A 72,089-nucleotide genomic window follows, 5' to 3' on the forward strand; every position below is an offset into this window, starting at 1 on the left:
AAGATAGAACAGCCTATCTATTACGTCAGTAAGACCCTCAATTCTGCGGAAAGGAACTACACAAATATCGAACAGCTTATCCTAGCATTGGTTTGGGATACTCAAAAGCTGAGAACCTACTTCCTAACTCACTTCGTCCGCGTCCCATGCAAAGCACCACTGGAAGCAGTCCTCAAAAGCGCGGGAAAAGTGGGCAGAATAGCCAAGTGGAACACCCACCTGGACCAATTCAACATCATTCATGAAATTCAACATTCTCGAAAATCCCAAGTTTTGGCGGATTTCTTAGCAGACCTCTACCTGGACAACGACGAAGAGATTAAGGGAATACCAGAAGCCGAAAAAGAAAGCAAAGATCCAATGGATATCCTCGAACCCGCGAGTCAAAGACAATAGGAAGTCTTCGTCGACGGTTCCAAAAATAAGGAAGGAGCAGGAATAGGCATTGTCATCACCACCCCAACCGGAGAAAAGATTGTACAGGCACTCAGGTTAGAATTCAAAGAGCATACCAACAACATCGTTGAATACGAGGCAGTCGTACATGCCCTCCGTGTAATAATAGAAATGGGGGTAATCGATGTAAGACTGACAAGTGATTCGCAGCTTGTCATACGACAAATATAGCTCGAGTACAATGTGTACGATGACACCCTCTCAGCTTACATGGCCTTGGTCCAAACATTGGCGTCACAAATTCCGAACATCAAATTCCGGCACTTATGCAGAAAGGATCTCAGGCATGCGGATGCCCTAGCATATATATCATCCATGCTGAAGGATAAAAGCGTCGAAGATATTAAAATAACAAGGGTATACGAGCCTTCGATTGCATCTCAATTCTCCTTCGCTACCAATCAAGATACAGTGGAAGAAAATATCGAAGACCAAGTAGGAGAAGACATCCATAACGATTTTGACGAAGAAGATATCCTGTCAAGAGAAAATCAAGACGAAGACTTCAGCAACGAAGATGATTGGAGAACGGTGATCCATGCGTTTCTCGAAAAGGGAAGCTTACCCGCGGATCATAAACAAGCTAGGAAAATACTCTCCAAAGTAGGAAGATATGATCTTCGGGATGGGGTCCTGTACAAGAAATCCTTCCTCGGGCCATTACTACGTTGCTTATCCCGGAGAGAGGGGCACCGAATTCTAAACGACATCCATTATGGTGACGCAGGGAATCATAGCGGCATGAGGTCACTAGCCAACAAAGCAAAAACGCAAGGATATTACTGGCCCACAATGATACAGGATGCCGCAAGGATGTCCCGACGGTGTGAAGAATGTCAGCGCTTCGCCAAAAAAATACACGCGCCGACAACACTATTAAATTCTGTAGATAGTCCGTGGCCATTTGCGAAATGGGGCATAGATATCGTCGGGCCTTTCGTCGAAGGGTCAGGGAAAATACGATTTTTGATAGTAGCCACGAAATACTTCAGTAAATGGGTGGAAGCCAAAGCCTTAGCCAGGATCAGAGACGTGGACGTGTTTACTTTCATATTCCAAAATATTATTTGCAGATTCGTCATACCAGTGGAAATCGTGTCCGATAATGGTAAACAATTACAGGGGAAAAACATAGACATGCTCTTTGACACTTTCAAAATAAGGAAAAACAAGTCCACCCCCATATACCCTCAAAGCAACGAACAAGCGGAAGCTACCAACAAGACCCTCGCCCTTATCCTCAAAAAAAAATTAGACGAACATAAGGGGCGATGGTGTGAACAGTTGCATAATGTGTTATGGGCATACAGAACAACAAGAAGATCTTCCACCGGGGAATCCCAGTTTCTCCTCACTTATGGAGCTGAAGCAGTCATCCCGACAGAGGTCCTCATGCCAACCACAAAGACCGAAGCATGGGAGAAAAATCTCACAACAGACATGATGTTAGAGGGATTGGACGACCTAGAAGAAAGAAGGGAAGCAGCATTGCAGAAGATGGAAAATTATCAACGAAGACTAGCAAGGGAGTACAACAAAAAGGTCAAGCTTCGGAATTTTGTAGAGGGACAGTATGTGTTAAGAACTATCCCACAGTATCAACGAGAAAAGAGATGGGGAAAGTTAGCACCTACGTGGGGAGGACCCTTTATAATACACGACATTGCGGGAAGCGGTTCCTATTACCTTCGCAATATCAAAGGCGAGGTACTCCGACATCCTTGGAATGCTAAGTGGCTTAAACCATATTACCCATAGGAGCAACGCAGATGTACCAGAAGAAGAAGGCAGCGTGACCGCTCTACATGTTTTTATCTTTGGACGAGGAATTGCAGGCCTCAACCTATCAATCAAACAAGCTTTCCTAAAAATTCAAGAAATCAAATTATCAACAATATTGGGGAAAGTAGTTAATCTACAATCTCTCAGGGCTCCCCCATCAGTGTCCATAAGTGTAAGACCAGGGGGAAGGCACCCAGCAGAAAGAGATACCCAACCAATCTTAAGGAAACGGGTCGACGGAATTGGTGTATGTAAATTTTTTAACCCCATATCCTAGAACGTTGTCTCGTCCCCCACCGTCTGGGAATCCTCTGGCCAAGGGTTCGCCAGCGGGTGACAGATCTCAAGCCGATCACGAAGGTACCTCCCTTCGGTATCGCACCCAAACACTTAAAAAACTCTTTTTGTTTTTAGCGTCTTTCATCACAATGCCTAAAATAAACAACAAACTGATATTGCAGGTATATCAAAAAAATGATCCATTTCATAAAGGTTGGTTACAAAAAGCGGCAAGGCCATGGATTGTAAATTTACACATCAAAAATTTACAAGGAATACACATCAAAAATATTCTTTTTACAAAAGACTAGCAAAATCTAACGGAAGGATAATGATGCCGCGGTCTCTACTTAGAAGATGTCGCCCCATCAGCAGGGTTGTTCCGAAGAGTTGAAGGGACGCTCCCACCAGATGAGGGTCCCGAGGATCCAGGCAAGGAAGCAGGCACTGGACGACGCGGATAGCTCTTCACAAGGCCATGCTCGGTCTTAAGGCCAAGCTCAATCTTCTCCAGCATCTTGTTTGTCTCCTCAGCCAATTGACACCGAGCCTTATGCATAATAACTGTCGTCCGCTGTTGGGCTTGGGATAACAACGAAGATAGACGATCCACTTCTTTAGAAGCTGCACCAACGGCCTCTTCGCGGGATGCCGCAAAACTCTTAAAATGATTAGTCTGTTCCTCCTGCTGCGCTAAGGAAGATTGAGCCTTTTCAAATTTTTCATTCGCAACGCGGAGTTGTCCCTCGAGCTCTGAAAAAAGACAACACAAGGGAGTTAGCATAGAAAAGACACAATCACACTCGATGAAATAGAGTTATACCTTCGACACAAGCCGAAGCCTCTTCATACTCATTAACAACCGCATCTCGCGCTTCATCAAGATGGTCATATTCCGCGGATAATTTCTTATAATCTAGTTGAAGGTTGGTGAGAGTAAATTGACTGGCATCTAGTTCTACCTGCTTCATCGAATCCATGTGACGAAGATGGTTGACTTTGTTGTTTATCTCTGATACCCCTTTGCCAAGTCTATACATACATACTTCAAGATTTCTCTCAGACTCAGCCAGACGTGCTATTTCAGCGCGAGACGCAGCAAGGGCCTTGCTTAGAGCCCAAACTTCGGCTTGGGCATCGTCTCGTTCTCTGGTAAGACACAGCATGCTCTCATTAACTCCCGGAAAAGGAAGGGAGCGAGCCTTTCGTAATTCCTCTTCCAGAAGATGTATCCTAGACACCAACAATGAAGTTCACTCACGGGATTCCCGCAGATTCTTACGTGTCCACAGCAGCGTACAATTGAACAAAGTACGGTCATGGTTATACATATTCTGCATATCAACCATTTGAACATGCCTTGCGCGCCATACCTCAGCCCGAGCGTCCCACTTTTTGGCTTCACTCTTAATTTTCTCGACCATCTCTTTGATACGAGATTTTTGCCGTGCCCTTTCGTTTCGAAGCCATATAACCTCGGGGACGCCACCCACTGGAGATAGGGTGAGGAGACTCAGACAGAACAACTAAGGAATATAGAGGAATTACGACGCACTGCGAGGGTAAAATAGGAAAAAGAATCAAACCTGTGAAAGCTGAAACTTGGCCGCGAGTTTGCTCTAACTCAGCGCGAACGACAGCAAGCTCTGAACGAAGCCCAGCCTCCGCTTCACCCGGCCTTTCTTTCTCTTTAAGGCTTCTCTTTAGTTCTTCTATTTCTACCTCAGCCGCAGATAATTCCTTTTCTCTGTGACGAAGCTTAGCCTCCAGCTTCAAAGATTTCTCCTTAAAGAATTGATACAGCACATGGTTACAATGCTCACTCCTCATCATCTACACATCAAAACGGCAAACATTATTACGCCGAAGGATTCAATCGTCACGAAGAGATATGTACGAAGACTTACCTCCTAGACACGCTGCTGAGGAAAACCATATTCGTAACCGTCGGCTATGGCCATCATATCCTCGACAGAAGTAGGAGGCTCAGGTACAAGGGTAGCTTCGGGAACACTCAAACTTTTCCCCCACATCTCAGATACCCGCGCCATGGAAGACAGTTCCATCATCCGACGGGTATAAGCATCGGAATCCTTTTCACCAGCAACCACCGGGGCAGGATGAGGGAAAAACAGCAAACCCTTTTTCTTAAGCCAATCCATTATGGCGTCCTCACCCTCAAATGTCAGCGAATGAGGGAAATCCTCAGAAGGCGAATCAACCACGGACTTCCCCTTGGCTGATATTGCCTCATCAACACAAGTTTCGGCATCACCCGCGCCTCCATCCTGAACAGCAGCGTCTTCCTTACCAGACCCCCCGAGCACATCCCAATCATCATTGGGGGAAAGTAGAGAGAAGTCTTCAGGAAAATCAAGAGCATCGTCAAGGAGATCCCCTGCGGAATAAACCCGTCCAAAAGAGAACTCTTGAGACATGGGGGGAGAGTTCCCGCAGCATCACCAGCAGGAACTGACATATCAGCGATAACACTGCCATCAGCTACCGTGGCATTATTTCCTCCATCACCTTCAAAACCCGCACCAATTTCCTCCTCGACATTAGGGGGGAAGTATCAGTACGTTCTTCCCCATCAGAAATCTCATCCTCAGAAAACTCTTCGTTTACCGGACTGGTAACTTCTTCATGAACCTCAGCCTCACCCATCACAATGGTAGAAGACTGCTTCGGCCCAATATTTTTCTTCTTCGAAACCTGCAAACCAACACATGTTCCACAGAGTTACTTTCCCAACAAGTTACTTTCCACAGAGTTACTTTCCGAACAGGCGCGGCCAGAAACTGCAATAACCATACCTTAGCAGTAGTGGCACTCTTCGGTGGAAGTATAGCACCAGAACCTTCCTCCTCGTCTCCTTCAACGACGTCGAGGGCATAAGGAAAGTTCATACCTGCGAAGTTTAAACGCCAGGGACAGAAATCTCCATAACGAGCAGGAGGAGATTCACGTGGCCTGCTACTCCCAGAAGGACGCCAACCGCATGGACCGGGAATCCAACCGTACTCCCAAGGACCAACAACTTCGATTATAGTAGCGTGCCACTCGTAGTCATGGTCACGCTTGATCCTCTCACGTGCCGGAAAAAGTTTCCGCTGACTAGACCCCTCGGTGCCTGGAACATACTTCAGTTTGGCATCGCTGACCTCACTTAACAGACGAATTTCACCCCGAGGAGCAGCGAGATTCCGAAGGCTAACACTCCACGGTTTACGATTCCTACTATTGACGTAATCACCAAAAGAGTTGTTTAAGTTTTAGGGAGTATACCATTCCCTCTCTGCGGGATTTGGAACGTAACATGTCATCGTCGTCTGTCCCTTACTCCGCAGATAACACTCCTTCAGTGCACGGAGATAATTCCCCGATAATTGCGACACAGAACGGCTGTGAGTATTGGTAGAAGAGCCTTCACGACCAGCAAGCACATCGTAATAGAAGGAGTCGCCAGACTTGTACAACGGCAGCATAAGACCCGCCTCGAAAGCTCCAACCGTAGTCAACAAATGGAACTCGTCAAACTGATACTTCGAGAGGAGCTCATAAGTAATATCATCCTCAGGGGCATAGAAACGAACCTCGAAGGCTTGAAGCTCATGCTTTTCCTTGAAAACTTCAAGGTCAATATGCTTGAACGTCACTTTCTTCTTGCTGACCGAAACACTGCGTATCACCGGGGCAGCCTCATCCTGTTCCGCGGGGCCGGACGAACCAACAAAAGCCTCGGAAGCTCGTCTTTTCAAAGAGGGATTCTTAGACGATTCAGTCCTCGGGACACAACCTTTGGTGTTCTTCCCTTTGAGAGGAAGTACTGGAGGCGGCGGTAGAGGGTGCTGCACAGACACTACCGAACGCAGAGGAGGAACATCAAAGGCAACAACACGAGGAGGTGTCTGAGCACACCTAACGTCATCACGAGGACGAGAAACCGCACGGTCGGAAGCTTTTCGAGACCCGGAAGGATTTTTTGAGGGACCATCTTTCCTAGGAGGAGAGGCCTTCGCGCCTGAAGAAGAAACTCTGATACCACAGGGATCCATTTGAGACTCTCTGCGCGGAGGGGATCTCGGTAGACTATAACCCGGAGTTTGATAAGGAAGCTACGGACGGTCGGACATGGCTGCGAAGAGATACAACATAAAAAAGTTAGAAACAAACACAAGGTCATCACCAAAGATCAAAAAAAAAAACCACAAAATTAGCAGTCCATCTCAACATAGCACAGAAACCCTAAAACCCCAAACTCAAAATTACAATCAATACACGTAAAACAATGGCCTCCTCGATTTGAGACGAAGAACAGGGGAAAACTAGCATACAAGCATCAGAAAAGGGTTCTTCATCACAAACAAGGGACGACAACAGCATAAAGGGGAGGCTACAATACGATCAACAACAGAAAATTTACAACCAACACAGCTTAAAACAAAAGGAACAAAGAAAAGAAACCTTACCACCACAAACAGCAGCAGGAAGAGGACAACAAACCAGAAACAATGAAGAAGGGAGCGTGATTAATGCTAAGACAGAGGATTTAATGGTCGAGGAACAAAGAATGAAGACTGACAGATAATGAAACAAACCAGAAACAATGAAGAAGGGAGCGTGATTAATGCTAAGACAGAGAATTTAATGGTTGAAGAACAAAGAATGACAGAGAATGAAATTAATTTTCGAAGGAGAATGAAATTAATTTTCCTCCCCTCCTTAATATACTCGAAAGAAAGAGAAGGAAGTTAAGGGAGGAATGGGAAACGTGCCCATTAAATGAGCAGTTAATGCACGAATAAAAAACATGCCCAAGTATCTAGGAGAAGTTATTAGGAGAGAGGAAGAATATGTAACGACTGTTTTCTTCAATGCTCCCACTAAACACTCAAGCCCGAAGAAAAGGGGCAAATTGTGTGCACATATTTCATCATCAAACACGTGTATATAGGAAAATACGTGGAGAGCATGCAGACAAAGTCATCAAAGCGTGATGACATGTGCCCACAGCCAAGATGCCCATCCCGCCGACGTTGGATCTTTGCCCGAACAAATCTAAGTACAGAAGTTAAAAAGACGTACCGGTAACACGATGTACTGCGGAGCACCAGATAACTCCCGAAGAGTTACTTTATCTCATCCCCAAAAGAATCCAAGATCAACGGTGGAGAGAAAATGAACTGACATGGATGTGACAGGGGCAGAAGACACTTGCCTGACACGAGCAGGCACCTCAACTACCCGCATTAAACACTCTGAGCAGCATACGTGTCGATCAACCCGTGGAACGAACGAGGACGACTCTGCGTGATGAAGTAATAAACGAAGACCCCCGCGTGATGGACACAGAACACAAGAAGATAAGGTTCCAACGGTCCTTAGAGATGGGTCCCACACTCTAACCCTATAAATACCCCCTCTCCACCAAGAGTAAGGGGATCGGAAAATTGAGGAAGGGATGGAGAGAGAAATTGTGAGTGTAAGTTAGTCCTTTACCATATACAGATCTATGTAAACCCCAAAGTCACTCGATTATCTTTGTAACCATCAAGTATATAGTGAAACAACAACCCCGTGGATGTAGGCCTTAGTGCTGAACCACGTAAATCCTAGTCTTATTTACATTTCAGCACTTTATATTTTCCTAACGCTCCATGAGTTTTACTTTTATGCTTCGTTTTCTTTATCTTCCCCTACGTAAACGCCCCTCTCGATGTTATTGGATGAGGCTATGATAAACCCGAAGGTTTGGAGCCAAGGAATCAATGCCATTGTATCATCAGTGCAAGTCCGTACCTAGAGTGCGAATATTTTTTGTGAACATATAGGTGCCTTCGTGATTTATGTGTTCACAGTGACATCTGATAGATCACAGTGCCATTGGATTCCAAACTCCCATGGATGCACCGGCATCCATGTACTTCGGCCCTTGGTTCCTAACCTGCAATAGTTGATCATTTCACTTTAATAGGTTTGCAAATGGTACAAATACAATCACAACTTATATTTTTTTTAGAACAATTTTGAGCCAACACATTGCAACCTCACCAATTAAGAGTCGATTGCTAATCAACATCCAGTATCTGAGCTCCATAATGGCACCATACGACATATCATGATGATACTTAACCGATTAGTTGATGATACACAAAATTGGTTAAAAAGACCAAAATCACCAATTTTTGGATGAAAAGGACATTTAGATTTTGATACTGTTTAAATGGACAAAAATATAAAAATAACCAGGATGTAATCAGTTTCATCCAACCCATTTTCAAATACTTTTTCTTATTTTTAATTTACATCAGGATGCATCCAGTTTCATCCTTACTATTTTCTAAGTTTAAGTCAGGATGAATTCAGTTTCATCCTTGCTATTTTTTTAGAGTCCATTTCACCCAAACTAATTTTTACTCGTCCATTTGAACCATATTTTAAAAATATTTGGACAAATGACCCATTTTCTGTTGATGATATCACAACCTCTTATCTTATACATTTCATGCTAAATTCAAAAAATTATTAAGAGCAAAATAAGTTAAGATACTTGCGAGAAATTTTGTTGTTGCTTTGATTCTGTTGTATTCACGTCCTACACTGGCAGCTTTATCCATACAACAACTAAGAAGATAGGGCATACTCAAAATATAATGAGTGCTAGATCAACCAAGGTGCAACAGAGAACTTCCCCTTTTACCAATAATTTATGTATTCAGGAAACATATTATCTCCCCGTGATTGCTTTACGTTTTAGATGGGAGAGCACTACATTTTTGAGACAAAGATTTACGAACTATTAGATATGCATACCTCATCAATGTTTTACTCCAAGAGGTACAGGTGTTGGGTTAGACAAAACCCATTTGGACACATCAAAGTGTTTAGTTAAAGCCACTGAAGTTTCTTGAAGCACCGAGAATACCACCTTCCATTATGGACGGTATCACACACTATTGTTATATGGAGTTCAATAGGTACAGTACGCCCAACCATCCCCTTGAATGCATATAAAGTTGTCCCTTTAAAGAATTCCTATCACCATGAAATCATTAGCGTGAGTGACAATCAATCACCTCCAAAATCTTTAAATATCGTATTTCAAAAAGCATGGGCGGCTCATGCCAGAATCCAATATCAACAATTATCATAAAAGAATTCTTAAAAACAGAACTTGCAAATCTCATTTGACTGCTAAACATACATTCATCTTCCATATTTTTGTTTTGAGTTCTAGGCTAATTTAAATTTAATGTGAGCAAGGCACGCAGCTAGACTACCTAGCTATTCTGAAAGACTACCCCCAAGAATATATATATGTCCCAAATATTGAAAAATTAGAAGAAAATAAGTACCAGTCTGTAAATGATATGCCGATGATGAGTTTAGTTGAATTTACCAACTTTAGTACGATCTCCAAGTAGTGTAGAAACATTTAGTGAGTCGGTTAATAAAAACTCGGTGGTAAACCACTTCCAAACTTCTGGCATAGCTCAATGGCGGCCATGTTAGTACCTCAACCCTGTAGTATCAACAAAAGAACAGAAAATCAAATTTAGTGGACTCAGTTAAACAAACAAAATCCTGACCTACAAATGATTCATTACTGGAGTTAAAATAACAATAAAAAGATTATCAAAATCGTGACCTACAAATTGGGACAAATTTTACGAAAAAATAAAATAAAATGGATTAATAAAGAAAAGGGCTCGGATTTACTAAACGGCAGGCTTTGAGTTTTATCTGAGCGTTTATTTGGCTATTCTTCCTCTCCGGAGTTAGATTTTCCAACTTTAAGCCTGATACAATGAAACACCATCAAACATATAATCATAAATCCAATCCAAAAACTATTCCGAAAACAGAAATACGCAATCACCTGCAAAATAGAAAAATCAACAAAATCAAAACCAAAATGGAACAGGAGACAAAGAAAAAAACAGCGAGATGTTTCTATGTTGAAACTTTTGTATTACCTCTTTTACATTTGCGCTTAAGTCTCAATCACCATGATTTTTATTGTTTTGATGTTTAGGTTTTAGTTGAAACACGGAAGACAAATCTAGGGTTTATGCTAACAGAGAGGTAGAAAAGAGAGATGAGAAAAAGAAATAAAAGGTTTATACGTGATTTTTTTTTGTTTTAGGTCTGATCGGTGGATAGCAAAAATCCTAAATAGTAAAATAAACTCGGTGGTGTTCCGGGACGAAATATTGCTGGTGTGAAATAACGGGATGTTTCTATTGGCTGAAATATATTCTGGTGGGGCCAGAAGCTCTCAGCAGAGAGCTTTGTTCAGCTTTTCACCACAACAGAGGAAAATCACCTGAAATCATATTATTAATTGTTCTTTGTGTTATCAATGATAATTAATAGGGGAAAAGCCACTTTTACTAGAGACAGAGCTGACTTCGGTCAAACATAATTGACCTCAGTCAATATTGGGTGGGTTTGATGACAAGCTTTCCCCGTATCAAAAAAATATTTCTGGAGTTTAGATTCCCATATCACCTTTTATACTCAAATAAGACATGCGAGAGGAGGGTGCTAATAGTCTGGATGATTCAAGTGCTGCAATGAAACTGTTTCGACCGTTCGACTACACATTTTGGATTGTTCGGCTACAGTGTAAAACTCAAACTATCAAGCTTATCTACGTGAGGTATCCAGTATGCAGTAGAGTTTTGTTAGTTTCCAACCTTGTTCTCCTTGAAAACTACGACAACACAAAATCCTACTAGAATAGAAGTCACAGCCTCTATTATAGTCTCTACGTGAAAATCACAGAGTTAAAGAATTAGAAATGGGAAAAAGAATAAGTATTGACCAAAAGAGAAAATGACAAAGTTAAATCTATTGAGAGGCTTGTTTTTTACAAGATCTGCCAATGTATCAAAACTGTCTAAACCATTCGCATCGACGCTTCAGATTTTATAAACTTTAACATTCATTTGATGGATATCTAGGACCCGGACAGAATTTTCAGCCATTCTTTTATATTTTTCTATTCCTTTAGCTAAAATTTCATTCTTCCACACGTGCCTGACAGTTTGACTTCTTCTTTTCCTTTCCACGGAAGCCTATCCAGTTGTTCGTCTCTTTCGCTCCTACTTCACAAATATGAACATGGAAAAGAAATAAATGGTGTTGGAAACTCTACTTTCTTTCTAAAGCTCGATCATCAAAGGTGTTGGCGAGATTAATATTGGGTTGTTTTTCCCTCTTCTTCTCTAGGGTTTTTTCCCCTCTTCTCCTCTTCTTGTACCAACTCAAATTTCAATTTGAACATTTTGCGCATGAACACTATTTTAGTGAGTCGAGATATTTGTGTTTCCCCTCTGGTCTTTCATTCACTCAATGCTGGTGGTTACTTTATAGAGAATGGAAAAATCGCAAGGCATGAACTCGTCATAAGAGACTGTTTTGGAAACCCAATTATTACCTGTTCTTGGTTTACTAAAAAACCAATTTGCCCGCGGAAGAATGGTGTTCTAGAAACTTATCGTTTCCCGGCATCTCATTTGCAAGATTTGTGTGCATCAATACTTTTCCCGACATCTCATTTGCAAGATTTGTGTGCAGCAATACTTTTCCCGGCATCTCAGTGTTTAATTATCCAGACTCAGAATTTCATCCCATTGCAATGTACTAACTAGAGAGTGTTAATAGTAAGAGTTTGGAATTATAACACCAAGAGATTCATCAATTATATAAATTCAAAGCATACATAGCGTACGTAAAGAAAAAACTTAGCAAGAAAATGTCAAAATAACGAAATAAGAAGCAAAATAATAAGAAACAGTACTTAAATTCGCACTTAACATAATCGTAGCTTACGTAAATTAACTAGTAAACTTCACGCAGTACCACTACCACTGTTAGCACTAGCAGCAGCTAACTGATCAGCTTTTTTTTGTTTGCAAGTACGAGGGTCGTGACCTTCATACTTGAAGTACTTGTAAGTTCTAGGTTTTTTCTTGTCTGGCACAGTTCTATACCACTCTGCAAGCACGAATTTTCTGCAACATTTGTTTTCCCCTTTTCAGGATTCCTACCTTTCGTCTGGGAGATGCGTGGATCACCCAAGATCATCTTAGCAGCGGTAGTAGCATTCGAAACATCGTCAGGTACCTCTACAGCGTTGGTGCATGCCTGATCAATAGTTATGTCTTCACCATGTTCTTTTTCAAGTTCAACATTGTCTATCTCTCTAGCCTTCTCAAATGCTTGGTTAAGAAAATCCATTGCCATCTCGTATGCTTTTTCTGATTTACCCAAAAACATGTACGCTAGCTTAGATGATCGTCGGCAACAATGACTGATCCGCATGGCTTCAATTCCAACCTTATCATCATTTATTTCCAAGCGATCAGAACCTAAAACCGCACACTTGTTAGCATTTATTGTCCACCTTTCCATTATAAAATGAGGTGGAATCTCTGTCTCGTAAAGGCGAGATACTAAAATATGATGCAAATGTCTACATGATATCCCCTTGAATTCAAAATTTTGGCAACCACATGTACCACTTTTGGTTAACGCATTAATCTTTAACGGAAATTCTTCCACTATATCTTCGTCTACTTTCCAGAATACTTTATAAGAGTGCTCATCACCATTGACCTCAATTATTTTTGATTGATACTTCAAAGACGCATTAAACTCGTCATGAACTTTGTTAAAGATAACGCGAGTAAAAACCTTAGATGCATGCCTTACCAATAAATCTTGTGAGGCAAATATACGCTTCATGTGGATAGACTTGTAGTCTTCTTCCCTTTCTCTAACATACATTCTTTCCAGTGCCTGATCACAACTTTCGACTAATTGTCGTAGAGATGTCCTAGAATTCACATAGTGATAAAAAAATGAATTAATACTTTCACTTCTCTGTGTTGTATTCATCCCGGCAAAAAAGTACTTCTATTATAAGACGAAATCCATTTTTCACGGATATCGTACAGGTCTTTAAGCCATTTGTTGGTGCAAAAATATTCATCCCAACACTCTTCGAGATATGTGTAGACGGTTTAAATCTCCATCGTTGATTTGATTCCACCAAAGATGTTGAAAAAATTATGATTGATTGTAGATTGATTTATCTCCAGCTACTGATTCAAATCTATAAAGTTGCTGATATGAATGATATTGAATGGCGGGGGTACCTGCAAAAAAACACTCCGATGCTAAAGTCAGAGAGAGTTTCTTCACAGGTGTATTGTGTGGAAAAGGATTAGAAAATATGTACCTTTTGAGTTAGGATTTAGCCTCTATTTATAGGCAGAAAGTAGGTCCATCTTTAGGGTTTTCAGAGTTATTTTAATAACTTTCCTCCTGTATAAATCCAAGAAAACAACCAGATTCATGATAAAATTTGTTATTCCTCAAACAACTATCATAATCCTTATTTATCCTTAATTATTATCTTGAATAATAATTATCCTCTCTCATAGGAATTATAATTATCTTAAATAACTATAACATCTAAACTAATCCCTTCCTCATTCTGTTAGGGTTTAGCATTTACCTTAATTATTATTTTAAATAATAGTTAAAACTAAAGATAAATATCCTCTTTATGTTAGGATTTCTATTATTATCTTAAATATTAACTATAACTACCCAAGATAATTATCTCATGGTAATATTATCCTCTTTTTGTTAGGATTTAATATAACCATAATTATCCTTGATAATTCCAAAGCCAATATTCATCTTTAAATATCCAAATTAAAACCTTTTTCTTGGGGAAAGGATAATTTGGCTTGGTGGACCGAACCATGGGTTCTACGTGTCAATCCATGGGTCTTTGGGCCTCCATAATAAGCGAAAATGGTTTCCATAATAAACCAACTAAGCTTCAATAATAAGCCAACTTGGCATCCAAAATAAGCCAGTTGTGTTTCTATAATAAACGAAATGGGCTTCAATAATAAGCCAACTGGGCATCCAAAATAAGCCAGTTGTGTTTCTATAATAAACGAAATGGGCTTCAATAATAAGCCAATTGGGCTTCCCAAATAAGCCAGTTGTGTTTCTATAATAAACAAAATGGGCTTCAATAATAAGCCAATTGGGCTTCCCAAATAAGCCAGTTGTGTTTCCATGATAAACGAAATGAGCTTCAATAATAAGTCAATATCCATACACCTTTTTAATATGGTACAAACACCATTCATGCTCTGTCAAATCAAACTCTATTAGCATGGAGTTCCATTGATTTTAAAAATCCTCAATTGTATATGTAAACCGAGTAACCGCTTTTAACTGTTCGCTTAAACTTCGATTTCTTAAAGAATACGTGACTTAGCTTCTCTCCAAATCTATTCTTAATATGACACAAAAAAAACGATGACGGGTATTAGGGAGTACCGTAGCAATCGCAATTGTTATGGCTTGATCCTGATCAGTAAGTATAGAAATTGGAGGAGTACCTCCCATTTCTTCAAGCCGCGTCTTAAACAACCATGTAAAAGTCTCTTTTGTCTTATCTCCGAGTAATGCAAATCCAAATTCGTACCTATAAAAGGAGCAAAGGGCATATTATATTTGTTGGTCCTATATGTTGTATCGAACGTTACAGCATCTGCAAAACGACTATATGCCATCCGCGAACGTGCATCAACCCAAAACAAATTTTCTGCCCTCCCTACTTCATCAACTTGTATTGCATAATAAAAACTGGGGTTCTCAATTGTTCTTTTCCTGAAGTAGTCAAGCAAGGCTTCTGCATCTCCAACATCTAATAGAGATTTCCTAACCATCCTCAAATGATTGTAAACCTCCCTAGGAGTGAATGTATTATTTTCACTATGCCCGAATAATGATGCAATCTTACCAACTGGGAGCCTATTTTTGTTAAATGCCCCAGCCAAGCTGTTAGCTTCACTTAGCATATACTTGTTTGACCTCATGAGAACTCTCTTTTTAGGAGAGACCATAACATGATTGTGTTCATCCACAAATGCATTTGTATACCATATCTTACATTTTACATCCAAAGCTATACGCATCATAGCTTTACAATTTGTTCTCATGGTTGAAGTGTTCTTTTTCCTCTTCACAACCTCCTGTTCGACTTCATCATCGTCAAAACTATTTGAATCATCATAATTAGGATCTTTACCGTAGACACCTTCACAACCACAAACAAATATAACTTTACTTATACCTCCCCTATTCGCACTGGCATATGATGATGTCTTACGTGTAGAAAATCCCTTGCTTCTCCCATATTCTTTGTAGAATAAATCAGCTATTTCAATAGAAGAAAATTCCAAACCAACTGCTGGTTTGAGATCTTTGGATGACATATCATTACAACCAGTTTCATTATTTCCAATAGTAGTTTCCATTCCTCTGTTGAGTAGACAAAGAATAGTGTAATTAGTACAATCGAAAAACAAAGAAATCAAAGTTCTGATTTTATATTTATAGGATGATAAATCATAAAACTACGTATGATAAGAGATCTGTTAACATAATCACGTTAGAATTCTCATGATTCAGTGAGTTGAAAAGAACAACATACAATAAGCTAGAAACAACTATTTCCACTATGATAATAAAACATCTAGCATTGATTTAATAAATTCCTACAAAACAATCACGTTCAGTATAGAATCCGCTAAAACCCTAGGCTAAATATTTACTGAATCAAACCCTAAAGAAGAAAAGAGAATTATTAATATCGTCATTACCTTTGACGAATGAGATTTAGAAAGGATACCGGGTGTGAATCAATTCTTCGTATTATAGATCTAGAAGAAGGATAAAAAAATATTTGTTCATATTTTTCACAGAGAGTTGGAAAGATGAACCGAAAAGCTTCTGAAGGAAAAGACGATGGAACACACGTGAATAGAAAACAAAATCACCGAAAAATATTAGAAAATAAAATAAAAAATTAGGCGGAAATTTAATCGGGTCGTTAATATCCATCAACTAGTTTGTTTAATCTATGAAATCTATGTCGTTCATGTATTGGAATCGGACAGCTGAGATACACTGTTAGATATTGTAGAAAAGGAGCCTGTCAACAGATCCGTTCTCAAGTTAAAAAACTGCTTCAAAAAAAAAGACAAAGTTAAAAAACCAACGTTTACTTGAAGTTCAACTTACAATTATATGCTTGTTAATAAAACATTAGCCATTATGTAGCAATCACCTGAATTTTGCTTGGTATTCTTCTAGATTTCTTCCGACAGTAGCCACGCTGTACAATGTAGTGCGCAGTTAATCGACACAATTCTACTTCAATTGATTTTCTTGTAATATTTTTGCATCGTGATGATTTTCTTCTGCTGCTACCTCGAACAATTGGACATGGTAGTTTCCTTCCATTCTAGTACTTCACATTTGCGATCAAATTAATAAGTTATCTAGGGTTTGTTAACCTGGTTTGATTGGGGTATACCCAGATTAGTTGGGGTATACCTAATGAGACAATCTGGTCATTTTGAAGTAAAATCAAGCCATCCCTTAACCATATATTTTCTAAATGGTTAATATACCCTTATTTAATTAACACTAAAAAAATCTGATTAGATTAATTAATTCCATTTAAATTAATCAATTGAATAGATTGAAACTTAGGAATTTAAGTTATGAAAATTTTGTTTTTGATTGAACTTTTGCGGGAAGATTTATGATGAAATTTTTTTGTTTTGAGAATATGTCTTGCAACGGAAATGAAAGCACACTACCCAGACACTTCTAAGAAGGGGATTGCAAAGCTGTTGTATGAAATCATACTAAAATCAAAGAAGAAATCAACACAATAAATAATGAAATTATGAAAAGTCGGCAAGATCGACGGATGGAGAATATGCCGACGGGTAGAAGCCGGTATGGTCCTTGGATTAAGAAAATGCCGACTATTTTACGTCGGCGTGGTCTATGAATGAAGAACATGCCGACTATCCTGGGCCAGCAATCTTATTGTCGGCATATAAATATTTGTTACACTGCCGACTATATTATAGTCGACATGTATTCTTACCCTGCTGACTGACTAATAGTCGGCACACAAATAACTTCAACACAATGCCGGCGGTTGAAAAGTCGACAAGAAAATAACTTATAACCTTATCGAGTTTAGATATCCCCAAAAGAAAACTGAATTTTGACATATGCAATTCACTTTATTTATGCAATTTTTGTTACTACATTGATTGAAACATAAAATCTAAATCCTTGTCGACGGAAAAATGAATGCACTTAACATGTGCATCAAGCCTTTGAACCCCTAGGCGACCCTAATGGACGAGTTATAGTCTCGTGAGGGTTTACATAGAGATCTACCCACAAAACCTACACCAAAACCATCAAGCTTCGTCGGAGAAATCCCATTCATCTCCGGCCTCCATGAAGTCCGGTGCATACTCCGGGATTTTGTCAATCATGAAGTGATAGCTTGCACCAAAAGCGAATGCTTCCCCTTTTCTTCCAAGTAGCGCGTTTTCACGGCTTCATGCTACAAAAATAGAACACAAACTTTCTTTGTTAGTGGTGTTTAGTAGGAAGATCAAACAACATGGATCACGTACCATAAACCACAAACATACTTACAAATTGTTCAATGGACAAGTTGAAGTGGGAAGCATTAAATATCCGAGGTTGGAGAGCTAAAAAAGAAAGTATCGCATTTTCAATGACTAAGTGCCTATCATGGACTTGTTGAAAACTTCTTCTATTAGTATTCCCAAAGTCTTGCCTAAATTTTTTGTGTACCCTAGCCCAAAAGGTAACGGCATCCACCCTTTCGGAGGACGCATGTCTTACTCTAGTTTCCGCGTACCACGCTTTGGTGATTGCCAAATCTTCATTTGAATCAAATGATGTCATTGTTGTATGTAGAGGTATTGGGAGAGTTATATGGAGTGTATAATGATATGAGCTTTGTTGAGTATATGCAAATAAGTGTGTGGTGTTTTGTAGAGAGAACTAGTGTACTTATAGGATGGTGCCCAAATTTGGAGGTTATAGTGCCCAAGTACAAGTCAATCAATGCAATTGTACTTGCAAAAATTTGAATTTTGAATTCGCCGGCGCGGTTTTTGTTTCCACAATATGCCGAGTATTACATAGTTGTCAGGGTCTATATTTGTTACCATGCCGACCTTATGATGATTTTAGGTATCAGGAGTTGGTTTTCTTCTGAATACCTGTCGGAAGGGTATTTGGTTATTAGGGTGTCGGCAACCTTAAAGTCGGAAGGGTCGTGTTTTAAAACCATGTCGACCTTATGATGATTTTAGGCATCAGGAGTTCAATTTCTTCTGAATAACTGTCGGAAAGGTATTTAGTTATTAGTGTGCCGTGTACCTTAAAGTCGGCAGGAACGTATTTTAAAACCATGCCGACCTTATGATGATTTTAGGCACCAGGAGTTCAATTTCTTCTGTGTAATCGCCGGAATGGTATTTGGTCATTAGCATGCCAGTCATTATCTTGTCGGCAAGGTCGTAATTTTGTTACCATGCCGACCTTATGACGATTTTAGGCATCAGGAGTAGGTATTTTCTGCAACACATAGCCGACAGGGTCAATAACATAATACCCCGTCGGCTGTATAGAAGTCGGCTTGGTATTGATCTGATTACCTTGCCGACCCTGGTATGCAAATAATTTCTACTGTCAGGGCCAGCAGTCTGACAGTTCACAACCTTGCCGGCCCTGGTATAGTCGGCAATGTAACTTAAAAAAATCATGCCGGCATAAGTATTCAAATTTTACATATCTAAAAAAACCATTCATTCAACAACTAGAAATCCAACACTTGTTGTCCAAAATACGAAAACATGTCCCATAAACCTTAAAAAGAAAACATTTGTTCAACCATTAACCTTAACACAACATAAATAAATAAACTAGAGACTGCATTCATTCACCACCACGACCCCGACCACGACCCCGACCCCATTTAGGAACACCACCACTACTACTACCTTCACCTCCACGACCACTACGAGCCCTCTTTTTGTCAGCATTCATCTTGGTGTGTGCTTCCTTCCTGGCTTTTTCTTCGCTCTTTACTTCAGCATCATCTTGCTTGAACAATTCATGGGAATCCTCATTGTCAATATTGCAAGAATAGTCAATGTGCTTGCTTTGCTCCTCAATCGACAAAGGCTCTCCTCTGTTTTTCGCGCAATACAAAACCTTCACAAAGGTCTTCAAATGCTCCTTTTATTTTCAATTAAACAACAAACAATTAATAGAATGATTCGATAATGTAATTTTAAAACAGTAAAGAGCAACTCTAAAATACTTACAAAGAACTAAAGACTTGTTGCCGGGTCTTTCACTGCCAGCTTCCTCTTACGAGCCAAATCTTCAGCAGTCATTTCCCTAATCACGGTAAGACAAGCCCAACCCAAGTACCACGACATGTATCTCTCATTATATTCATGACCGTTGGTCACCTCGTCCAAAAGACTCACATCGATGTTACGGACACGTCTATCATCCCAATGTTCTAGAGCTGGCGCTAGAACATAAGCGACGACAATAATTTTTTGGGACGTGCTGCAGTCCTTCCTTAACACATTAAAGAACTGCCGATCTTCATTGAAATGAGGTTCTTCTTGGACGTAACCCAACTGTCGCATTACCCGATGTGGATATACATAGAATATCCATGGATGATAATCAAGGGACCGTAGTATTATGCAACATCATCTCTCCTTTGGATCAAACCTTGATTTCTAGCATCTCGACATGGATCAAATGTTACCTCATCCGCAGTCAAATTGTCAATGGCGATTCGGAGTTTGGTAAGCTATTGCGGCATTTCCTTATCTTGACCACCTTTAAGACTGTATTTTTGCGCTCTTGGATTATCAATCGCAACATTCTCATCCACTTTGATGTAGGAGTTGCCTTTGAACAAGTTAGGGAAGTGCTCATATATCCAAACCTATGCAAACACAAAGTTTAGTAAGAATCTTATCTTACGAGAATTTTGCAAATATAAATGATTTAGATAATAAAATTACATGGAAGAAACATATATTTCTGTTAACTTGCGCAGTGAGTGCCCTAGAACCATTTGTCAACTCATTGTTCAAGAAGGAGACCACCGCAGTACCCCAAGAATACTCATACATCTTATCTAAGGATCCAATAGTTGCATATAACTGGCATCGACCAAGATTCCTGAACTGTCGGGGAAGATACATTTGCCCAGGACGTATAGCAAATAAGCTGACGCGGTAGCATTGATTCGCACCGAGTTCACCCTTCCTTCCTTATCAAATATTTTCTTGGTCTCATGTAATGTATCCCTCAACTTCCTCAGATTAAACTTCTTTCTTAGACGACCATCCTTCATCACAAGCATAGACTCCGTATCAACCTGATTCCAACGGAACAATTTTTTGGCCAATTTGTTAATCTTCTCCCAAGAAATTTTACTGTCGAACCCGTCACTAAATACATTTCCCTCAACCTCGAGGCCTAGAATTTGATGAGCATCATCGTGAGTTATCACCATCTCACCGAATGGGAATAACATTGTATCAGTCTCTCCGTAGAACCTCTCATAGAATGCCGATATGGTAACTCTATCATGCTCAATATTCGAACTCTCCACCGCAGGTCACAACCCGGAGTTCTTCACAACAAAGACGGATTGAGATTACTTACGATAGTATTATGGATCGCACATGCCCATGAGTCTTTGTATCCAAAAAGAAAATTTCCACCATATTTTGGGGTCCCCTTTGGAGGCTCACCTGGTTTCAGTTTAACCATCAAGTGACGGGGAGGCATGTGGGAATCATCTGGTTTAGTGATAACCCTCTTCGGTCTTACGATTTCAGTTGAAGTTGAAGCTTGGGTTTGTTGAACAATAGCTAAAGTTTGTTCTCAATCTCCTTCTTCTTCTTCTTCTTCGATATCCTTATCTTTATCTCCATTACCATCATCATCATCATCATCATCATCACCTCCTCCAACATTAGGCATGTCCTGATCACCATCATCATCATCATCATCGTTATCTCCTCCAGCAGCTGGAGTTCTTTCATCAACATCATCATCATCACCTCTTATACCAGATGAAATTGATTGGTCTTCATCCGGAGTCTCGTATGAATCATTGGGTTCCGACGGTGGCTCAGAATCATTCGGTACACGGATCTTGAGCGTTCCCGGCACAACGTATGCCCCTCGATGTGTTGAAGTCAAGAGTTTTTTACCAACACGAGGAGGTCTTGAAGGAGGACTAAGAGCTTTCAGAGCTTTCTTCTTTTCCTTTTGCAACCTGAACAAGAACAATTAAGAAAAAAAATTATAAGTCGGCAGGGTCGACAAATATAACCTTGTCGGCTACACAAAAGTCGGAAAGGTCTACTAAATAATGCATGTTGGCTAAAAAACAGCCGACAGGGTATTATTCACATAACCTGTCGGTTTATAACAAATATGAACACAGTAGATACAAGGATTTTCCACAAAACCAGTCGGCAAGGTCCATTACCCACACATTGCCGGCTAACAAACAACCGGCATGGTTTTATCCAAATACCATGACTTTTAAAATTCAAGGCATGAGGAGACACAAAAAACTTGAAATACAACCGGCAAGATAAAAATTTATAACCAACCCGGCTAAGAAAAAAAATGTCGCCGGCAGGGTCTTAGGTTGAATACCTTGCCGACCCTGCAAGTAGCAGTTACAGTTACTAAACAGCCGGCAAGATCTTCAACCTAATAGCATGCCGGCCAACTCTAAATATGAAAAGTTGGCAAGGTCGTGAAACAAACACCTTGTCAGCTAAATAACTGCAAATTCAAAGATTCGATTTTTCTGACCTAATTTAACATGCAAACATGAAATTGAAGTACTATAGTGAGTTTAAGTAGGCCCTTACTTTCTTAATCGCACTATTTCTTCCGTTTGAGCGACTTCAATTTCTTCTTCTTCAACCTTTTTTTTCTTCACTTTCTTTTGAACCAAACTTGCAATTCCAGGGTTATACTCATTGGGTTTTCGATTAGCGTCTTTCATACGACTAGCCCTAGGTCGTGGCGGATCCATGTTTGAAGATTAATCGAAATTTTTGAATCGACGATTACGACGAATTAATCGACAAGTTTTGATGGTGGGAGGATGGAGAGCCGATATGGTTGTGGAGGAGAAGAAGAAAAGAAGAAGGAAGATGAAATGAAAAGAATAAAACTGATTTAGGGTAATTAGAATTATATAAGGTAAGGGTACTATTGTAACTATATCCATATTTGACCTCCCGTTAGTAAGGGCACTATGTCCATATAAATCTGGGTATTCCCCAATCTCGCCAGGTTTGTTAATATGTAATTAACAATAAAAAGAAATTAGGATTAAATGGGATGTGGAAGTACGGTTAGTTCGGGAAAGGTTGACATTGAGGTAGAAACTAAACTCCAAAAGTATTTTTTTTAATAGGGGGAAAGATTATTTTAATTCCACCCAATATTGAATATAAGTCTAATATCCCAGATCAAATTCAGCTTTCTTTCGATAAAAGTGGCTTTCCCCTATTAGTTATGAAGGGGATTTTGTGTTTCCACCTCAAAAAGATGCCTATTTTGCATCACTCCCTTTTTAAACTGCTAATAGGCGAAATCCCCTTTCTTTAACCTTGCCGTCATAGCTCAGTTATTGCACGTGCAACATGCGTGGTGTCATGATTAAAAAATAAATTCTCAGTGAGACATAGATACTCATGTACACTTAATTATTTATAGCAGTTTAATTTTTCTACCTCTAATCTGACGGTTCGAAGCAAATTTCTAAAATAAACCGTAACATTATCGTCATCTTCTTCACTTCCTACTCGGATAGCAGTAAGAACACACGTTTATACCAGCACATCTTCCCCTCAAAATTAATGGATCAAAAAGGAAAAACTTCCCATCAAATTAAATTCCCACCACTGTCCTACTCCGTGAGCATCATAAACAGTATTCAAATTCACAAATTTTTATTTGCTTCCGGTGAATTGTAACTGGGATCGTTTTCTATCGCTTAGAATCGACTTGGATATGATTGTAATCATTCTTATTGTCACAAACATGAATACCCATGTCATGATTGCTTCCCAACTTTCTTATCTGTTTGATTCTAACCAAATATAGATTTGCCAAACACACTCTCAACAGAAACTAACGACAAATTAAACAAAAGATGCAGTTACTATATTAATTAGTTCCTCTAGTAAATTAAGAAAAATCAATAGATCCAACACCCATCTCATCTTCATTTATTCAAACATTTGGGAATTTTCTTTAAGGTGGAACATTATTTGTGGAGTTTGGATCTGGTTGTTTCTATGTTTCCAAAAAAAATTTATGAGCTTTTTTATTTCTTTTGATAACTGGTGATGATAATTAACTACAAACACTTCTGATTGACCGGTATAATATTTTGGGTCGCTTTCACTAGTTTTGTGTCGATGAAGATAATAACTACTAGTTTTGGTCGGGGATGCAGACGAAGATGAAGAAAAATACCGATTTGGGTTAAAGGATAGTTTTGGTTTTTAAAGCCTTATAATTTTACTAACACCACGCGTGTTGCACGTGCCCAGTTAACTGAGCTATAACGGCAAAATTAAGAGAACCTGAATTTCACCCGTTAGTGATTTAAAAGTGGATGATGCATAATAAAGTATTTTTTTTTGGGAACACAAAATTCTCTATATAAGAAAAAATAGAGCTTTTCGAGCGACATGTTTAGCCGGAGTTTCCGATTGATTCTGACCCCACCAATTTTTCTAAAAGAAATTATTTTGATGTGATTAATAAAAAAAGTGGAAAATATTTTCAAAAATTTTTTAATGGAAAATGGACTTTTTGTTGCCAAAAAAAATAATCTCGAAAAATATTATGTTGTCAAAAATACACCAAAAAATCAAACACACATTCACGATAGAAATCAAAATATTAATCAATCATGCATCGAATCAATCAATAAAAAATATATAAAAAATGTATAATGTCCAATGTCAGGTTACAGTTTTCAGAATCATTCTAATTACAACTTCATTCTATCAATTAAGACTATAAAATAAGATTACACTTCCGACGGAAGTTTAAAAAAAAATTGATCAGATTGGTTGCGGGTACTAACCTTTGAATCCAACGATGTGATCTTGCAAACAATTTATTGATCATGTGAAAAAAATAAAAGAATTGTTAGAATCTGAAACAAAAAATTGAAATTTTTTCAAGCGACGTGGTTAACCGGAGTTTCTGGTTGATTCTGGCCCCACCAATTTTTTTAAAAGAAATTATTTTGATGTGATCTAATAAAAAAAGTGGAAAATATTTTCAAAAAAGTTTTAATGGAAAATGGATTTTTTGTTGCCTAAAACAATTATTTCGAAAAATATTATGTTGCCAAAAATACACCAAAAAATCAAACACACATTCACGATAGAAATCAAAATATTAATCAATCATGCATCGAATCAATCACATAATTAATTAATAAAAAATATATAAAAAATGTATAATGTCTAATGTCCGGTTACAGTTTTCAGAATCATTCTAATTACATCTTCATTCTATCAATTAAGACTACAAAATAAGATTACACTTCCGACGAAAGTTAAAAAAAAATCATTAGATTGGTTGCGGGTACTAACCTTTGAATCCAACGATGTGATCTTGCAAACAATTTATTGATCCTGTAAAAAAAATAAAAGAATTGTTAGAATCTGAAACAAAAAATTGAAACTAGAATTGGAAATTTTTGTACGGGTTAACATAAAAAATCAATCCAAATATTAAACGGGTTAACACAAAAATTCAATCAAAATAATAGAACTAATTTTCATATAACTTTTCTTAATTTTGTTTATACCATAATTAAAAATAAAATAAGTCTAAAATAAGAAATTAAATGAAGCCAATTTTCTAATTCTATTATGTCTTGATATGCAATATATTTTTTATACAAAAATATTTTGCACTCACTAATTACGGTGATGTGAGAATAATGTAGCTATCCAAAAGTACAAAATTTGTAGTAACCTTTAGGGTGTTATTTCCTAAATTAGGGATTTTTCTCCTAAACCAAGATTATTTTTTTCTGGAATTCTATGATGGATGCTCTCTATATAAAGCACTCCAGAAAAATATGGTCCCGTCGTCTACGTGTTTTTTTTGTGTTTTTTTTTCTAGGGTTTTACTTTTTATTTCTCAGTATTTTTTCTTAGCAATATATCGATTGATGGTAATTTTTGTTTGATCTGCTGCAGATGCTGGTGTACTCTTCTTACTGTATTGACGATGGATCAATACATGCGATGAGGTCGTCTATTCACAACGTGATAGTTTTACTATTTTGTTCTATTGTATTTGTATATTCTAATTGTAATTTTTTTTTATATGGATTTGCTTCTGCTAGAAGCATCTCATATCTTTTATTTCAATGGCAGTTGATCAACAGTTGAATATTATGCATTTACTTGCACTAGAGCAAAGTTAACCATCCTAATCCAACTTTTTCTTTTCTTTTCAAAGTGTATCTTATGAAAGGTGTCCCAATTAATACATTCACGTTGTATATGTTAATTAGCAAGATTTTTTTTCCATTTACGTTGTTTGTTTTGTAGTTTTCCTCGATCATATTGTTCTAGCTGTTTTAGCCGCGCAATACTAAGGTATAAACTAATTCTTGAAAATATTTTTGTGCCAAACACCATATTTATTTTTATTTTCCAGGTCTAAATGATGCATGAAGCACTTATTTTTGTTTACTAATTAGATTGCCGCTGGTTCGACTGTTGCTAAATCAGAAAATAAAGGTTTCTTCGATCTCAAAACTGATCATATGTATATTGATATTGTTCTTTGTTTATTTTTTATTTTCATGTAATTTTGGGTTTGTTGATTCACTATATAAAGCATCCGAGCAAGGGGACCGAACCTCATCGTACTTGGTTTTTACTTCTAGGGGGTTTTGTTGTTTTTCCTTTTTTTTCTTGAGATTTAGGGTTTTGATGTCTAATCCATTTTTTGTTATTTGTTTTACATGTAATTAAAAGGGTAATCAGTTGGTAATGGGAGCTCATGAGTACGAATAGCAGAAGTTTGATGTTTCTGTTTTGTTTTCTACGGTATTCTTCGGTTTTAATTCTCATATTTCACTATCATTCTGGGATCTACAAAATCAAATCCAAAGCCGTTATATTTTTTCTCTGGTTCGAGTTATGACCTAGGTAAATATTAAAGCTCAAGATTTTTGTTGATTTTCTAATATGGTCGGCTGTGTATTTTCTTTTCATTGGAACTGCAGGCATAAACAAATAAATCGGGTTGATTGCCGCTAGATTTTTTTTCCTTTATCAAATGTCCTTGCATGGTTTGTGGTTTGTGCGACAAGAACACGCCCAAGATCTCTCCTTGACTTTGCCTGCAAATGATCTTAATTAAGGGTAAACTGAAGGAATCAGAACAGGGAATCTGTGAGTTTTCCTATTAATGGCTCAAGCCAAGTGATCTACAACACAGCTGCGAATATGTTTCTTAGCAAACAAAAAACATGGAGTTTCGGTTTGAAGAAGGTAACTACCATCAACACATATTTGATTTCTATTGGTCCTGTTTTTTTTTTTTTTTTTAGTTTTCTTTTGCGATAATTGAGTGGCACATTGTACGTTATTTCTGCGCTATGGACTACGGTGTCTCATAGGGTGGGGATGCAGGGTTAAATGTAGCAAGAATCACTGATCAGCAGCACAAGGATTTTTCTATGATCCATTCAACACAAGTTATCATCATATTAATTTGGTAGCATGAATCGGAGTCAAATCACTTTGTCAAGCTTTGTGCTTCTTTGAGCATGATTGTAACTTTTCTTGAATTAATTGTTGGTATTAATTTGTTTATTTCAAGGTAATTACTTTGTTTATTTCAAGTTATTTGGATTTATAAGAATATTTTATTAATTGGATTTATAGGAAAGCAGAGATTGTGTGTATCAGAATTTTGCTTAACTCTTGCAATTTGATCGGAAAGATTTCTCTGATTCCTATTTTTCGAACAAACAGGGACACCAAATATGGTTCTCAAGGAATATGGTGTAAGTTTTGAGTGATGGCCTTTACCAAATATGGCCACCAAATGTGTTGTAAGATATTTTTTGTATCAAAATATTTTGCAACCACTTATTACTTTAAATATGAGAATAAAGTAGATATCCATAATTGCAAAAATCCCCTACCTTTTAAAGTGTTGTTTCTTAAAAAATAAATCTCGTATTGTAACCAACAATATTTCCAATATTATTCCAATAGATGCGGATTCCCTTATTTTTGGTAAATACAACATTATTTCCAAAGAATTCGGTATAATTTTCTTATTTTCTATTACAAAATATTCTTCTGCTCAACCTCAATCTATAAAACATGATACCAAAACCCAAATATCATCGGCGCCGCTGCTCTCTTCTAGGTATTTTTTTCCTCTAGGGCTTTGTTTTCTACATTACTGCGTGCATACATAATTTTTTTGTTTGATCCGTGGATTTTTTTCTTTAGATCATCCAAGAAGTGAACGAAACCAACTCTCTTCCTCTCATTCGAGAACAACTCGATAATCATTTATAACGGTTTGAATATTTCATTCAAGGGAAAAGCTTTTAGGGTTTTATTATGTGACAACTATTTTTTTTTGGTCTGCAGGTCTTATAAATGCTTAAACTAATGTTTTTGTTTGATCCTTGATTGTCGTTAATTTTGCAGAGCAAGTGATCGATGCTCCTTCCCTCTTTTGAACAACTCAGGTGATTTTTTTATCTTGCTTAAAAATCTTTATTCAAGCTATTTTTTTAGAGTTTCGCTTATAGAATTATAATATAAAATATTAAAATCTTTACGAATTAGTAAAAAAATGATACTCCTTCCAAAAATAATAAAAATCTTGATATTTTGAGGTCGCTGAGGAATTTTAATTTCAAGAGTAATCTTTTTGATGCTCAGGTCTCTATAAAAGGCGTTAGTCAAAGTAAACCCATTATTATGGGTTTGTTCTGCTTTTTAGTTTATTTTTCAATATTTTTCAATTTAAGTTCCGTTGTCGTGTTGTTTGTTATTTTGCAGGTATCTAAAAAATCCTTATTAAATATATAGTCGATTGCTTATTCCATTTATTCCTCTATTTTTCTTCTCTATTCGACTATTTCTCATCTCTTTGGTCTTTTTTTTTCTCCCATGCCAAATTCCTTCGACTGATTATTATTGATTTTTATTGTATTTATTATTTGTTGTGATTATTTCGCAGGTGCGATTTTGGCAGGAGAAGAAAAATGAAAAATAACTAAATAACAATTCTCAATAGGTGTCTGCACATATGAATACATTCTTGTACGCACATAGATTAATAAAAATAATTCAAGAAAGGATTCTGGTTATTAAAGATAACCCCTAATATTCCACACACATGTATTGGTCTATGACCCATTCCAAATCATCCCTCCCCCTTCGAATAATAACTTGGAATTAATTTACATCATATATGCGTTTTCTATGTGGACCATTTTTTGGGCCGAACTTCCAAACACTGACCAACTCAGTAGAGAAGGTTTTAACCATCCTTTTTTTTAAGCCCGAACCTTGAAACCATCCAAAATATATGTAAGTAATAAGTAATAATGTCTTTTCCAAGAAAAGAACAATCATATATGTAGTATGTTGACGTAGTTTACATTAATTTAGATTAGGTACTATTCCTCTTAAAGAAAAGGGTAAAACTGGATTTGTTTAAATAAATATTATATCTTCTCTGAAGCATAAATAAATAGTATATATCCGAGAGTGAAGTTACCTGATTAGGAATATTAAGTTGCCTGAAAAATATTTGCACAGTAGAAATAAAATAAATATATGAAAATATTTATATATAAAAATATAAATAAGTATTCCATGTATAAAAATAAACCATATATTGAAAAATCAAATATAAAGAGGAAATAATTGATACCCTGCGGAATGTATGGGAAAAAAAAGAAACGACTGTTAGGAACGCGAACATCTATGTACAAATTATGCATCTTTGTTAGAGCTTCTCCAATGATGGTTGTGTGTGTTTCCCAGATGGCAACACAAACAAGACATCCTCATTCCAATTTTCCCCTTAAGTTTAGGGAGGAAAAGTAGTTCATCTCCAATGGTGTTGTTTGTGATGCTTTATGAATTAAATGTAAATTTCATTTTTAGTAATTTTTAAATTTTATTAGAGTTAAAAATAGTTATTTAATATATTAAAATTAATTTAGGTAAGCAAAGCTTACTGGGATAGCTTGACATTGTCAAGGTGAATGTCTAAAACTTGACATTTACCTTGACAATGTCTAATAAAAATGAAGCCACATCATCTTCACATTGATTTAAGAAGTTGGGGTTGGAGAAGAATTTTAGGAAAAATGAATGTTCATCCTATGTGGACTTAGACATTTATCTTCACATATGTTTCATTGGAGAAGCTCTTACTGAAAACTATACGGAAGCGACATAGTTGTGTCTAAGAGAATTTCTAAATAAGGTTGATAATACGTATATGTTGCATCATGAACTACGATTGAAACTGGATTGCAGATAATTCTCTTGATTAAGCTAGCCAGTAGACAAGGCATTATTAAGGGCACAAGGTTAATTATAACACAACTAGGAAACTAGGAAAACATAAAACTAACGTACAAATGACAATTGTAGTTGCTATCGGTATAAAGTAGTAATAAGAAGGAATGTGCGGAAATAAGGGATACAATACCACTTACCAGATGTCAATTTCCGATAAAAAATTTCTTTGCAATGCACATGGACAGTGTTGGGCACAATGCTTACGCAATACCGGATTCTACTTTGGATCAGAAGCTTTCGATGGGAATAAAAGTCCAACATATATTAGCATTTTAAATGCATATTATGGACCTTAAAAATATAAAATTAATGTCATCAAGAAAAACGATTTCCCTGATGGATATACCAAAACATTCCTGAAAATTTCAGATTTATAGACTGGGTTATTCTTCATGCACTGACTTATTTATAGAGAAGAGAGGTGGAATCACGCAGAAGCTATTATCATGCTAACAATTATGGTCTTTGATTGTCAAATTAAATTGAGTTTTAAAGCCACGGGTGAACAACGGGTAGAATATGTGGATTTGGTGCAACGTGTTAGATGCCCAATCACGTCTGATCCATCACCGACGGGTTTAACATGCACGAGAGAGTGGGTGGATGGTTGGATCGGGTGTACCTACATGGAATGTTAGGATATAACATTTTGATAGTTTATATATTAACCAAACATCTTTACGGGATTCAACATTGGTCCACTGACCCATAATTCATGGAAACATATCTAAAATTCAAGATTAAGGTAAAAGATATAGAGTGCTATAACCTTAAAGCAATGCTCACGGAGTTGCAAATAAGATTTAGAAATAAGGTAACCCTTCAAATTGTAAGCAATGGGTAAGTCGTAGAAAAGAGACAACCCGGAAGACTAAAACATCTTGGTAGCCAGATGAAAAGAAAGTAAAAGTGGTTTCCATTAGTAGCGGCCACCAAAATGTAAGCCTCCTAAACCAACCTGAATATTATTTTCTTGCACACCAAATCAACTGTTACATTATTGATTTTTTATTTATTCCATAAGCAGGAAGCTGACCCGTGCATCGCACGGGAGACAAACTAGTTCTCTATATAAAAATAGAGTTTTTTCGAGCGACGTGGTTAATCGGAGCTTCTGGTTGATTCTGGCCCCGCCATAAAAAAAAATTGGGCAATTTTATAAATTTTTGGACAAAATAATCTAAAAAAATATCTTTTACCCCATAATATTAGAAAAAAATCTCAATAAAACACACAAACAAATAATTAAAAATAAATAATGTTTATGATATTCATCACGATTGATTAAAATGTGCACCATGACATTAATCTAAGAATTAAATCGTCCATTCAAAGAAAAATGTCCAACGTGCAATTACACTTCTTAAAATTAAACCAGCCCTCATTACAGCTTCAAGCTGCTAATAATTAAACTAATTTCAATTACAATTAAGATTGAGATAAAAATAAAAAAATTATTTATCAGATTTAGATGATTAGTAACTGTTGAAAATCGAATTGTACTTCCTCTTTCCTCCGGAAAAACTGATAAATCCTATCAAATGATCAAAATATAAAATTATTAAAAGAAAAAAAAAATCAATTCTAAGAAGAAGAAAAAAAATCGTGATTAGAACCAAAATAAAAAACTCAATTTTGTTTCAATGCAGTTTTTCATAGTAAGATTATTCATTACAATAAAAATAAAATAAATTCTATTCTTAGACGAAGAATAAATGCTCAATATTTTTTGGGCAAAAATGTTCCCACAAATAAATTAGATAAATAAAAATTGGTTAAATAAAAAACTATCCGTGAGTAGTAAAACTTTAATTTGAACCAAAAATAAAACAATTTCCGAAAATGAATCAATAGATAAACCAAAATTATATATTTTGAGATTTTTTTTGATAAATATATAACTCAATTTCAAAAGATTTAATATGCGAACAAAAATTAAGGAAGGAAAAATGTTCACAATTTTTTTCTTAGAGAATATATAAGACATAAATTCCAAAAGTAGTAATCTCTTCCTGTATAAAAACGCTTGAGCAAAAGTCAAGCCTCATTCTTTTGGTGTGATTTTTTTTTCCGTTTTTTTGGTTAATGGATGTTTACGATCGATTATTAGTCTGATATGTTGTTGCCATTTATTTTGCAGGATATAATGGAAGTGTGTGCAGGCGACTGGCGATGCTTCTCCCTTTTCAAAACTGGTCGGGTGATTTTTATTTTCTTGCTTATAATTGTTTATTCAAGTAGTATAATTATGAGTTTATTCTATGACAAAAAACGCCCATAGTTTCTATGTTCCATAATCTTTTCTTTTGTTTCTGTTGGGTTGATTGATGAATATGAGAGATTGTGTCTCTTTTATCGGTGGTTATCCCCATTGAATCAGGTAAGTGATTTAGTTTATCTTTTTGTTATTTGAGAATTTTCAAATAAAAATTAGTGGTTATTTACTTTTTGAGCCCTGAATTTTTCGATTAGGATGGTAGAGAAGCTTCGTTTGTGGCAGAGATAGTAGAAGTAGAAGAGAATTCATCTCAACAAGTGTAAAATGTGACCATTCCCCTCTTCTGACAGTAAAAAAACTGTTGCTTTTACCATGTATGTTTACCTGACGAGTTTTTTCTAAAACGCGTAAATATGATTGTTGGCGGTTGTCAAAGATGTGACATAATTTTTAGGTTTGTTTTATGGTTTTTTGTTTATTTGATATTAACCCCAGCAAGTAGGACCCATGATACAGTGGGGCTTTTTTCAAACTATAAAGTCTTAACAGACAGAGCAAATGAACTTCTTTCAGTCTGGTTTGAATTCTAAAGAAATGGATCACAACATATATTGTACTAACCTGTAGATCAAAATCGAATGGTGTTTCTCTTTTGCAAAGAAACTGTCAAATAATCAAAAATATATACAAAATCATTAGCATAAAGGCGTATATTATTTGAAACAAAATACAGTAGTATTTAATGGAACAAGCTAACAAAAAAAATAATAAACTCTTTTCTTATTTTTTTCCAAGCAAAAACAATATATTAGATGGATTTTCATAGTCTTTCCATAGAAAAACAAATAAGAAAATAAAACTGTTGCATATAAAACTGTTGCGGAAACTATCATGACTATCTAAAGCGTAGTCATACAAAATTATAAAAATTACATACCTTTATTTTGGGCCAAGACCTCTTTTTTTACGCTGCTTTTTCTTCTACAATGTTATCTGTTTTGCAGTGGTTGTTGTTGATGGTACCTCTCCTCGGTGTTGTTTGTGTTGCAGTTGTGGATGGTACCCCTACTTGATATATGGGTGAGTTAATAGCTGGTTTTCTTTGTTTTTACCCTAAAATCCACTTTTCAGGTGGTGTAGGAACCCTTAAATCAAAATACATGGCGCGGTATGTTATCTGTTTTGCTTGCAGTTGTTGTTGTTGATGGTGCCTCTCCTCGGTGTTGTTTGTGTTGCAGTTGTTGATGGTACCCTCCTTGATATATGGGTGAGTTAATAGATGGTTTTCTTTGTTCTTACCCTTAAATCCACTTTTACAGGTGGTGTAGGAACTGTCAAATCAAAATTCAAGGGCGCGGTATGTTGTCTGTTTTGCAGTTGTTGTTGTTCATGGTACCTCTCCTCAGTGTTGTTTGTGTTGCAGTCGTTGATGGTACCTCTCCTTGATATACGGGTGAGTTAATAGATGGTTTTCTTTGTTTTTACCCTTAAATCCACTTTTACAGGTGGTGTATGAACTATTAAATCAAAATATAAGGGCGCTGTATGGTTAACCTTTTGTTTTGTAGAATTTTTTACCCTCTCATTCTACTTTTATTGTTGGTGTGTATAAGTCAGAAAATGTAAGATCCCAGATTCCGGGTTTATGGATGAGTTCATTAATTTTATCTTTCTTTTTTCTACATTGTTTTGTTTGTTTTATGACCTTCATTGAGTTCATCCGTTTTCCAGGTTTTGTTTTTTGGAGTGTGACTTGCATAGTTGGAAGTTATAGGGATTTTTATAATAACGTCACATGGAATTCTGATAAATACATTCTGAAAAATTCAGGATGGTGTTATCTCACTCAAGAGATGACCCAGGTAAATACTACAACTTAAGCTTGAAGTTGTAGATTAGTGTGCTTTTTTTGTTTTATGATGCAGAGAGTCAGATGACTGATTGTTTCCGTATGTTCCACCTACAAGCATACGTGCAATATTAATATCAGCTTTCTTTTTCTTTTATTACGAGATGCAAGATTAGGTTATGTATACAAATATCGGCCTACATCGAACCAAGTGAACGGTCTTACGTGTAACCAAATTGTACACTTTGGTATGTAGTTTGGATTTTCTAATTAATATGAACACTTTGATAGTTTTGTGTTTACTACGTTACCTTGACTATGTAGGATGAAGATGAACTTATTGCAAGACTATGTGGAGTCAAAATTCATAATAATCCATATTAGTGTTTTGTGTTTCCTGAAAAGGAAAATAGCAGGATGTTGGATCGGGATCGGGTAACAAAGACATTTGACAAACTTTGGACCCATTGGATTGACCACTAAAGTTCAGTCTGTGGTGATGCACCACGAAGCTCTTCAAGAACCTCTTCCATGAGACGATTTTGGGTTCAATGTTAAGAATGTTGCAGTGGGTGATCATGGACCTGGTGATCACGGACCGAGGTAATTGATTGGATTTCCTTAATTTCTGTGAGTTTTTGGTTCTTTTCGATTAGACCAAGGTGTAAGCCGCTCAATTATGAATGGAAGTCGCACATTGCATTATTTAATGCATAGAGCGGTCTGTGCAACACTTTTGATTTATGTCATTATGTTTTAATTTTGCAGCGGAGCGTTAATTTTTCTTAAATGAATAAAGTTAGTTACTGCAAATCCTGACTTATACTACTAAATTCTTTCATATTCTTATTGCAGATTGATTCATTACATTTTTGTATTTCCTATAATGTAGTTAATTTTTCCCCCTTTATGTTTACATTGGATTTCATGGTCTACACTTAGGTTTGTATTTGTTAACTGGTTGATGGTAAGGATGTTTTTGCCGCGAAGCAGAGATGAAAATTTGCAAAAAAAACATGTTTTATAGACAGGACCATGGTGAGTATATTTATTATATTTGGTTTTTCTAATATTTTCAGTTTGAACTATGACGTATGTTCCCTTCTATTAATCTTAGTACAGCTTGCAGTGGCTCTCTGCAATGCACTCTTTAGTGATGCTGCGGTTGAGTAAGGGCTCCCTAAAGCATTAATTTGTAGGCCATATAGTGTTAGGCCATATAGTTTCCTTTGTCATATTTTTTCGTAACATTTCAATTAGAGAAGTAGCTTCGGTGATTTATTAAAATTCACTTCATTGTTTTGTTCAGGGACTGTTGAATAGATGTCATGGCTTGCTGGTGGTGTCATAAACCATCATGATGGTTTCTTCTTTCAAAAATTCCAACAGACAACATAAGTATAAGTAGAGTTCATAGAGTGTCACACAAGCCTCAAAATTGATTACAAAAAATAGCCAGCTCTGCAATTTTCATGTTTTTAAAAGTGGATAGCTGGTCTATTTGTTTTGTGTTTGCTCTTCTTCATGGATTTTGATATACAAACTTTTTTGGCATAGGAATATTTTGTGGGAAGCTACATAGTTTTTTGGTTAGTACAGATTCCCTTTTGAGTAAAGACAGTGCACTGAAGTTCCTTGACATATATAAACGCTTGGTGATATTACTTCTCTATTCTGGTTTATAAATTAGTGTAAGATATGGTGTGTGGATGTGAACAATGATAGTAGTTCGCGTATATCTAGCTATCTTTCATTTGTAATTTTTGATTTTTTTTTGGGTCGCAATCGGGTAACAAAGACATTTGACAAACTTTTCAGTCCACATGATCATATGTATCCAATGACTAATATTATCAATGAGGTGGCTGTTATAACAGACATAATCTTTTATGCAGCTCCGAATCAAGCCGAGCCAAACAATTATTAAAGAAAATATTATCATTTGGCAGATGTCTGAAACGACTGAGCATTAAATGGACTTTGGTATAAGATACATCAAATGACCATTTTGTTTGAATCAATCAACATCATAATATTATCATGAATCAACTAACGTTTGTTAAAATTAGTAAGGTTCATCTCATCAAAAATAGGGAAAAAATTAGATTAAAAAGAAATAAAATTAAATCAAATTACTATGATGTGAGGAATCTTCAGTCAAAAATGGTTTGCACAATTGATGATTAGTGTACCGAAAACCAAAATTTTATCAATGTTTGATACGTTGATTGATTCTATCATCTTTACCATATTATGGTATTTTCTAAGATGAATACTTGAAGAAGATATTTATCATTTCTTAATATATGGGCATGAAATATTTTTTGTCAAATGTCATCCTGACTTTTTTTTTTCTCTCCTGGTTGATAGTTTTAATGTGTGAATGATTGGCTTTTTTCTTTTTGTGGGAGGTTATTACATATTGTTCGGCATGAAAAAATAATTTTCAGTTTTCTGGATCTCGGGCGATTTCAAGATTTAGTAATTCATTTTGCAGCCAAGCTGAAAATTTAAGTGTTCCGTTACTATTGTGAAAGACAAACATGAAATGAAACCGCAATAAAAAATTGAACCAAGTTTTTCGTTGATATATCCGGTAAGATATTTTTTTATATCGATAACAAAGTATTATGACCACTTGGTAGACAATATGCTTAATTATTCCCCATTCTTGGTTAAATATTTTCTGAGTGAAAATTAAAAATGCACGGTATCAAGTATGTGATAAGACATCAAACCCATTGTTTATTTATTTTGAAAATAACACAATTATATAAAGAACTATCGAACTACCGCAGTTGGACAAAAAATTATTAAACAACCGAGGAACTGCTAGCTAGATATCCATTTGCTGTAGGAGTTTATAATACATCAAAAAAAGAAAAGTCACATGATAGACCATATGTAAGAATTTATACCAAAAGGTCAAGGCTGTTTTGAGAATTTCTGAAAAACAGGAACATGAGATCAAGAAACTCTAAGAATATCGAACTTTGGAGAATTTTAGCTAATTTATGGAGCTGGAATAATAGTACATAGACTCATAAAACGTCGCATTACTCTTTTCTTCCATTGCATGAATTTATATTAGTTTATTGTGTATTTTATATCTTTTAAACTTTATTTATTTTAGTTTTTAATCACATTTTTTCAATTTTTAATCAAATTAATTTTAAAACAAGGACATAAATTTCATGAGCGAGAAAAAATAACCCGTGCATCGCACGGGTGAAAAACTAGTCCCCTTGATCATTATCTTTTGGGTCGTCTTAGTTTTAGGGAGGCAAATAAGAGCGCTGCTGTTCAATACGGGTGTGGAAATAACGTTCTCTGAGCTTCCCGGTCCCCTCTTTAATCATATTTGCAACAGAACCAGTTTTAGGGCCCCAAAATAATCCCACACTCGCAGCAGCAAATTTTCATTGAAGTTTTGTAGGTAATGGGTTCAGAACTAGAAACCCTAACTCAAATTGGCGGAGAAACAAATCAGCTTCAGAAAAGACAGAAAATTGAACCAAATCCAGAAACCCTAGTATCACATAATGAATACCAGCCTCAGAATCTACCAATACAAAATTCAGACCACGTTTATTCTCAGAGTTCTAGGTATGTAGGATTTCATGGACAAGATCATAATACGAATGCCATTGAAATTGCTGCTCAGGATGCTGTTCTTCGTGAACAGGTAAGTTTCTTTCTGTTCCATTATAATTCAAAGTTTGCATCCTTTTACTAAGATTTATTTGTTTCTGTATAATCTTCAGGAATTGGCTACACAACAAATCATACATACTCAAAGGTAAGTTTTAGGGTTTAAATTCAGTAGGTTTTTCGTCTTTACAAATTGAGTTTTCGAAGTTTGAAGTTAAATTTTAATTCTTATCATCACTCCTATATGTTTGAGCTCAGAGAAGCAAGAGGTGGTGGAGATGATGCTGTAGAAGCTGACAGGGACATTCTTTCAGGAAGATATGACTCAACTGCTATAAAGGTTTAAAAATGTATTTCAATAACTCCTTTCATCGAATTTATAATCTATATTACATGTACTTATGCTGTTTGGTTACTTTGTTCTTAGGGGCATCTGTTGAGAATGACTACCGATCATCGTGCAGAAATTGCTTCTAAACGTGGAAATTCTGGGTTGCATGAAAAAGGTAGATTTTGGAGTTTGCTGTTTTTCAACATGGATGTTTCAATGGGGGAATTCCACGTCTTACATTAAGAGAATCTTAGGCAGTATGCACATGTTGTACCACAAATTGGACCTGTTTTTGTGATCTCTATCTTTATCTGTATTCTTTTTGGCGAGACTTTAAATAAGCCATTTGAGGCTTTTCCTTTATTCACCATTTAAATTTCCAACATGTCCCACTATGTTTATGAACACACTCTTATTGCACTTTTCTTACGTTGACAGCCTGCTGATGCTTTTCCCCCCTAATTACAAGAATAATGTATTTGTTGTATAGGGAAAGGTCAAATTGTCAAACCTTTGCTTATCATTATTATAGTCCTAAACCCTAATAATATTTGCAATGTGCATGCACGTAGTCTAGTGCACGATAACCATTTGTTGCTTATTATTTTGTGTATGATATAAAAACTTAGCCATTGACTTCTTAGAGGCGAATGCTCATTCTATTTTTTAATTGATCATTCTGCTGATTCTTTTTCTTTTTCGCTTTCCCTATGTTAGGCAACAATGAAATTGGAAATGGATATGGTACTCCAGGTGGAAGTGCTTACTATGGTGCCTCAAGGCCTTCTACTACCACGTCCAGTATGCTCCAAATATCTGTTTCCTTAGTTCATGAATTGTCATTTGTAGTAGGTTAGTGCTCCTATCTTTAATGCTTCACCAAATTCTGGAGGTGAATCGTGAAATTGGCCCAAACCTTCCAGATCAGGAGAAAGACTTGGAGTCAAAGGATTCAACAAAGGAGTTGCCTGAATATTTGAAGCAAAGGCTGAAGGCCAGGGGAATTCTTAAAGCGGACACAGGAAAAGGGAGTTCTGTAGCTACTCCAAATGTAAGCTATTTCAACCTTTTGGTAACGTAATTGTCTTTTTCTTTGAATAACCTAAAGATTCCAGAACCTCTCTGCGTAACTAAGTCAGTGTTTAAATTATTTTGAAAAATGCTCTTTAGATTTTGTAGTTGTTGTAAACCTGGTTAAATAGTCCCAGTGCCCAATGAGATATTGCTAAAGAAACATTTAAAGATGAACCGTTGACCATACAGTTTACTGACACTTGCCTAACCCATGGTTTATCAACTTTGCATTTGGGGGGTATAGTCTATGTAACTCCAGTGAGGCATTGTCACAGGTGACACTTAGGCGACATAACATACATGTATAAAACCTGCCACACCTGTGTTAACTTATATATTTCCAGGCAGTGATCTTCCGCATCAGTCCCTTAGTGTCACCAGGCAAAATTAGGTTGTTGCTTAGTATTTTGGAAAAAAAGTTAAATATGTCACGCAAGAAACACATTGGCCGCTGTTGAAGTTTAAGACGTGGAATGTGTTTGGACGTCATCTAAGAGGTTTTTAGGTGCTTCTAGGTGTCACCTTGCCTAGTGCCAAGACATAACACATCTTTAAATCTCCAGCTAGTTACTTCCTTATCAAGTTGTTGAAAGCTGTATGACTCTCAACTATTCTTGCTGCAAATCTATTAATTATTTAAGTCTACTCTTCTTTATCTCTTTGATTATTTGATGACCTTACTAATAATTTATTAAAACAATCAACTTTCAGAAGTTGGACATACAGCCAAATCAAGCCACTGCTGTGACAAGGTTGCCACCTGGATGGGTCAGTCTTCTTTGTAATATTACTATTGATGATCACCATATCTTGGCTCTGTGTTTGCTACAGCCGCTTCTTAAGCTTTTGCTTCAAATTTTCTTTTCAGTTTGTAAGGCAGTCTCAGTCTTTTGCATTACTTTAATCTTAGGTTTCCATCTTCTTATTTCTCTGTGAAAATTAGGAGCCCTCTTTCCAATATATATGAATGTTTCTTGTTCTTGCATGTGTAGGTTGAGGCGAAGGACCCAGCATCCGGTTCGTCATATTACTATCACGAAAGTACTGGGAAAACCCAATGGGAGATTCCTTCTGAGAATTTTGGTAGTGCACAACCTCCATATTTACCTCCACAACAAGATTGGATTGAAACATTGGATGAAACATCAGGTGGGTGGTAGATTGGTTCTTTTTATCATTTAGTTTAAATGAGTTTGTAGTTGGAAAAATACTTAGAGTTCTTTTCTTCCAACAGGTTGCAAATACTATTTCAATACAAAAACACATGTATCACAATGGGAAGTCCCAGAATCACTAAAGAAGGTTCCCTTGCAGCACAATAACGAGACGGCTTCTAGGAATACAGTCAACAATAATGGGTCAAGCTCATCCTTCATGCAAATTAAATGCATGGGATGTGGTGGATGGGGATTGGGTCTTGTCCAAGCTTGGGGGTACTGCAATCATTGCACCAGGTATAGCTGAAATATGGTGCTTTGCATCTCTCCCAATCTTTCTTTCTCCTCTTTTATATTACATGTAGTTTCGCATTCTCAATTCAGTATGGTATAACTAACTCAACTAACAACGCTCCATTTTGAATTTAGTATAACGTCACCCAAGTGTTGCACACAATTCGACAAGTCTTTAGGTATAGAACCATGCGTAACTGACCCACACCTGTAGCAGCCAACGAGACCACAAAAAGCTAAACACACAGCTCCAATGTTTTTGTGTATCTCTTTGATTCTTCGTTCTTTTAAGATTTTTTGTTAATGAAAATCAGATTGACAAGAAGTCAGAGTGTACTGCTCCTGAATAACTTGAAGTTTCGAACTGTTCATGAACATAAATACTAGACTAAGAGCATTTGGGTACCAAAGGGAAAAAAAAAAGAGTAGAGAATAACATTTGCTGCTTATCTCAAAATTGTCCGAGATTATTACATCACTTAGAATGCAAACTATTTCTCCACGATATCTGCAGTTAACCTGGCACCATAAAAGCAGATCTTGCCATTCAATATTTTTTCACGCAAAGGCCTTATGGATGAGTCATGTAGAGTAACTAAGTGGTATGAAGATTTGGAGCCTTTTTGACAATATAAATACTTGACATACTTTTCTGACTGATTTTCTTTGATGCACTCGTGGATAAGCGTTCAAAAGGATCCCAAGCTGAATGCTTTCCATGTTTGTGGGCATCCTATTATTCAGTGCACTATTTTCATGTTGAAGCTTATATTGAGATTGGAGCTTGGTATTTCTTTCAAAAGTTATCTTCTAGTGTTTCCTTAGTTTTTTTTTGCTGTATTTCCATTCCAAATGATTGGTCGGTCCTCTTTATTTATGTTAGTAGACCTGGTTTCGTGTTTTACAGTTGTTAACTAGTTGAAAGTTCTACGTATTTTCATTTTACTGGAGAATATCTCGATAATTTTATATCATAGAGAGTATTGAGTGCGTTCTTGACTTATTACTATTGATGCCTGTTCTTCTTCACAAGGAATTTCTGTAATCCTACAGATATCAACCTGCGCAGTGTTCCTCATTACTCTTGTTTTCACTCAGATACAAGCTTGATAAGGTGGCTACTAGTTACAAATCTGAAATCTGGAATTTTTAATGTTATTTATTGCAGGGTTCTCAATCTTCCTTATCAGCAGCACTTCCCCAATTATAATAGTCAACATCCATTCAGCAGTACTGCAAATAACAGAGAAGACTCGAACAAGATAGTATCAAATGATAGGTAAAGCTGGATTACATTTAACCATTAATGGGTTCGGGTTTATGGCTGTGCAACCAGCGCATGCATTTATTCGTTTTTCTAGTTTGTTTATATTCATGTTTGAAGATATCCTGGAAAATCAAAAGGAACATCTTCTTTTGTTTTAGAAACCACAGAAGAAATATGTGTTGATTGAACTTAATGATTTCATTTTCTATTTTCTAGGCCCAGTTCAAAACCCCCTGTGGGCAAGGGTATCAAAAGTTTCAACAAGAAGCGAACACAAACTGAGGATGATGAGTTGGATCCTATGGATCCAAGTGCTTATTCTGACGCACCACGTGGTGGCTGGTACATTATGTGTCTACTATTCAAAGTTCACATCATTATGTGTCCACGGCAATGTGTCAAAAAATAACCACATCGTCTTTTACATCTTCAATATTCAGGGTTGTCGGTCTGAAGGGAGTACAACCACGAGCTGCAGATACCACTGCAACAGTATGTACCATAGGATCCATTTTTTGCTTTTTTGTACATGCAAAGATATATCCTCTCATGCATTAGAATTAGATTCAAATCCCCAATTCTTCAAGGACATGTTAATTTCGATGCCACATGTGTGAACGTCGGTGCCCAAGGTAATGATGGTAAATATATTACTTTATGGGAAAAGATAAACATCACTGGAATATAAATCCTAGAGCAAAGAAGCTGTTCTGAAGCGCACAATTTTCACAAAATGGTCTCAGTGTTGGGCAATCCATGAGCTTTTCTGGTAGCTCTGACTGACTTCCTGAAAGAAATACTAGAACAATCGAATTGATTTTGTTAGTGATGATGAGGAGTCTTATTAATTTGGTGTTTTTCTGATGTTGGGTATGCATATTTGCAGGGTCCTTTGTTTCAACAACGACCATATCCATCTCCCGGTGCTGTTCTGCGCAAGAATGCTGAAGTTGCTGCACAAACAAAGAAACCGGGCTCTCAGTTTGCTCCTATATCCAAGAGGGGCGATGGAAGTGATGGACTTGGTGATGCAGACTAAAGCCAGTGACGGAGCCCCGTAGGATGCACCCATTTTAATAATATTTTGTTACATGGTGTCGATGTTTATAATAATGTCTTTTCTTTTCTTTTCTTTCTATGTTATGGTTGATACACCTTAAGGAAAGCAATGCCGAAAGAAAGATGTCAAAAGTGGTGTACTGGAAAATTTTTCCTGCAATCACCAAGGGTTGATTAGATTAATTTAGTTCTACCACAAGGCGGTGTTATCTTGTGCTTATTTATTTTATCTCGATTTCCGTGTTCCATGGTTCCTTATGGTTGCAGTATACGGATTTAAGTTCCAGAAGCTTTGGCTTTGTTACCTGTTTGTTTATTTTTTCTTTTTAAATTTTGGCCAACTTTATCCTTTTTCATTTTCTTTTGAGGCTATCTGTCTTTACTCGGAAGAGCAAGAAATGTTGTCAGAAACTTGGGTTACGGTTGAAAATGAAAGTTTAACTTACGTTGCTACATTATTCTCTGTTTTTCTCCTTTTTTTCCCTTCAAAAATTTTTATTAAAAACCCGAAATTTCAAGGTGGGTTACACTCTTTCTAGTCATTGAAATGCCTTGTAAACCCAATTTCAAGATGACGCATAAAATCAGACTTAAGCTCCAGTTTTGCGCACTCTTCCAAAAATTGTTAATTTGACATTGGAAATTCATCGGTTAGTTTTAGTAAGTAGTTTTATGGATTCTGATCAAAAAAAGAAAAAAAAAGAGTAGTTTTATGGACTAGTCTCCCCTTTTCTCCCTCATATTGTTCCAAATTTAAATTATGTTCTCAGTTTGAGGACTCCACTAAATTGGACTACCAACAGCCTGCTGTACATTCTCTGTTTCTGGAAAAGAGACGCCAATATTCATTTTTAATTTATAGTATTTTTTTCCTACTAACGGAGGTGTATTGACCTTAAGGATTTCTGGTCAGTTTAGTTGAGCAACCTACGAGAGAATGCCACATTACTTTTTAGGATTTCTAGTCGGTCCAGTGCAGCAACGAATGCACATTCCTTAATAGGATTTCTGGTCGGTCCAGTTGATCAACCTATCAAAGAATGCCACATATGATGTATACCATGCTGTTGGTCCAGTTCTATAGAAGTATAATCGCATGACATGAGAAATTACGTCCACAAACATATGTTAGTTGGTACGAGCATACTAATTACATGGAACAAATCTTGGATAGATACTGCAACTGTGGACATCAGATCACCACTAACCATCCAACGCAACCATTATGCTTAAGTGAAGAATGCACAACTGTTCAGTTAAGCACGGTCTGTGAGTATGAAACCCTGCAACCCATATACTCGTGGTCTATGATCTGTCTACTTCAACCATGCATTATCAGAATTAATGGTTGATTAACACCTTACGAAATGGTTGATTAATTGAGCTGTTAACACAGCTGGTGTCTCATTGACATCTCTCAAAGTCAATTAACCTAATCTAAGGCGTATGCTTCCGTGGGCAAATTTATGATGAATGGGTCCAAACATTTTCACAACCAACCATGGTCTTGCTCATTCTAATATAAATGGGTGTTCTTGTTGGTTGGTGCACTTATTTACATCCCCTTTGCACATTAATGCCAAGTGGCAAAGTGAGTCACCACTCACCAGTAAGTGGTACACTGAAAAAGTCAGCAGGATTAAACCACACTTCACATTTATGAAGGAGTAGTTTACAGTTGAGATTGGGACTGATGTGATCGATCGCGAGTTGGATTGTGTTGCAGTAGTTTAATCCTACTTGCAACATGAGTCACCAGAAGACCCATCCTGTGCACACTATGTAAATGAATGATCTCATTTGAACCCTTCAATATGTCAGACATGTACCAATCAGTTCGCAGTCAATGGTCAGGCAACGAAGGTCACCTTGCCTTTACTTGGCTCTGCATGCCAAGCATAGTTGTAATCAGTTCGTCAAAATTTCTTTTATCATGCATGATCCATAGGAACCCGATCTTATCAGAAGCTTTCTGATCTGGAAAATTTTGAATGTACCGACCGGAGTTACTCCTAGTTCATATGTAGGTCCGAGAGATAAGCCATCCACTTCATAGCTTCGTCACTTTACAGTATTGAAGCTCTTTGACTCTTTTTCTTATTTTCTTAGTCTTCTTTGAATTGCATGCAATTAATTCTAGAATTATATACTTCCATTTTAATAAAGGTTGCGTTAGTGAATATTCGATACTCAAATCTTTTGTACTCATCTTTGGATTTTCTTCACATATATATAAGACAAGCAGATCTAGCATTGCTTTCTTACCTATAGAGCAAGCTCATACCATCACTCACTAACTTCTTGATCGACTCCATCTCTCAAAACACTCACACTTCCCTTACTAAATTAGCTTACATCGAAGAAACTTTAGCTTTGAGAAAAAGAAATGGGTTTCAGTTTAAATTTTGTTCATCCTCAACTCAAGCCTATAGTAGCAAAGATGTCTTTCTTTGATGCTTTCCTGTTCTATGTAATACACACCACCTCTTTAATTATTCTTTATTAGGAGTACTTTTTACCAGTTGAGCTAACTAAACTTGTTTGGTTTTGTTTTGCTTAGATTATACATTGGATGGACAAATATGAAGTTTGGCATAGACTGCCGGTTCTACTTGGAGTAGCTTACCTTGGTATCAGGAGGCATTTGCATCAACGTTATAATCTTTTGCACGTAGGAGACATCAAGGGTCGAAAATATGACACCGATGAGTATTGTTATCGGACAGCTGATGGGAAATGTAACCATCCATCAGATGATCGGATTGGTAGCCAGGGTACATTTTTCAGTCGTAATATGCCTCCTTCAAACTTACCCTACGAGGTAAAATAAACCGGCTCTATAATTAGCTCGGTGATATATCAGACTTATCACTGACCAAAATTTCATTCAGATGGTTTCACGCGATTATAAGCTTAATGCTAAGGTATAAGTTTTCCTTTTTTTCATTTATTGACTAATATACATGAATAACAGCTGCTTGAGCCACACCCATCAGTCGTTGCAGCAAAGTTATTGGCGAGGAAAGAGTTCATAGACAACGGGAAACAATTCAACTTGATTGCATGTTCATGGATACAATTCATGATTCACGACTGGATTGATCATATGGAAGACACTCAGCAGGTTTAGATAATCATCCATATACTGTAATAATGTATGCTTTAGTTTATGGGGTTACCATTGAAACACATCCGTCAATATTACAGACATGTAGTAGTGGCCTAGTGGGTATTTATTCTACTGAAGATAAGGTAGGTAGATATGAAACACAACTAATGCTGTGGATTATGTTTTTTTTTATGCAGGTGGAAATAAGGGCTCCTGACAACATTGCCGATGCATGTCCACTGAAATCATTCAAGTTTCTTAAAACCAAACAAGTTCCAACTAATACTACTGCTGGTTGGCCGTCCAAGGGTAACAACTTCTTGATGAATAACACTGGATCTCTTAACACAAGAACTCCTTGGTGGTAAGAATTAGTTTCCAAAACTAAAACTAGAGCACCTGCTAATTAGTTTGTTTTTTTAACTAGTTGAGATTTTGAACAGGGATGGGAGTGTAATATACGGGAATAACAAAGAAGGTATGGAAAGAATCAGATCATTCAAAGATGGCAAGCTTAGGATATCAGACAAAGATGGATTACTTGAACACGACGAGAAAGGGATACCAATATCCGGGGATGTTCGAAATTGTTGGGCTGGTTTTTCACTCTTGCAGGCTTTATTTGTCAAAGAACACAATACTGTTTGTGACATGCTCATGGTGCATTATCCTGAATTTGACGACGAAAAGCTCTACCAACATGCGCGCCTAGTGACTTCCGCGGTCATTGCGAAAATTCATACCATCGATTGGACAGTAGAACTTTTAAAGACTGATACTCTTGTAGCGGGGATGAGAATCAACTGGTATGGATTTCTAGGAAAGAGAATTAAGGATATGTTTGGACATTTCTGTGGACCGATATTCAGTGGGTTAGTTGGTCTTAAAGCACCAAGAGACCATGGCATTCCTTATTCACTGACTGAAGAGTTTGTGAGTGTTTATAGAATGCATTCACTTCTTCCTGATAAACTTCAGCTAAGGGACACCAACTCGTCTTCCATGGACGAATGCCCTCCTATCACTCAAGAGTACGTAATATTAAATACTACTCCGTCACCGTTCTTTATCTCTCGATTCCTCTCGCTAACTGGAGACTTTGTTTGTGTAATAGGATGGCTATGAGAGAAATGATAGGCAAAGAAGGTGAGAAGAGACTTTCTGAAATTGGAATGGAGAAGATGATGGTGTCAATGGGTCATCAAGCAAGTGGGGCACTAACGTTATGGAATTATCCTTCATGGATGAGAAACCTTGTAGCTCATGATATCGATGGCGAAGATAGACCCGATCCAGTTGACATGGCTGCCTTAGAAAGTAATTCTCTTCTTATTTTGTTATCTACTTCTATATTTAAGTGCGCTTGTATTTATCATGACGAGTTATGTTTAAATATTTATTAGTTTATAGAGATCGGGAAAGGGGAGTGGCTCGATATAACGAGTTCCGAAGGAATTTGTTGATGATTCCTATAAGCAAATGGGAAGACTTGACGGACGATGTTGAGGTTATTGAAGCTCTTCATGACGTGTATGAGGACGATATTGAGAAACTTGATCTACTTGTTGGTCTTCATGCAGAGAAGAAGATAAAGGGTTTCGCAATAAGCGAAACTGCCTTCTTCATCTTTCTATTAATTGCGTCAAGGTAATATACATGATTATATTTGATTCATCGTCGTACTACAGCTGAAATGATTATATGAGTAGCTAATGTACTTACTGATAACTGTAGGAGGTTGGAAGCTGATCGTTTCTTTACAACAAATTTCAATTCTCGAACTTATACCGAGAAAGGATTAGAATGGGTTAACAAAACTGAGAGTTTGAGAGATGTGATCGGCCGACATTATCCTGAAATGACAAGGAAATGGATGAAAAGTTCAAGTGCATTTTCTGTATGGGATTCATCACCTACGCCAACAAACTGTATACCTTTATATCTTCGTCCGGCACCCTAATCAGCTTAAATTGCTCCAAATATACAGAGATACCCTGAGTTTGAGTTTGAGTTTGTAATGTACAATATTCTTGGAGAGTTAGTATAACGACGACACGGATAGTTTGTGTATACCGTAAGTTGAAAAGATCTATGCAAGTTCTTAAAGCACCAACTGTATTCATATATGACTAGAAGGCCCCGGTTCAACCTCTCGACTATTTTGAAGTGGCTCGATATCTTGTATTTCAGAATTAGGCCGAGAAGACACTGTACCACATTTCATTTGTTTAGATATATAAATTTTCGTAAAATTAGACCAATTTAATTTATTTTTCCATTTTTCTTTTCTAATTTCTCACAAAGAGGTTTTATTCTAAAAGTTCGAAACCATCTCGATATACACACATAATCAAAAGGTTGATTTTTCGTTACAAATCAAATGACCTTTCAGTCTCTTATCTTACATTATTTCCCTCATTCTTTTCTTAACATGCCCCTAAAATTCAATTTCTAATATTTTCTTCATTCACAAAATCAAAATCATTTTCTTCTCGAGGTTGTCATAAAAATCCACCATTCATCACTGTTGCAGCGTAATAACTTTTCAATTTTAATTTGAAAATTAAACTTTGCGATACTCCTATTTGTGTGGAGACACCTTGTGACGTAGAGTTACAAAAACGACGGAGAAAAGAACCTGAGAGATATGTGGAAGAGCAGTTCCTATATTTGTTCATTTTGCACCCACTATGGACTCAACAAATTTGAAAAAAAGATGGGAAAACCAGTAAAATTGAGGGTTTGTTGAGTGCGGCCGAAGATTAGGCGCGCACTTGATCATGAACCGCATGGAGGAACAAGACTCGTTGGCGGGTGATCCAAAAACACTGGCATTTGATATAAAACTGCCAGTTTTTCCTTCAAACGCCAGCGTCTGAAGTTTAATCTTCCAGAGCGTGATCCAAAACCGCCAGCGGCTAAATCCAGACAGCTTAAAAATTCTATAAATACTCCTCATTTCAACTCCAAATTCACATATTATAAATATCTTCACTCTCAAATCATCTACAAAAATACCTCCCAGAGTTCGTGGTGTTAGATTCACTCAACACGAGGATTTAGCTATTTGTAGAGCCTTTGTTTTTCACACACAAGATGGTTGTCGATAGGAATGTAGCCGAATCGACATTGTGTTTCTAGGAGAAAGTTTATATAATGTTCGCCGCTCAAACATGGAACATTTATGGGCGTGATTCTCACGGATTGTCGCATTGTTTTAGTGTAATTAGTCGTCATGTATCGGAATTCCTAGGTGTACTAGAGCATAATCACAAAAATAAACTCAACGGTGAAGCTGAACATGAAGTGGAACCCAGAACACTAGCGATGTGGGAGGTATCACACGGCGGACCTTCGCCTTCCAAGCTTGTTTTAACATTCTTAGGGTGCTCAACAGATTCGATCCCTACATCACCCTAGGAATTCCACAACCCGACAATTAAATGAGGACGGGAATTGACGCATATGTAGTAGTTGTTTTAATCTAATGTATTTCTTTTGTTCTCATGTATGATGTGGTTGTTTAATCCAATGTAATATGTTTTTATTTATAAGAAAGGTTTAAATTAGTTATGATATTGATGGTGAAAATGTGAAGGTATCCACATGTTTAGTTTACCTAATCATAACACAAAATAAACACCAAACTAAATAACATAATACTGTAGTGGATCGATTTGTCCCTCAACTTTAATCAGCCCACTTCACCAAAAAACACCTAGGACGTTTCCAGAAATGCATTCCACACGTGTCTTCTTCAGTAGAAGTGCACAAATGCATAAAAGTCCTGCAATCGGGCTTTGAGCATCCACTGATTCTCTGTAGACAATGTTTGTATTTGTGATCTCCGTATCCACAATGCTTGCAGTGCAATAACTTCTTCTTCAATTTGGATTTAAGTTTGAAGTTTTTGCAAAATGTTGCAAACTTTTCTTCTTCTTCTTTAACCTTGCATAGCATCATCTAACATATGTGGTTCCTCTGGACAGTTAGGATCTTGACATTGCAAATACCTTAGATTTTACGGTTGTGATTCAATCACCATTATGATTCGTGAACAACCTTCTCGCGGACACTTTGATACATTCAAGGGCATTGCATAAGACTGCGGTTATCCATGAAACATAATGGACAAACCTCTTTTGCTTCGACACATAATATTTGTTTCGCCTTGCCTTTAGAAAACATGGTGGATGTTGTTGGCTAAGAAAGAAATCTGTTAGTTTGATTGAGAATCAAACCTAGTGCTGTATTTATAACAAAAAAATAAAATAGTCGTTGGTAATTGAAACGGGCGGTCATGGTAAAGTCGCGCGGTTTTACTTCGGCCACCAATGACTAAATTTCCAACGGATTTATTTTATTTCTCACCCTATAAATTCGATTCTTCTCATTTTCAAATTCACATCTTCTTCTTTCTTTCTAAAACTCTTAATATCTCTCACTTTGAAGAAATGTCTGCTAGAATTCGTGGTACCAAGTTTACTAAAAAAGAGGATTTAACTAGGGGAAATATCCTATTGGGGGACGTCCGTATTGTGATTGACAAAATAAGGGGTGGAATATTAAAATTCCTAACTCAGGGACTTCGGTCATTTCGGGTCGGGACAAATTCGGAAATGCCAAGTGTATCCTAATTTTTTTTCGCGTTTCATCATTGTCCTGATTGTCCCTAATTCAATTGGGCAACATGACAGTTCGGTGTATGACCAATAAGATAATATATTATCAATTGGACAACATGACAGTACTGATTGATTTATTTATACTTACCGTGTTTTGAACACTTTATGTTGATGAACGTAATATAGTAAGTACAATAAGATAACATTGATACGTTATTGAATTTTTTCCAAGATTTCTCGCCTCTAGCCGTCGTTCAGGAATTCACGTCTTCGCCCACTCTTCACTAAACTATATGACTGGTCTGAATTATAACTTTTTCCACGGTATGATAATGAGAGCTTTCTAACATTGCTGGTGTATAAAACTTCTGACTTTCATAGCAAGTTCACAGGTATAATCTTTGAATCTTTTAATATCTGTTGCAGTGAATACGTATCCATCCTTCGAAAATCAGATTGCATCCTTACTTACAACCGGTGAATAAATGCAACATTATTAACTTTTAGCTTATCACATACTAACATAAGAATCCGCACTCCTTCAATCTCGTGATACAGGTAATGGCAACTGCAAGATGAAACTTAGCTTATATAAAGACAACTATCTTTATTGATGTTTAGAAAATCTCTCAAAACTAAACACAAGCTCTAATCTTGCTCATATGATCAACCACAACTTTGGTGATCATATATATATAGAACTATGAATTCCTTTTCCTAGTCCTATTAACTTATTACATGTCTTTCCTTTTCTTAGAACTAGATGACTTCTAATTCCCTTAGGATTACATCAATTTCCTAATCTTGTCCTAACCAACTTGTTAGTGACTTCTATGTTGAAGTTAATCCAACAATCTCCCCCTTAAGCTTCAACTGTGCTTGTGAAAAATCTTATACGTATGATGGTGCTCTCGTCTCCCATGGCTCGGTGTAGACAAGCTCTGATACCAATTAATGGGAGACGAGAGCACTATAATACGTACAAGATTTTTCACAAGCACAGTTGAAGCTTAAGGGGGAGAATGTTGGATTAACTTCAACATAGAAGTCACTAACAAGTTGGTTAGGACAAGATTAGGAAATTGATGTAATCCTAAGGGAATTAGAAGTCATCTAGTTCTAAGAAAAGGAAAGACATGTAATAAGGTAATAGGACTAGGAAAAGGAATTCATAGTTCTATATATATATGATCACCAAAACTGTGGTTGATCATATGAACAAGATTAGAGCTTGTGTTTAGTTTTGAGAGATTTTCTAAACATCAATAAAGAGAGTTACTATGAAACTGAGATTTTCCGTCTGATGTAAAAATAATATTTCCTTTGTAATCAGTAATAGTAGCTCAAAATCCACCATTTTCTTTTACTTTGTTGAACTAAAAGGATCCATCACACGCAACACGATAAAAAATTTCTCCATAATCTAATTTATAATATAGATGATATTCATTAGGTGGTGGAGTACATAGTGATTTGCATAGAATTGAAATTTGATGACGTTGTAATAATAGATTTCGTGAATGAGATTTTCAGGAATCTCACAAGTTGAATTTGGAAGAACAAGGATTAGGTTTCTCTCATCTCTAGGTCTTGAGATTAAGATGAGATCGTTATGATTAACTTCTTAATAGTTGATGATAATTCTAGGGTAATCTTCTTCATATTTGATTCTTAAAACATCATCCTTAATCTTCTCTTTGATGATTGATAATAATAGTATGTAGAGTGATGATTGATGATACCAGTTTATAGAGAGAGTGACAATAAAATTGGAATCTTAGACATTTTTATAATATTATGATTGATTGCCAAAAATGATGAAATAAAAGTGTGAAAATGATTTTAAAAATTTATGAAGAAGATAGCACCAAAAAGGAATGAATCTTTTTAAAACTGTATATTGAACGGTCAAATTTAGGGATTTAATTCGAACGAGGTGTATCTAGTAACTTTTAAAGCTATATATTATAACCGTGCCACAACAGATCAAGAAATAGTAAAATACATAGCTTTCCCATTTTACCTCAACAGATTATTCGCAACAATGGGAGACACTATTATTTCCTATTTCGGTGGGCAAAGTTCATTAAATAAAATGTTGGAATATTAATATTATAACTCAAGGAAACTAAAGGAACGTACGCTATACTTGCAGCAGACTTGTTTCCATATTTTGCCGTCTGCAGTCCTAACACCTTCTTCAAAATAAATAGCCTCTACGTCATACCTGCATGAAGAAGAACAAACTTTACAATTAACAACTTGGAACAAGTATGATATTAGAGAAGCGAGAATAAACAGAAAAGTCTTAATCCAAGCAAGGTTTTCGACACTTTTGAGAGATTTGTGATTGAAACAACACATGTTATAAGATAAAAATGTTAATGTACAGAGAGGTACAACCATTTAAAGACATTGCTCAGTTTTGCGATGACTAACCAACATAGTTTCCTTGATGAGTTCGTACACAATGATGGAAAAATAAGAAGACAAATTCGAGAAAGAATGTATAAGATCTCTAATTTGGTATCTATCTCTCTGGCAATGTTAGACAAAATCCCTAAAGAGAATAAGAAGAAAAATATGAAGGATGAGCAAGTTTTTCCAGGTTACGGAGAGATGGCGGACGGTTTTACACCATGGGTTACGAAAATGGACAGGAGATTGTTCCAATCTACTGATGTCAGTGGAATGAGTTATGATTTAGTGGTGGCAAAAGATGGAAATGAGAATTATACCACAATTAGTCAAGCTGTTGAAGTTGCACCAGAGTCGTCAACTAGAAGATTCGTCATCCATATCAAAGAGGGTGCCTACTTTGAAAATGTTCAAGTAGTGAGAAAGAAAACAATGTTGATGTTCGTCGGGGACGGGATTGGAAAGACGATTGTCAAATCTAACAGAAGCGTTGGTGATGGCTGGAGTCTTTCGGGATCAGCCACCGTTAGTAAGAAATTTAGGGATTTTACTTTTTGTTGTTGTTTTCCTCTCCATTTCCCACAATAACCATAACTTATCTTTCACCATTGATAAAGCTCCAAATTGATCCTCAACATTTCTCTCTTTGTATTTTTAATTTCACCTTCTTCTTTCAAATCAATAATAATAAGAATAAACAAATGGATTACACAAAGCTTTTGATTGGAAACCTAGCGACAAGTTGGCCCCAACTCCTCTTTGAATTGCAACGCCTAAACGATAAAAAATAAAACTATCTAAGCCACTACTAGCGTCATTGCTAACCAAACAATTCCTTAGACGCTTGAAAAAAACCCAGAGTGTCCTCACCAAGTTCCTCTAGGGTAGAGAAAGCTAGAACACCCAAACCATAACCATGTGCAACACACTTATCCGAGTATTTGGTACGCTTACGTGAAACCACACCAGAAATAGCTTTACCAGGAGCGAAGGAGCGGACACCATCATCAGTGAATGGAGAGACACCTGTAACATCCATAGAAACATCTTGACCATTTTCCCAGTTAAGGACAAGGATATCAGCAGGTTTTAGATCTTTGCCATCATCCGACTGAAGACCGAGAAAAACCTCCTTGCGCGCATGTACATTAGCTTTGTAACAAATATCAATGACAACATCACGAACAACATCATGGCGAAACTTATATCCAATATCTTTAGCACATTGAAACGCATGATCACCAAAAATGTAATGTTAATGATTGAATTTTATGTCTAAAACTATATAAAAGTTCACTGCAATCGAGTACTTTATTCTACAACCACTTCTTTTCCATCGCATCTGTTTAGTAAAAAATGATAAAGTAAATGAGCAAGTGGAATAATATGTAAAAAGATAAAATAAGATTTCCTATTTTATTGGTGACCACAATCGGTTTCTTAGATGACTCAATAAGGAGAAGACTCAATGGAGTATTCGTGACCTTTTATAAATTATGCTCCATCTATACAAAAAATATTATTTACTTTAACTTGTCGGACATAATAAACCAACAATATACTTGCATAAATGCATCGACTGAATCACAATGTTATATATTATTTTTTCATTGCAACGCAATAAAACTTATAATGTTTTTGAAAACTAAATTGTGATTTCAAGTAAGAAGCTCAACAAATGAAAAAATTAGAAAAACAAAAGACTATTCAAATAGAATTACGAGATATATGTAGTATTTTACATTCTAAAATGTAAAAGTATTACATGAACCACATATATTTAATATTTTTATACATATAAAGGTATCACATTAATCACATATGAGAAACAAGAAATTTTAAGAGACTTATGTTGTACAGAACTTCCGGCGTTCCTTCCGGGTAAACTAATTACAGATAACATTATCATAGCCCACGAACTTCTACACTAAATGAAAATCTCCAAAGAGAAAAAAAGGTTACCTATCCCTTAAATTGGATCTATCTAAAGCGTTTGATAAGGTAGTGGAGTTTCATTATAAAAGCTATGATATCATTTTGATTTAACTCTTCATGCGTAAATATTATTGTGCAACGCATATCAAACACCTCTTTCTCCATTGTCCTTAATGGTTCCATAGGCCTAAAATTCAAGAATTCTAGGGGTTTAAGACAAGGAGACCCACTCTCTCCTTACCTTTTCCTAATCTGTATGGAAATTCTTTGCAGACTTCTTAAAAATGCAATCGTAAAAAAAGAAACTCTAAAATGCTCTGAATATTTCTCATATATTTTTCGCTGATGACTGCTTTCTTTTCATAAAAGCGCATTTGGAGAAGCGAAAAATTGATTAGCCATTTTATCAATTTTCGGGGACATAACATGTTAAATGGTAAACCTTCAAAAATCTGGAACTTATTTTATCCGCCGAATACATCCAAGACATGGAAAAATAATCGCAAAAATCCTAAAAGTCCCTTTGATGACTAAAAATGAAAAGTACTTGGGCCCACCATTCTTTTCTGATAAGAAACGAAAACAGAACTTTAAACCTCTTCTACAAAGGTATTATTCTGCTCTACAAGGTCAGAAATCTAAGCTTCTCTCTCAGGCGGGGCGGACATGCTAATAAATTCTATTCTTCAAGCCTATCCAACTTATCAAATGCAAGTTCTTGCTCTGCCCAAAGAAACTTTAGATCAATTGGACCGGATTCAAAGAAATTTCTGGTGGAACAAAGATGGGCTCAAAAGATAAGGAGGATTCAATCGTGGGCAGGTATATATAAAATTATTTCTCAAGAGGGGGCAGGAATTAAAAACCCACATCAATTATATTTAGCCATGCTCACCAAACTTTCCAGTAAACTCATTTCTGAACCAGATCAATTATAGGTCCAACTTCTAAAATCCAAATATTTCCAAAACTCTAATCCTGTTGAACTTCTAACCTTTGGATTTGAACTAGTATCCAATAAGGTTTGAACCTTATTAAAGGTAACTTCGTATAGAAAATTAAAAATGAAGCGTCAACAAAATATAGGAAGATAGATGGGTTCTTAATGAATCCATAATTCATAAACCCTTGAATGGAGTGGTTCAAATTCCTAAATTTGTCATGGAGTTAATTACTCCAGAAGATACTTGGGATCAAGAAAAAATAGATCAATATTTTACTCCGGAAATTAAGGGAAAAAAATTCTTGCTATTCCGACACAAAGCAAGGATAAAGATAAAATCAAATGGAGGCATCATTCTTCAGGAATATTTTCAGTGAAGAATATTTATAACTTTCTTATAAATCAGGAACAAGATAACGACAATTTGTCGAATTTTCCTTGGAAGAAATAATGGAAATAATCTTTTTTACAAGAATTAGATTATTCATTTGGAAATTAGTCCAGAAATCTCTACCAACTTCTAGCAGACTAGCGGCTCATATCTCCAACAATTATATAGACTGTCCGATATGAAATTCATTTGAAAATGAACAAAATCTCGGTTGATGGTGGTTTTTAGTTCGGGGCTAAAATTGTAAAATCCTATATTTAATGTGTCGTCGTTCTCCAAAGAAATAGAGCCATTTAAAAGTGGTGTTCCTATGCCTCTTTACTTACATATGTATTGAGCAATTCTTATATATGAAATTTACTTAAGAATAATGTTGATTGCAAAATCCCAGGTATTCTGTAAATTTTATTAATCTCCCGCCTGCATTATTCACTAATGTATGACTTGATGAGTATTTTTCCTATGCTATCCCCAGCTGAACTCTTAATATTGACATGACCTGACAATTAATGTTCGCTCGCATCTAAGTAGCATGAATTTCCAGAAGTGTCAGCACTAAGATCTGCATGAAAGTACTCAATCGGAAGCACGCAAACTGCGCTTCTCTCTGAGAATAAAATTGGTAATTTTGTGTCAACGCAAAGAATTCATCAAGTTGATTAATTTTGTGTCGGCTAGCAAAATTCAAATTTTTAACTTAATTTTACCAATTTACAAAAATTAGGTTTTTGCGGCCTGTGCAATATCTCGAACCCTATTGATCGATACCAAACCTAGGAAAACTAGGAAATTGATCCATCATAGAACTAGTAGGAGAAAATCCTATTGAAAATGGGAAATAGGAAGAAAAGAGGAAACCGTGACCGACTGAAGCCGTGGCAAAAAGAGATTGGCCGCGCCACTTGGCCTGCCAATTTTCCCTAACTCGAGGTTCCTTTGGCCGGTGTTCCTTTTTTTTTATTTTGTTGGATGCCGGCCCCTCTTTCTAATCGACCAATCAAATCGCTCTAAATGCGCAACCTACACTTTTAATTAAATTTGGAAGTTGGCTGGTTGACACGAGTAATTCCTTAAGAAATCGAATATAGGCTGCCCATGTAGTATTGAAACGATTACGGCCGCACGATTTGGTCGACTGATTTATCAAGCATAGCCGCCTCCCGACATGATCGGACAAGTTCCGTGGTACACACTGGCGGACCCACTTATACTCAACCAATCGGAGCCTTCCCAGCTTTCAAGCAAATCCCCAAACCGATCGCTCAAATTAGGACGGCCGTGCGACTCAAAAACCCTAATTTATGTCAGCGGTAGCGCATTACTGTCGCAAAAAGATCTCGACCATCCAACTTCGCTAGCCGAATAGACCGGCCTAGATCTGATTTCAAGCAACCAGCAAGGTACGGCCATGCTCACCGGCAGCTCAACAATAGCTCTGACCAATCACATTGCTTCAAATATGCCATCAATGCCACAAAACGATTATCCAAAGTATGCCGGTCACATGGATGCAAAATCCTTGAATTTAATCAACGACAGTATGCAACTGCCGCAAATAAATCGTGGTCTTCCAACTTCGCCATCAAAATTGACCGGCCTACATATAATTTTGGGCGACCAATAAGGTGTCGTAGTGATCACCAACCGCTCCTCTTCTATGATGGACGATCGACTTGCCTTTAACTCTCCCAAACGGCTCCTGGTAGATTCTCAAAGATGGCTGGCCGCGCTCCTTTTAAGACATTAAACTCCCCGACCAACCAAGACAGGCTTCATACAACGATGCTTCATGAGCATCAATTATTTTGAGTTGCTTGCTTAAAAGTGATGCTTTATATGCATCGATTATGAACGATTTTTTTTTATAAATATCGGTTTCATAAATAACTTAATTATTCAACTTAAGAGCATTGCATGCTACTTTTTACGGCAAGTCTCATGACTTGACTTGTCACATATGACTGCCGGTCGCATAGATTGCGCGTGATTGGTCGAAATAATTAGGTCTTGTGAGAAAGACCCACTCAGCAACTTGTTATGTATTTTTCTACAAAATACTCGAGACATCAAACATGTCACAAACTGGGGGATGTTCATCAAGGTATTGGTCTGGCGGTTTACAGCATGCGGCGTGGAACACGCCTATTATGAGAAAGTGTCAGGAAAGGCAGACAGTTGGTGATAGTATAGAAGTAGTGGAAATAAAATCAACCAGTCTTCTCCTCATAATAGAGACGTTATTTTCACCATTCTACACGATATCCACTTCTCAATCACTCAACTACCTCCACTTCCTATGAGATTAGGGTGCGTTCAACTATGACTTGTATAAATAGGTTTTCAACCTATTTCGAAAAGCCAGTGTTATCAATACGAGTATCCATAAAACACCAAGAACTTATAGCTTACATTCCGCAAACAAGTTCCATATTCTGATACAAGTCATAAACAACCACACCTTCATAATTCATCATCCGGATCTCAACACCTTCTTCGCTTCCCTCCTAAGATCAACCCTGGTCCTGATATTTTTTCAGGTATATTCTATAAGACATGCTGGGATATCATTCATGAAGATCTAGTGGCTGCAATCCAATTTTTTTGGAAGAGGAAATTCATACCAAAGGGTCTAAATTCTAGTTTCTTAATCTTGATACTAAAATTTCAAGGTGCAAAATAACTTATCAGTTCATAAATATTGGCCTAAGTAATGTCAATTTAAAAATCATCACTAAGCTAATTCCTACAAGAATGAGTACTCTAATTGGTAAATGAAAAGGCGAGGGTACCCAAATATATCTCAAGCTAAAACTTTTCCTACCTATAAGTCCTTTCCGAAAGTGATTGTCTATGGACTGAGTCGAGACAATATAACTAATCGGTTCATACTTTGTGTGATCGTCTATGGATACGAGATCGAGACAATACAACAACGAAGTATGTTTACTTTATATAAAGTTTCGGACTTAACCAAACACAATAGGATTGCTTATCAAGTAAATAGGAATTAACATTTGTGTAATTTACTTTAATTATAATAAAATAATTATAATGCGGAAAATAAAAGTAAATGACACAACAAGATTTTGTTAACGAGGAAACCGCAAATGTAGAAAAACCCCGGGACCTAGTCCAGAATTGAATACTCTCAGGATTAAGATGCTACACAAAATTACACCTAAATTCGTATAGTTGAGACCTAGTACCTAAATCTATAGTATACCTAGTTCCGTATGTATTCCCACGCCTCCGACTTATGAATAAGTCATGTACTTGGAACAATCCCTTTGGTTCGTATTCCAAATAGTAAAGGAACAAGAAATCTGTTTGGTATCAACTCTATTCAACCAAGTGATATGAGTCAGACAAAGGCTCTTCCGTTTATCTCAACATAAACTCCTTCGTAGGGTCTAGATCTATCTTATGTTCAATCACCCAAAGGTAATCAGTTAAGATTAATCCAACAACATCTTTAATCCGAAGAATCGTGTTGATGCCGATCTACTCAATTAATCAATCCAATCTATCACAAGGATAAACCGATTATTAATTGGATCATCTTTTCCCAAACAAGTATTGTGCACACCAAAGATTATAAAACCCAAGTCAGATCTTCAACATCTTCTTTGTCTTCAAATATTCTTAAATCTTCAATAAACACCTGCACACAATCACTTGAATCTCTTGTGATCAATCACGCACAAAACGGAGTCTGTTAACAATGGATTATCTCAAGATCGTCTTTAGAACTAACAACAGTCTAAAGATCCCTGTCGAAACTCTGAACTAGTTTGAGTGAATCTTATATCATAAGAGAAGATTCTCAAGAATAAACAAACTAGGTGCAATCAGATTTCAACCACCGTTAGTCAATCAAATCAATCGAAAACAAAGATAAACCGCAATTATCTAGTTTCCCACCAACGAGTCGCGCTAGAGCTTCTCAATCCCAAAGAAGACTTTAAAACGAGCGACCATAAGAGATTTCACCTAATTAGATTACTCTCCTCTCCGATAGGCGGCTACACCAGTAACAAAGACAAAAGAGGAAGTCTGTTGTTACGAAGGATTAATTTGCTAGAAAGGCAAACTTCGTGTATTTATAGACAAGGAAGTTTGGACACCAAGGAATTTCCAAAACCGAAAATATTCTCAAGATATTCATAAATGCACAGATTCGGTTTTCATAATTCCTGGAAATGCTCTGTCCAAAAATACAATCGAAATCTCTCGGAAAATCTAATTAGTAAATGCACATTACTAATTCCATAATTTCCCTACAAAGTTAAATTAATAACCTTAATTAAAAGATTCTTAACTTACTTATGTTTCGATCCTGGAATTCTCTTTCCTTAGCCTTTAAGGAATATCTTTGAACAATTATAGAAATAAACATTCACAGCACGTGTTCAAAGTTTGTCGACATCTTTACTTTGTAAGTTCTCTTTCACACTTACAACCTTGAAACCGATTTGCCACACTTCCAAACAAGTTTAAATTTTTTTCATCTGACTTTCAAGAACTATGTGATTTATCAAACCAACATCAATCACAATCATGGGTTTACGGTTATACCAAAATAAGTTTCGGTTCTACCTCCATGTGAGTACTACGCATAGTCGCACTAGCTTCCCAAAGATTCGGTTGACTAGGTACTAGGATCGGTTCCCCACATATATATGGTATTAAACTCATATGTGTTGCACATGTCCATAGGATCGGTTCCCCTTTCTGCTATAAACCTTGTTGCACCCCATACAAGGATCGATTCCCTATTGCACTGCACCCCTTAGGTTCGGTTCCCTTTCCCTCACTAGGATCGGTTCCCTACACCCAACAAGGATCGGTTCTCTTTCCCCAACAAGGATTGGTTCCCTTTCCTCAAGGCACATACAATCCGATCATACCAGGTGATTACTTAAGATTGGTTTTATTAATAAAAGTTATACCAATACAAAATTCAGGACTTTGTGAATAGTTCTACCAAGAACACAACAATTTGTGAGCGGTTATACTCTACCACACATATTGGTTGTTCATAATATATGCAATGAATAACAAAACCAATAACTCCCGGTAATTTCCTTTTCGGTCCACAAACAAGTTTATGAACTTACTTCTTTAGAACACTTGTAAACATTGTTCCCTAGGATGAAATCCTCACCTTATACCCATACATAATCACAATAGTATTCAAATGATTATGGCGATGTCTTATCTACAAAGTTTAATGGTTAAGCAAGAAACCTCGTATTGCATTCCTTAATACTATGTCTATCTAGAGTTCAAACATGCTTCGCAGTTATGTTTTCAATATGCACGACTTGAAATATATGTTAGGGAATGAAACAGTTCAAGTCAAATATCACTAACCTCAAGTGGAAGGATGATTGTTGTCGTTGTAGCTCCTTGCTTCTTCACATCTTCAAGACTTTGCAATACTTGTAATGTCTCATATCCTAATACTTTCAAGCTAACCTATACGAAGTTTAACTCTAGTACATAATCAAGCGACTCTTAACATGAGTTTTGATTCACTAAAATATGAAAACCAAATTTGACATACCAACGCTTGGTGGGTTAAACCGAGCAATGCTCTAACAGTAAACTCATATCTCCTGAGCAGACTGCTTATATCAAGGGGAGAAGTATTCATGAACATGTGTTATTAGCTTCATAAATGGTTAATGAAATGAAGAAAAAAAAGAGAGGAGGAAATGTAGCCCTTAAGTTAGATATTTCTCAAGCTTATGACTTTGTAGGTTGGGATTTTTTAACTAGAGTATTAATTAAGTATGGATTCTCATTTTCATGGTGCAAATGGTTAATAACTATTCTTCAATAAACAAAATTTTTTATAATGGTGAATGGTGGACCATGTGGTTTCTTCTCAGTTGGAAGGGGTTTAAGGCAGGGTGATCCTTTATCACCTATCTTATTTGTATAATTGAAGATGTCCTTAGCAGAAATATCTCTCAGTTGGTCACAGATGGCAAGCTTATTCCTATGGTAGTGACCAACAAAGGTATTCATCTAACTCGCTTATTCTTTGCAAATGATGTTTTTATTTTCTTCAATTGTACAAAGAGAAGTTTGGAGAGTTTAGTGAGGTTACTGGATGATTATCATGTTAGTTCTGGGCAAATTGATAAAAAGATTAAGAGTAAATGTTTTGTTGATAAAGTTTCTGCTGGACAAAAACAACAAATTGAAATCGTGAATATGGAAAAAACTAGTTTTCCAGATAAATATCTTGGTTTCATTCTTTCTACAGGGATAGTAACTACCTCTATGGTATGGCATATAATAGAATTTATGCAAAGTAAACTAACAGCTTGGAAAGGCAAGTTATTGTCCTTTCAGGATAGATTGGTCTTAATCAGGTCTGTTCTGAGTAGTGTTCCATTGTACACTATGGAAATTTATAAGTGTCTTGCTCTGTGATCAAAATTTAATTTTTTGTGGTCTGGTGAAAGTGAAGTGACAATGTACACAACATTAGCTTTGAAGATAGTTTGTACTCCATTTTGTGAAGGAGGTATGGGTATTAGAAGATTGGAAACTGTGAATAAGTATCTTCTCATGAAAATGATCTAGAAGATAATTAATTCTCAAGAAGAATGGGATCTTTTTTTCTTATCTAAATTTACAGACAAAAATAGGAAGTGAAACACAAATTGGAAGTAGTCTACTGTGTGTTTTGGTCTCAAATGGGCTTGGAATTCATTATAGGATGGTATCAGGTGGTGTATTGGAGATGGTTCAAAGATTCAGTTTGGTTTGACATTTGGACCGATGAGTCTCCGATAATAAATAATATTGTCTTAAGTGATTTTGTTAAAGACAATATTAATATGAAAGTTAAATAATTACTCTGTAACACCCCCTCGACCACGACCGACAATATTTCCCACCCTTTGGACACCCACAGGGGTAGGTGGTTTTGTTCTTGGGGACTTAGGACCCCAAAAGGCCTCGTCAGTATGGAGAATCCGAAGCGTACCTTATTAGCCCAGGCTCCGAATGTTTCCTGAGCAGTATGGGACTATTTCACCCACACCCCCAAGAGAGTCGTCCTCGGCTCTGATACCAAGTTTGTAACACCCCCTCGACCACGACCGACGATATTTCCCACCCTTTGGACACCCACAGGGGTAGGTGGTTTTGTTCTTAGGGCCTTAGGACCCCAGAAGGCCTCATCAGCATGGAGAATCCGAAGCGTACCTTATTAGCCCGGGAAACGTCCGGAGCCTGGGCTAATAAGGTACGATTCGGATTCTCCATACTGACGAGGACTTTTGGGGTCTTAAGGCCCCAATAAAAAAACCACCTACCCCTGTGGGTGTCCAAAGGGTGGGCAATATCGTCGGTCGTGGTCGAGGGGGTGTTACATACTCCAAGGAAATGTCTGGTGCATCCCTGATGAGCTTCAACATTTCTTTGATTCTACAACTCTTCCTGAAGTTAGTGGTGACATTGATACAATGGTGTGGAGTGTTAAATTAAAAGGTAATTTCTCAACTTCTGCTACAGTTGAAAAAATTAGATTTAAAAGAACCAAAATTAAATTGGACATCTGTCAATTGGAAACCATTTTTGCATCCTAGTATAGCAAGCAATACATGTAAAATTCAACATAAATTGTATGTTGATGATGAAGTAATGAGAGAAAATGGCTTTGAAATGGCATCTAGATGTTGTATCTGTGTGGAAGAGAAAGATTTTATGGAGCATACTCTATGGTAGTGTAAATTAGCCTAGAAATATGGTCTTGGCTCTGTTGTATCTTTAATTTTAAGATTCCAACTTCTTTTGATATACAAGAGATTTGGATAACAGCTGCACGTGCAACTATGAAAGAATTATGGTTTCAAAAAAACAGGCAGCTTTCTGATGAAATAACTCCTAATATCAATGGATTTAAAAGCAGAATACGCCAGATAGTGCATGAAAGGGATTACAGAATGAAGGGAAACAAATGGGGACATAACTATGACCAGAACATAATTTATTTCTTCAAAATGTTCATTAGACATATTAATTATAGTAGTATCAAGGAATGTTTTTCGTCTGCTCCTGAATATGGGTGTTAGAGCACTGCCCGGTCGAACTCGCAAGCGTTGCTATCTCAATCTTGTTTTTCAATGTTAGTGATCAAAACTATAAGTCTTGATTTCTAGTCTACTTAAAGTAATGTCTCGGACTAGGATAGATTGTGTAGTTGAGCATTAGACTTCACGACGTTCATTATTCGAAGACGAAGAACTACTAAGGAGAGCATGCGGAACTTCATCAACAAAAGGTATATGGCGACTAAAACTCATCTATCACTTGGAAAGTCTATTTCTACTCTATCTCCTATATTGAGACAAAAGTCGTATTACTATATAGTATTCGATTATACACATTTGAGATTTCGAGCTGAGTTTAACTCGCTTACATATTTCTCGAAATATTTGTTGGTAAGATTTCGCTTCAACCAAGTTCATCTTATATTCCTGACAAAAGTCAAAAGATAATCATGTGAAAATTGCCGAGTAACATCTTACATGGTTTGTGCAATACAATCATTTGATGTAGACTTGGAATGTTTCGTAATGATTATTTCAATAACTTAAAAATTGCTTTGATGCTAATAGTTCGTTAAAACAACCGTTGTCATCCTCTAAGAATGTTTCAATGATTGAAATAGAGTTTATAACACTTAACCATCATTGGATTATGAACATAGTACGTGTTCTTGCATATATGTGATCCATGACCGGAACTATAGTATGCATACCCGTATGCGTACCTGTTAGTTGAAAATTTTCGAGAGCCTAAGTATACATACCCGTATGCGTACTTGCGAAGGGTTTGAGTCCAGGAATTTTTGTTGTGTTTGGAAGTATGCGTACCCGTTTGCATACTGGCGAACCCAAACTCAGTCCGGCTACTTAAGTATGCGTACCCGTTTGCATACTTGAGTGGTTAAAGTTCTAAAATCGGTTTGTTCATGAACTAATACTTTTATATAATAAGGAATGCATTCTATGCAAACCGTGGCTATAATGTTCATGAATTGATTCGAGTGAATCAAACTGACTTTGCTTCAATTGCGTTCTTGTATACTTCTATGAGACTATAACAATTGAACAACTCTATAACTAGTTTCATTTGAGTCATTTGAACTAGTTGTGGTTAAGATGAATAAGGTTGATATGAGAGTGTTCATATAGCTAAGCTCGGTTAACTACTGTTGAGCCAACCTAGTGTACACGTTTAGGTAGGTTACTCAAACCTAAATCAAGGTACATTTCATTTGTGTATAACAAGCTAAGTTCAATCTGACGGTTAAAAGATATTATCTTGAATCCAATCAGGTTGTCATCTAACGGTGAATATTAAATGCTTTGTTACCAAGGTAACTTAGATTCCAAACCCTGATTTGAAAACTATATAAGGGAGAACCCTAGCAACTGGGAAACCTAATCTCTACACCTCCTGTGTGATACTAGTTGCGAGTAGAGTCGATTTTCCTTTAACCTTAGTTTTTTCATGAAAACCTGTGTAGATGGTGGATTTTCGACAAGGGAAAAATTGTAAAACCACAATTATACATACTCCGGATCCGACAATCGGATGAGTATTGAGACTCATGTCTCTCAATAAAGCGTGAAAGCTCATGCCATAAAACCTATGACTGAGAAGGCCGTCTCTCAGAGTATATGTAGATGTGTAGTCTCCCAGCTGAGGCTACGGCACATCTCATGAATACTGAGCAATTTCAGTAATTATTTCTGTATAGAATCGAAAGATTGGATGGCTCATAGACAGCATGCCTGCTAGTATAGAGCAACAACATCTTCAGGATGCAACCAGGTTTTCCCTGACTATACAAGAGAAATATGACACTCCAACAAGTTCATATTGCTCAACTCTCAGATAATTAATGCTCCTTGATAGGAAACCCTGCTAGTATAGGGCCCTCAATTAATTATCTCTAATCGTAACTGAATATTCAACTATATTCTACGATTCTTCGGATGTTTTGTTACTTCAATTTATGGTTTTCCCAGCAGAATTCCATGGGTTAGTAATAGATATTCAACGTACAGGCATCTGAGCATCGAATAAGCCCTGACTAAAATGGTGCAAGTGTGTTTAGCAATAATGCACAGACCAGCATCTGAATGCGCGAACGAGCATTTCAGAACACGAAGGAATGATGAACCTATGCAAAATAGGAAGAAAAATAATAATAACAAAATATTTGAAAAGGCGCCAGGGAACTGGGCTCACCAGCCGGCCAGTCATGCCGTGATCAGTCCCGCGCCCAACTTTATATTTTATCATATTTTATTATTTTTCTTTGATCTCATGAAAATCCTTTCATTTGTGCAAATATCTTTCGTTTCAAGGAAATTCCCTAATCTCATGATATTTCCTTATGTCAAAGAAATAATAAAATTAGGAAAGGTGTCGCGGGACCAAGCCCACTAGCCGGACGGCCATGCTCTGGCCGTAGCCGTTCCCACACCTCACGGTTCCTTATTATTTTATTATTTCCCTCATCCCATGAAAATTCTCTGATTTCATGAATTTTCCAAAAAACCCATGAAAATCATTGTAAAATTAGGGAAACCGTAGGACCGGGCTCTAGCCGGCCGGTCATGCCCTAGCCGGTCCAGACGCCCCATATTTTATTCTTATTGCTTGTTTTGTTTTCCTCATTCCATGAAAACTCCTTGATTTCAACAAAATACCTTGGTTTCAACAAATCTCTTTGATTTTATGGAAATTCCCTAAAATCATGAAAATTACATAAATTGGGAAGAGTGCCCTGGGACCGTGCCCGTTGGCCGGCCGGCCATGCCCTTGGCCATTGCCGGTCCCACACTCCATCATTCCCTATTTTATTATTATTTTATTTCTCTCATCTCGTGGAAGTTCCCTAATTTCATAAAACTCTCTAGTTTCATGGAATTTCCCTCAATTCAGAGAAAAATACATAAAAATGGGAAAAATGTGTGGGACCGTACTTGTCAGCCGGCCATGCCCTAGTCGTGGACTGTCCCACGCCTTGCAATTCCCTGTTTTATTTATTATTTTTCATCATCTCATGTATTTTTCCTAGTTTCAGTAAAACCCTGGATTCTGCATATTTTCTTAAAATGTTACTCAAACGCACATCGGAAAATATTGAAACTCTCAGGACTGAGACACGGATACTATGGTGACACGGGCACATCCCCTTGACTTACCAAGGGTGGCCCTAAGGCTTGCAAACAGCCGGTCCCACACGTTTTAATGATTTTAACCTAATATGCTCAATTGCTCATATTAGGTTCAAACTCTTTTCAAAAAATTGAGGGTTTGCTCAAACGACCATAAATTGGTCCCACGGACACCAAGAGCCGGTTTCATGACCTCTTGGTCGGTCCCTCACCTTTTCATGACTAGGTTTTATTATCTGACACTCACACGAGCATTATTTCAATAAATGATTAAACCAGCATTCAATCATTCTTTCACCAACTGGTCCCCAAGAGACTTTGGTATTTTGCTCATTCGAGCATCTGGACGTTACATGGTGGACTTATCATCCCAGGTAGCCGGTCCCTTCGCTCTGTGCGGTTGATTTTCAATAAATCATCAATTTAATTAAAATTAGGGTTTTTGAATCCAGAGCTCTGCAAAAACGTGATTCTGAGCAGATTTAAATACTGATAATTTTATGTTGATCCCATGATCAACACTTTTATTTATTATACTCGACCCAACAGTCAGTATCTTAAATTAATGTTTTATTTAGTCCTGATACCAACAATTCATCAAACGAGTATTTTATCAAACCGACAATATTTGCTCACACTAGCAATATTTGCTCAAACCAGCAATATTTGCTCAGATTAAAGAATATTGGTTCAACTATCAATATTCAACAATTCAGCAACACTTGCTCGTCTTAGGTTATCAACGTAATAATACCTCTTCTCAGCAGACATTTAATTCATGAGTTTCAGAACATTTTCAAATCATGTTCAACTCAGCAATACATGGACTCATCGTCCCATAAAGTCAGCCACTGACTCCACAATCACGAGACATCAATCGTGTCACATGGGGGAATATTAACTAGGGTTTTGGTCTGGCGGTCTACGGCACGTGTGTTCATATACACGACGAGAATGTGAGCAAGTCGTGCAATCAGTTGGAAGAGTCGGCAAAGTAGTGGGTGGAAAGTTAACCAAGTCTCTGCACGATGAGCAATTGGTTTTTGACATGATTTCCCACTTCCCCACTCTTTGATTCCAGCAAATGTCACACTTCATCGGATCATGGTGTTTTCAGTTTAGCAATACAAAAAAGACCTCTGAATCATGATTGAAAGGACAAGAAATTTCTCGGCAAGTTCATACAGACAATCTTTCGTCTACACGAACTCATCGTCTGAGCAATCGCTCTCCATTGAGTAAAATTCAATCGTTCAGAGCGTTCGTACGCTGAATTCACAACACACCTACAATCTCAGATCACCATTGATCTCACACATTTATCAGCTTCCCTCCTACAGATCAACCCATCCTCTCTTGTGACCGAATTGACTCTGGAACGGCCATTGTTCTTGGTTTAGTCCGGAGTCCTACAGATTCATCTCTCGAACTTAAAGCACTCCTTTTTTGCAGTGCATCTGTGTGAGGTTCAACATTTCGCTCGGTTCAAGAAATCTCCACACAGACGTCTCTTCAATTCCGTAAAAACTAGCAAATCCTTTTTCCCCATCTACAGATTGGCGACCACAGTGGGAGATTAATCTCTCGGTTGAAATCTCACAATTTCGCAAGATGGATGGTCTTAGGTCTGGGTTAGTCACAGGTTCCAATACAAACGATGTTAGCACGAGCAACAACAACAATGAGGATATCCCGGAAACAATTCCGGCCTCTAACGCTGGCGGTGGTGATGTTACTTCTCCTCATGCTAACACGGAAGGTCATCCTCTGTTCGGACGACACCCTGAGGAAGTCAGAGGAAATCCACCACCTACCATTGATGATCTTATCAAAGTGCAAAAGACTCTTGCAAAGAATCAAACCGATATGGATACAACACAGAAGGAGCTATTTGACCATCTGAAGACTCTCACTGACAAGATGTCAGAAAAAACTCAAGGAAAGGGAAAAGATAAGGAGAAAACCTTAGATGCTGATCCTGAGGTGATTCCAATTCATACAGTGGATGACGACGAAGTCCGCAAAGCTGCAGACGATCCATCAGCAAAGGAATCATCAAATTTCATTACTCGGGAAGATTTGGAGCGCCTTTTGGAGAGCCATGGAAAGGATAAGACATCACATGTCCATCGTCACCAGCCTCCATATCCTGCCGCTATGCAAAGGACCCCTCTTCCGAAAGGTTATACTTCTCCTACTTTCACTCTGTATAATGGATCTGGCAATGCTCAAGAATATGTCTCTCGTTTCCTGGAAGCCTTGGAAGAACATGAACACGACCATATTGTTCGCCTCAAGGAGTTATCAAAATATTTGAAAGGCAGGGAATACACCTGGTACAACAACATCTCACCAGGAACTATCAACAATTGGGGAGAAATGATTAACGCCTTCTATAAGAAGTACTTCTTCGTGCCAGATCAAGTCACTCTCTATGATCTTGGAGGAATGTTTCAGAGGGTTAGTGAAAATCCCAATGACTACGTGAAAAGATTCAGAGTCCAGGCCCTGGACTGCCATGACCCAATGTCACAGAGCAACAGCTGGTAGACTTGTGCATCAATGGCATGATCCCGGTCTATAAAGCTTTACTGGAAAATCTTCGTTTCCAGACTTTCTCGGAGCTTCATGAGGCAACGAAGAGATCGACAACTACTGCACCTGCTCTACCGGAAAGAGAAAAATCTACAAAGTCTGAAGAATCGCGAGACACTCGAGAAAGCATACGTCTGATCAACAAGAAGTACAACCTGCAGCCTTCCACAAACGTTGTTGTAGAAGGGAGAAAACGGAAAGATGAACCTCCGCGTAAACATACCTCAGCTCTTTCAAAAACACAAAAAAAGGATAAACAAGATGCACAAGTCCCTGGCCAACGTACAGAGGCTCCTGATCAAGACGCACCTGAGTTTCCCCTTCCCATTGAAGAGGTGCTCGAACTAGTGGATGCCTGGATCCAAGATGGTGCAATCAAATTGCCATATGTCAGGAAAGACCCAACTAAGGAGGACATGGAAAATCCTCGTTATTTTCGCTTTTACAGGTTCGTCAATCACCCCACAAGTAGCTGCAAAGTTTTGAAACGCATATTCAGGGAAAAGGTTGAGTCAGGAGAACTTAATCTGGAGGCTGAAGGAGTACACGGAGACCCCCTCCTAGTCAGAACTTTCTTTATCTCTGAGCAACCAGTTAAAGAAGCAATTCAGTCATTGATCGAGCATGTCTGCGAATTGCTCTATCTGTCGAAGTCACAAAGGGGAGACATGTTCATGACTTTGAACCACATAGTATTTGGGAAGCGTCTACCAATTCCAGAAGTACTTCCTGAACCTCCAGCCACTGAGAAAGAAATGTATGACTGGGGACTGCTCACCACAGTGGATATTAAAGGAAATGAATTCAAGAGAACATTTGTTGTTGTTGGTACTGCCATTAACTTCATTCCTTTGAAAACTCTCAGAGACGCTGGCATTACTCGACAAGAAGCTACTCATGCTCCCATGTCAATCAGGGATCACGAAGGGACATTCAGATATGCGTACGTCTACATAACTCTTAAGGTCAGAGAAAACTCGGTTTGTACTGAAGCGAAGTTTTACGTAATCCCGGAAGATCCAGGATATGACATGATTCTTGGACAACCTTGGTTTCATGATGGAAAAGTGGCTTTAATGCCTTCAATTGAAGAAAGATATGACTCAGAAGAAATAGAAGATATTCCATCATTCAAACACCTGAAGGAAGTTAAATCTTTGGTGGAATTAGCACAAAAACTTGGAGAAAGTTCTCACTCTTTCATCGAAAGGTTCCGAACTCAGGAAAGTATAATTCCCCTTCATGCGCCTATACTACCAATGTTTAATCATGTTGCTATGATTCGGGGACTTCTTCCTACTAACAACTTAGCAATCATAAAAAGCGACGAGTGGATATCTTCATCTCAACAATATTACACCAAATGGTTGAGCACAGAGCCCCATCAAATCGATCATTCTATCAAGAGGTTCATTGCTGAAGATATGGCTAAGCATGACAGACAGTACTCTGGATACTCCCCTTTGTATGAGTGTCCATATGTGCCACAGCCTTGGAATCCCGCTACACGAGGAGTTCCGAATCATCAAAAGATATTCAAGGCGCGGCCAACTAAACCTAACAAATTTTGTGAAGGATATCTAGTTCTCAAAGCAACCCAGCGCAACCTCCACTCCGCAAGAAATTCCAACTGGGAAGGGCCATTTGTGGTTGCTAATTCCATGACCCGGGGGTACTACATGTTGATCAACACATATGGTAGGACCCTACCAGTAATCCACGAAAATTGGCTTAAGGAATTTGACGCCTGAAGTTATTGGACGTCTGAAGTACTGGGGGTTTGAGCATTCATGACACCTGGGATT

At 37.1% G+C, this 72,089-nt stretch overlaps 3 protein-coding genes across 4 annotated transcripts; 2 read left to right on the forward strand and 1 right to left on the reverse strand.

Annotated features, from left to right (window-relative positions):
- Positions 1 to 12,376: 12,376 nt before the first annotated feature.
- Positions 12,377 to 15,875, reverse strand: LOC113272504 (protein FAR1-RELATED SEQUENCE 5-like). Its single transcript, XM_026522329.1, has 4 exons — positions 14,955 to 15,875; positions 13,633 to 13,685; positions 12,576 to 13,363; positions 12,377 to 12,522 (listed from the first exon to the last, which is right to left on the reverse strand). The coding sequence occupies exons 1-4, from the start codon at positions 15,873 to 15,875 to the stop codon at positions 12,377 to 12,379; spliced, it is 1,908 nt and encodes a 635-aa protein (XP_026378114.1).
- A 21,644-nt stretch (positions 15,876 to 37,519) lies between these two features.
- On the forward strand, positions 37,520 to 43,298 carry LOC113275452. Of its 2 annotated transcripts, none has more exons than XM_026524958.1 (13): positions 37,520 to 37,904; positions 37,984 to 38,018; positions 38,129 to 38,210; positions 38,298 to 38,376; positions 38,919 to 39,053; positions 39,125 to 39,252; positions 39,987 to 40,043; positions 40,268 to 40,424; positions 40,510 to 40,729; positions 41,895 to 42,005; positions 42,210 to 42,335; positions 42,434 to 42,485; positions 42,880 to 43,298. In XM_026524958.1, the coding sequence occupies exons 1-13, from the start codon at positions 37,659 to 37,661 to the stop codon at positions 43,030 to 43,032; spliced, it is 1,581 nt and encodes a 526-aa protein (XP_026380743.1). In that variant the 5' UTR covers positions 37,520 to 37,658; the 3' UTR covers positions 43,033 to 43,298. The 2 variants fall into 2 exon arrangements, with proteins under 2 accessions (XP_026380743.1, XP_026380744.1); XM_026524959.1 differs by having other exon boundaries at positions 38,919 to 39,002.
- Positions 43,299 to 45,040: 1,742 nt separating this feature from the next.
- LOC113275454 (alpha-dioxygenase 2-like) lies at positions 45,041 to 48,320 on the forward strand. The gene is made up of 8 exons (XM_026524960.1): positions 45,041 to 45,522; positions 45,613 to 45,873; positions 46,027 to 46,176; positions 46,359 to 46,525; positions 46,605 to 47,192; positions 47,276 to 47,478; positions 47,565 to 47,808; positions 47,896 to 48,320. The coding sequence occupies exons 1-8, from the start codon at positions 45,439 to 45,441 to the stop codon at positions 48,119 to 48,121; spliced, it is 1,923 nt and encodes a 640-aa protein (XP_026380745.1). The 5' UTR covers positions 45,041 to 45,438; the 3' UTR covers positions 48,122 to 48,320.
- Positions 48,321 to 72,089: the final 23,769 nt, after the last annotated feature.

The sequence above is a fragment of the Papaver somniferum genome, chromosome 4 (genome assembly GCF_003573695.1).
Source record: "Papaver somniferum cultivar HN1 chromosome 4, ASM357369v1, whole genome shotgun sequence".
NCBI lineage: Eukaryota > Viridiplantae > Streptophyta > Magnoliopsida > Ranunculales > Papaveraceae > Papaver > Papaver somniferum.

Excerpts from the sequence above, each read along its gene's own strand:
- LOC113272504 (XM_026522329.1), bottom strand. The coding sequence starts at position 15,875 with ATGGAAACTACTATTGGAAATAATGAAACTGGTTGTAATGATATGTCA. Across the intron at positions 13,686-14,954 it reads GCGGCTTGAAGAAATGGGAG|GTACCCCCGCCATTCAATAT; the intron begins GTACTCCTCCAA and ends GTTTTTTTGCAG. Across the intron at positions 13,364-13,632 it reads AACTTTATAGATTTGAATCA|GACATCTCTACGACAATTAG; the intron begins GTAGCTGGAGAT and ends TGTGAATTCTAG.
- LOC113275452 (XM_026524958.1), top strand. The coding sequence starts at position 37,659 with ATGGGTTCAGAACTAGAAACCCTAACTCAAATTGGCGGAGAAACAAAT. Across the intron at positions 39,253-39,986 it reads GTTCTGTAGCTACTCCAAAT|AAGTTGGACATACAGCCAAA; the intron begins GTAAGCTATTTC and ends ATCAACTTTCAG. Across the intron at positions 40,730-41,894 it reads TACTGCAATCATTGCACCAG|GGTTCTCAATCTTCCTTATC; the intron begins GTATAGCTGAAA and ends TATTTATTGCAG.
- LOC113275454 (XM_026524960.1), top strand. The coding sequence starts at position 45,439 with ATGGGTTTCAGTTTAAATTTTGTTCATCCTCAACTCAAGCCTATAGTA. Across the intron at positions 46,177-46,358 it reads ATATGGAAGACACTCAGCAG|GTGGAAATAAGGGCTCCTGA; the intron begins GTTTAGATAATC and ends TTTTTTATGCAG. Across the intron at positions 47,193-47,275 it reads TGCCCTCCTATCACTCAAGA|GATGGCTATGAGAGAAATGA; the intron begins GTACGTAATATT and ends TTTGTGTAATAG.